Here is a 72,089-nt window from a genome sequence, read left to right on the forward strand (position 1 = left end):
CAGACTGTTTTCCAGATAACATCCCTACCTCGGATTCCTTCTTCTTATGATGGCCGTTACCGTACTTCTTCGGTGCACTGGCTGAAGATTTACCCTTCTCAAGAACAATGATGCCTTCTCTGACAGCCTCCTCTAGACGAGTTCCCATAGTAACCATGTCGGAGAAGTTATTTGGTGCAGAGACTATCATTCTTTCCATGTACTCCTTCTTTAAAGTTTTCAGGAACGTCTGTGTCAGTTCCTCCTCATCAAGCCGAGGTGTCACACGGGCAGCTGCCCCTCTCCATCTCTGAGCATATTCACGGAAAGTTTCATCTGATTTCTGAGACAAAGACTTAAGAGAGTCCCTATTCGGCTTCAAGCGGGTATTGAACTCATAATGACTTTCAAAAGCAGCAGCAAGTTCCTCAAAGGTATGGATATTATCTTTACTCAAGCCGGTGTGCCAGTCTGCCGCATCATCAATCAGACTATCCTGAAAGCAATGGATCATCAGTGCATCATTGTCTGCGTAGTTGGCCATCTTCCGGACGTACCGAATGACATGGCTATGTGGACAAGTGGATCCATTGTATTTGTCAAAGTCTGGCATTTTGAACTTCTTAGGAATCTCAAACCGGGATACCAAACATAGATCTCGAGCCTTAGCAGAAACACCGTTCCCACGGCTAGCTTTGACCTCACGGAGCTCTCCGGCTAGCTCTCTCAACTGTGCTCTCATGGCCTCCACTATAGGGTCCTGTCCTCGTGGAGTATCAACATCAATTACCTGTCGCACAGTGTTCACAACAGGGTCGGTAACAACAGTAGTCACTTGTGGCATAGAAGTATTTGCATGAGTATGAGTTGTTGTAGGAATAGGTCCCTGATTAGCAACACCAGAAGCGCCAGCTGTAGTATTAGGAGCATAGAAAGGTGGGAGTCCATAAGGGCGCCCATTGGGCATAGTAAATCGAGGATCAGAAGCCACTGTAGACCCTGGGATGGAGGGAATCACTTCAGTAATAACCGGGACAGATGGGGCTGGCTGTTCTTGTGCAGCCATCAGAGTAGACATAGTGTCATGAGCCTTAGCCAAGTCTTCTTTCATAGCAGCTAGTTCGGCACGGAGCTGAGCATTTTCTTCTTCAACACTAGCCATGTTTCTTCTCTTATGCAATCTTGTCAGATGAATTTGATCTGGTTGGTAAACCTTACGAACACGAGCCACCTTTCAGACTGCGGCGGAAAAACCAGGAGGCAATGAGCACGAGAGAAGTTTTTTGTGACCGATGAATGCATATGATGCATGAAATGTATTAATGCATATGCAAAAGACTCTTTTTTTTTTATGTTATCGAAGGGTTTTAGACAAATTAGAGCTTTTTGTAAACATTATTAGGAATAGAAAAAGAGTTCCGGATTGTAGTTGATTCCACCCCGGGTACCGAGAAGAGGTACATTAAGAAACTTTCCACCACCGAAGATAATCTCTTTGACTCTAGCAGCGGGAGTAAGCCAAACCAATTAATTAGGAGTAAGAGCCATGATCCTCTGTGAAATAGTCCAATTCTCTGGATTATCATGGAAAGACTTTGGAAGGTGCGAAATAAACCACCTATAGAGGAGAGGTATGCAGCAAAGAATATATCCACGACCCTTGCCGGATCGATCATATATGGCATGATATGTGTCAGCTAGCAAAGTAGGAACTGGATTCTTGGAACGGAAGATCACAATAGCATTCATATCCACAAAGTCATCAAGGTGTGGAAAGAGAATAAGCCCATAGATGAGTAGTGCAAGAATAGCCTCAAGAGTGTCTTGACAAGTGGTCTGGAGATTAGCCTTTTCAAGTAGATACTTTGAAGTGAACCCTCGGATGCGAGCCTTGGTGACAAGGTTCTTAGAAACATCAGAGGTCTTGAGGTAGAGATCTTTAGCAATATCCAAGGGCATAGGAGTATGCTCGAGACCTGTGAAAGGTACTCCCTTGGCTATAGGTAAACCTGTCAAGGAAGCATAAGCCTCTAGAGTAGGCACCAACTGAAAGTCAGGAAAAGTGAAGCACCGACAATCCCGATCATAGAATTGCACTAGAGTGTGCACAAGCTTCTCATCCACATTAGTCCGGAGAATAGTAAGTAGATCCCCATAACGGTGTCGGAAACCATTTGGATCCTTAACCTTGAGTGACAAATCTCTCAAACTAGCCAAATCCACTTCCATGAACTTGTATGACTTAGTCTTCCCCATTCCTACATTGTTTACAAATTCAAATTGTCTAAGCCCTTCGATAAATGCATGAAAAAAAAGTTTATGCATGAATGCATGTATGCATGTATGCATGATCACATTCAAGTACGGAGAAAACATGGAGGGTTTGAAATTCAAAGTCAAGGAGTCATGGGTGGACACGGTGTCCGGTGAAACTAGGGCTTTAGGAAATAGTAACCGGGTTCTAAAAAGTTCCCAAGTCGCAACCTCTCCGACGAACACCATGGTGCCACGAGACAAACACTCGCTCCATGATTATTCGTAAGAAGGTTTAACTTGAGTGTAGTGTCGCGTGACGACTAAAACTCGAGACAACACTCGGTTTAGCCTCCGCACTACATCCTAGAAAATGGCCATGGATGGGTTCGATTATCTACGGTCCATAGCGTCATAGAACAATTGGAAGTAAAGTGCCTAAACGCGACAAACACGCGCCGACAACATCACCCCCAAAATGCCTCAGCTATGTGGGATTGATCGCATAATCCAATGCACGAGGCAACCCCCGGATTGAATTGTCGATTATATCCCCCCTAAATCCTAAGTTCACTCAGCCCGGGTGCAGGGCTTTGATATTCTCACCCCCACACGTTTGCAAGAATTTAAACATTTATTCACATAAGAAAGCAAGTAAAGGAAGCAAGTAAAAACAAAGCGCAAGCGTGGAAAATAAAAACTAGGCGTAACTCTCGAAACTCCCCAGTGAAGTCGCCAGCTGTTTTATCTTGGTTTTCGGGTGTCAAACATTGATTAGGTTTGAACCTTTTGAACCTTTGATATCTCATTTTTTCTTGGGAAGGGAAAAATAAGCAAAACCCTTGAGAATCGAGGTCCGGGAGTTGTTTTCGCTACGGGAAGGTGTTAGGCACCCATAACGACTATAATATCCTATAGGAACCGTTTTTACTTTCTACGCGCGCGCTTTATTTTTAAATGCTATTTGAAAATGTTATTTACACCTAAGATTTGCTAAGTGAAGAATTGGAGGGAGAAGAATGTGTTTGAATTTTTGTTTTATTTGAATTGAAGGAATTTTGATTCCTTGCCTACGTACCCTTTTAAGGGATCAAATCCACCGTAGTTCTCTTCCAAAAAGGTTTTTGTTTTTGTTGGTTGATTTTAAGTTTGAAAATTGGAATTTTGAAGAATGGAGATTGAGAGGCCTTAAAGGCATGAGACTTTAAGAAAAAGTGAGGTTTGATTAGTGATTTTGGAAAAAAGGAAGTCAAGTATGATTAATTTTCATTGAGATTTGATTAAGAAAATAAAAGAGAAAATCAATGGGATTTTGATCCCAAGGTTTATTTACAAAATGGTTTGAGTGACATTATTCAAGTTTTTTGGAAAATGATTTTTCTAAGTGTAAATCCTAGGCATTCATCTAAACATTCAATCCTAAACATACATCTAAACATGCATATCCTAGCCATACATCTAAAATATCTATGTGATGTGTGTGCATGTGTCGGTGCTTGTGTCGGTGTACATCATTAGAGTCCATTGTCCTTTACATCATTGGCCTAGATACATGCTATGGTCTTGCAAGAATTAAAATTGCATGAAGTAAAAATACAAAATTCCTAAGTTTTACATTCTAACTCTTGGTAAAATTTAAAGTGCAAGAAGTGGAACTAAGGTTGGATGATGAAGTATGCTTATGGAGTGTATGAGATGAAAATGTTAGTAGCATAAGATATAGAGCAAGTAAAAGCTATTATATCAAAAGTAAAAGAATGGACATAAGAACAAGCAAACATAATGTGAAGTAGGCCTAAGAATTCATCACCAATACAAGGCTTGAACAAGACCTATAATCCTCATGTTTTAACAAGTTCCCAAAGAGTGTCAAATCAGCTTTCACAAGGAGAATTAAAGGAGTGTAACATGTCAAGCGTTTAGGACAAAAGTTAGGCTTACTTCACATTATTTCTCCACACACAAGACTTGTAAGACAAGTAATAAAGCACAAAAATATTCACATGTAGTAACATATACATTTAGACAGTAGGAAAAAAAAAAGAAGATATCACAAAGTCACACATCATGGATCACAAACACATATCAAGCATTGGAATTGAAATCAAACAATTTTCACAAGTCATAACAACTTCAAAATTAACACAAGAAACTAACACATTATTTTTATCAAGTTTTCAGTACAAGAAATTGCATAAAGACATTACAAAATTAACAAGAAACATACACAAATTTTTGTAGAATTTTTTCAAGTAATTTTAATACGAATAGGAGTGTGAAAAGCATAGACAGTGAGACAAATAGCAAAAAAAATCCAGAAAAAACAAGCCAAAGGCCCAAGGCCCAAACACCAGCAGGAAACGGATCAGAGGGAAGACTCAGGGACCGTCAGATTGATCCACATGGATCAGGATGAGATCTGACGGTTGAGATGGAGGGAGAATGAACCGGATCTGAACCGGACCGGTCTAGGTGTCTATAAAAGCTCCAAGACACCGGTCCAATTCATTTCCTCCAACTCTTTCTCTCTCTACCTCCACTCCTTCTCTCCCTAAAGGCTCCTGAGCTCTGCAACTTGCAGGCCGGAGAAGACGACCGGAGTTCTCTCCGACGCGGTGGCTGGCGTTAGCGCCGCCACGCCGGAGTTGAAACTTCGTTGTTTCTTGAAATTTTTTACATCATTAGATCGTCTTCTTCGTCCTAAGTTCGAAAATGATGTTCGTTTTCCTTAAAACCTAATAGATCGGTGTAGATCTACATCTAAACTTTTGTGATTGCGACGTTTTCTTGAATCTGTTCGAATTCAAACCGTTATCCTTCGATCTACACCGTTCTATTGTTCTAATCGTGATGTGCAACTGAATACTGGAAACGAAGGAGGAATACGAATTTACATGCGCTTAATTGGAGATTTGACGGAGATTCTTCGGAAAACTTCGTAATCTTCCTCGTTTCTTCTGGTAAGTGTTGCGATGTTGCTGGAAAATGAACCGGTGAATTTCTCCTTCTTCTTCTCTGGCCTAATCCTTTTCCTTCGATTCCTCTTCTTCTCTTTCTCACTGTGATCGTACGATCTGTGCTTGAATTGCAGTGATTGGTATTCGATGATGATGATTCAGTTGAATCTCTGAGAATCCACACTCAAGTTCGTCGCAATTGAACATTTCTCATTGATTCTGGAAGTTAGGGTTTATACGTGATTTTGTGAATTTCTTGTTTTCTTGTGAAATTGGACCAATCTTGATGATTGTGATGGTTCTGTGGTGTTGAATTTGGCGTGAATTGAATAGATTTGAACGGTTTTGTGATGGATTGTGTTTCTGGAAATTCAGTTAGGGTTTGTGTTCTTCATACTGTTCTTGAGAATTCTGGAATTTTCTGTGCTTTGATCCTTGAGATCAGAGAGAGAAATTTTAGAAGTGTTTTTGTGATGTGGCCTTAAATGATTTGTGATAATGACACTGTGCAGTAAATGCACTATTTATAGCCTGCCATGTGTGATCCTGAACCAATGAGGACATGCCACCTGGATTTGGACTAAAAGCTTCGGCTTTGCTGGGTTTGTGATTTGAGGACCTTTTTGCAATTTTTGAAAGTTTGGGACCAATCTGCAATTTTAGAAAAAAGACTGGAAAACAAACTTTAAAATGATAAGGGACTGGACTGCAATTGACCTAAAAAGGACTAAAACAAAAGTTTGACCTAAAATTAAAAAAGACCTAAAATAAAATGACACAAAGGGGCTAAAATGCAATTTTAGAATTTTTTAGGACTAAAATGAAATTAAAATAAAATTGAATTAAAATTGGTAAAATGGAAAATAACGTAAAGTGAAACGATTAAAAATGACAAAACGGACTAAAAGGAACCAATTACTTAAATGAGGTACTTCAAAGTAAACTCTCTCTGCCAAAATTTCGTGTGAAAAGACCAAAATGCCCCTAGGGACTAAATTGACCTAAAATGACGCAAATGCAAATTTGAAATGGGTTTTAAACATAGAACTAAACAAGACTTTATTCGAATCAATTGAAAAGACTTAGAGACAATTTTTCAAAGATTAAAAGGAAACTCAACATATGAAATGACTAAAATGCCCCTAGGGGCTAAACTGACTCACAATGACTGCAAATGCAATTTTTAAAATGGATTTTGACAAGAATTGAATCAAAGACCTCATTAAACCAACTGAAATGACTCAAAGACAAATTTCAGGGACTAAAATGAAGTTGGACACATGAAATGACTAAAATACCCTTTTTCATGAATTTGCAAACAGTATTGAAATAAGATGCAGAGAAAGATGCAATTGATCAGAGACAAATTCAAATGACTTAAAGTTCAAGAAAAGAAGAATTGAGTTAGTATTTTTAGGTCCAAAATTAGGGTATAACAAATTGATCCTATCATACTTTTTTGAAAAATCATATTTTTACATCCCAAAAAAAAGCTTATCCCAGAATCACTTGTTTTCCAAAAAAAACACTCAAAATCACTTTTAACTCACTTAACTCACTCCCAACACACCCCAATTGTCCTTAATTATCACTCTAGGTTTACCCTACTGTTTGGGCATTAATTCCCACTTAACCTATCCAATTTTACACTCGTTCAGGGTCATGTTCTTAACTCTAATCTCTAAACTAGGTTTCCTTAACGAAACTCTTTCAAATACAATTTTACATCCGTTCATCATAATTTTTAGTGAAACTCCTCCTCATAACAATAATCATAACTTTTAAAATTAATTAACCCCAACAACGTCCTCATCACCATCATAACAACACTTCTCCTATAACTCCTTTATAGCCCCACAACAGAATATTAAACCCTAGAGATGAAGAGATTCTCCCCCTTACCTCGAATCGGTAGAAACCTTCAGCTGGCTCGATGTTGCTGCACTAGGGTTCCGTTTCTCTCCCTCTGCTTTTCTTCACCCTTTTCTCTAATTAGCAAAACTAATTTCCAATCCCTAATATTCCTATTTATATTTGGGCTCACTCTTCGCTATAATTGTCTTCCTTTCCTACGCACTACTCTTTTACTTCTCCCCTCCCCCACTTATTATAATCTTACTTTCTACACCCACGACTCTATTTATTTTGTTCGGACACTCCTCCTCGTTGCTTTTAATTTTCTCAAACCACCTCCCACTCCACGTCATTATTTCTATTTTCTCAACAATAAAATAATACTCAAGCACAAGAGCCATCAACAATAATATTAATCAAGCAAGCGCTACGTTGTAACATCATTGAATTAATTAAAAATAGAAAATTAGGGTGTTACACAACCAGCAAGCGCTACGTTGTAACATCCCATACGACTTTCAGGATTGCCGACTGACCCCACAAATCAACACGAGTCTTTTCAGCATGCTTTGTCCTCACTCGCACACTTACCGGGAAACTTCCCGGTAGGTCACCCATCCCAAAATTTCTCCAAGTCAAGCACGCTTAACTGTGGAGTTCTTATGGAATGAGCTACTGAAAAGAAGATGCATCTTGTTGATATAGGTAGTACCAAAATATTCTTATAAGCCTTCCTTCAACAATGCAGTCTCATACCTGCATGACCTCAGGATCCCTCTCATTCCGATGTGATTCAGTTTTGCCTAGAAGCATGCCAGGAGCCGGACCACTCCCCGCCATCATCAGCCTCGGGCGTTACATGCCCACCAAGCGGAGGCATTACACACGTGGCCTGCTATTGCCTCACCTTTGCAGATTTCAACATTTTGAGTTCTTTCAACATCTCTCTCTTCCGCCTCATTTTTCCTCAACTTTCAACACACCATTGCATGCTTTTTAAGTGTTGAAAATGACATTCAACACACCATTGTAAATGGTCTTATTCAATTGGCCGACTTAAAAGGTGCGACATAGGAAAGAATTGCAAATCATTAGTCGGTTAAATAGTTAAGCGAAGGTTGACTTAACAACCATTAAAAAACGCAATTTTGCCATGACTATTTTTAGAATGACAAAATTATACTCCCTTCAGTCACTATTATAAGCAAACGTTGACTTTTTAGATTCATTCAATAAATGATGTATGTGGTCTATACATAGACTACATACGTCATTTATTGAATGAATCTAAAATGTGAATTTTTGCTTTTAATGATAACCGGAGGGAGTATATAATTAGAAAATAAAAACATTTCTACAAATGAATACAAGGAAACAAAGATGGGGCGCCAATGGGACAAAAACAAAACAGAAAGAAAAAAACCCCACCACGACAACTACACCGAAAACACCATCAAACAAAACCAAAACAACCAAATCCAAATAACAGTACTAGAAATTAGCGTTTTAAAGACTGAATAATATTTGGTCACTACGTCATCAAAATCGGGCACAATGACAGTTATTGTGACCAAAATAGTGACTAATATTCAACAACCATATTTGTGAGGAAAACTAGAGATCGAATTAGATACGAATTTAGAACCTTCATATATAGTGAACGCTTTTGTTGTGGTGGAATGTTTTTGTTTCATATTATAATATGAAACATCTTCTCCACTCAAAGCAAAGACGGACACCACTTGTGGACCATTGTGATATCAATGTTATATAACATTGGCCAATGAAGATGAGCCACGTAGCACTTCACATGCATATCTTTTCTCGTTCCTCTTTTGACCTTCCTACGTGGCACACCTTCATTGGTCAATGTTATAAAACATCGGTATCTCAATGGTACACAAGTGGTGTCAAGCAAAGACATTTCCTTTGGTTGATTCCGTCTTCTGATTCTGACAGTAAATGCTGATATGGCTGGTTTCACCACATCTATAACAGACAACATTCTTTTTGCATTCTGTTGGACGATGACATGTACCCTTACACTTGAAACATGTTAACTCAGTATTCTGATATTCCCTTGCACGGTGCCCCAACCTCTCCTCAATTGTAGCATTTCAACGGAGGACGAACACATCCCCCACTAAAGCTTGTTCCTCTAGTACCATTCTTCGGCTTCCCCATATCAATTGGAATACTATACAGCTTACCCCGGCTCTGGTCCCTCCCTTTGAAGGTAGACGGGTTGTTCCTCATAAACCTATCCAGACGAAGCTCATCAGCTGCTTCGTGCTGGTTCTGCTGTCCTTGTAGTGCATTGTTCAAGGCTTGAGCAACCGAAATCATTGAATCTGTGATTGCTTGATCATTTCTCCCAGCCATTTCTTATCTGCATTCGTCAAAATTAGACAACAATTGGAATTTAGGCATCTATAGTGTAATATACACTTGTCGCCTACAAGGTAAAATATCAATTAGAAATCTTAGGCCAGATGGACCGACCTGCTCTGATACCAACTATGTAACACTGATGTGCGGATTAGGCAAGTGCATCAAATCGTTTACCACATAATAAAGTGATAAGTAGAGTATCGTATAAACTATGTAACACTGATGTATGGATTAGGCAAGTGTACCAAATCATTTTATTCTAGCCTATGTATCACGAGCTAAGATGAATGTAATCTGTCTCATTATTCTTTATATTTTTGTTTATCTCTTGGTTTAGTGAATATTGTTTTCTCTGTTTTGACTGACAACATTATCATCTCATATTTGATGGTCTATGAGTAAGATCTATATTATCAGATAGCAATAGATAGTAGTGGGAGTATAAAACTTCAAACATATTTGTACATCTTATTTTACCTTGCAACAAGTTTTATAAATCTATAAATATTTACATTGTTTCCAAATCATTTTAGTGTGGTTCAAAATTAAGTTCTTCATTACAACTGTAGTTCATTGTATTTTTGGGACTTGGTACTGATTAAATAATACTCCTCCGGAATCAAATATAAACGAAAAATGATTCATATATGGTCTCAAATATAAGCAAATTTAATCACTATGCATTGTTCTTATCAACTGAGCTATGCTAACGGGGACATTAAATGACTCTTTTATTCACATGAAATAGAGTAAACATGCAATTACCCCCCTGAAATTAACAAAACTTCAATTACCCCCTTGAAATTGCACAACGTTAATCAATTTACCCCCTCCGTCAAATTCTTCTGTCAGTCAACATGATGTTTTGCAAATGCCCCCCCTGAAGTTTTGCACTTATGTGCAAAATGCCCCCCGAACTTAAAAATTTATATATTTCTTAACCTTAACTCAAAAGATATTAAAGGCAAACAATTAACCATTAACTTAGAGTATACTTTACAGATGGACCTTAGAATTTTCAGTTTTTTAAGATTTGTATACTTTATGTTGAAGTGGGAATTGCTATTTTGTTTTTTATTTCAAAATAATTGAGTTATGAACAATTAATTTCAAAACAAAAAATTATTTTTTTTGAAACTAAATAACATCAACAAATAGACACGGAACAATACCTGTCCCCATGGGTACCCACCCAAATTCACCCCGATTTGACGGGTTTTCCCCGCTTTGACTGGGTTTGGGTATGGGTTTGGGTTTTCCCCGATTTTAAAACATGGGTATGGGACGGGTAACAGGGTTATATGTACCCACCCCGAACCCATACCCATACCCGTCCCAAATGTAAAAAATTATTTTTTTACCCCTTTTTATATAAATAGAAAAACAACCCTAGATCATGTTATGTTATTTGGTTTAATAATTCCCATGTTATAAAAATTGCCTTTAATTTTTAAAGGAGCAACCAAATAATTATGTTAAGGAAATGTTAAAGGGAACATAATGCTTTACAAAATTGCCATTGGGGTTGAAGAAAAAAACTTTTTTTTTATTAAAAAATAATTCACTACGGGTACGGGGATAGGGATGGGATCCCCGAACCCGTCGGGAACGGGGATGTGGTTTGATTTCTCATCCCCGTTGGGTATGGGTAGGATAACGGGTAAGTATATGAGAATAGGTTATGGGGATGGAGAAGGTAAAACCCGTCCCCACCCTGTCCCATTGCCATGCCTATCAACAAATGAGTTCAAAGTTTGATATGATCAATTACTTTTTTGATAAGATATATTATTAAAAAGAATGGATAAAATATGTCCAAAAAATCAATAAAAATAGTTTTTTTTTTCTTTATGAATAAATTTTATTCAATTTTAGTGTCTTTTTACTTTTAAAGATACTATTTAGTTTGAGGGACAAAAAACAAACATATTTTGTAAAAAATGGTTTCAAAACAAGGACTTAAATTGAAATGTATGTAGGGACCAAATTTTAAAAAATTATTTTATAAGGATTAAAAATATATCTAAGCCTAATATAAAACAAATAATGATTGCAAAGAAGAGATTATTGAAATACCTGCATAGTTGATAATCTACCACTTTGTAGCTTGAGATAACATGCACAAGGATATATAAGTGTCTGTCATGCAAAGAAGAATATGTAAACCAATCTGCTTTCATGATTTATTTTACATTTACATAATAATAAAAAAATTGGAAGAGAGAACTTACAACTAGCATTGACTAAACTTTGAATTTATTCATAAAGAAAAAAATTAGAACTATTTTTATTGATTTTTGAGTATGCATATAAATCCATGGATGGATTATAGTAGTATTGATATTTCTTCATCTCCCCTTCCACATTTGTCAAGGATAAGAAAAAAAATATAAATTTTCAAGTTCGGAGGACATTTTGCACATAAGTGAAAAACTTTAGGGGGTATTTGCAAAACGTCATGTTGACTAACAGAAAATTTGACGGAGGGGGTAAATTGATTAACGTTGTGCAATTTCAGGGGAGGTAATTTAAGTTTTGTTAATTTTAGGAGGGTAATTGACGAAACTTACAATTTCAAGGGGGTAATTGCCTATTTACTCGATGAAATAAGATTCCATGAAGTGCACTTTAAAAAATGCACTTAATTTTTCACGAGATTGGAAGATTAAAAAGTGTGAGCTTATTCACTAATACTTAAAATCAAGACCCATGGGAGTAAAATCCAATTTTAATATAATGTTTTGAAAACAATTTCGCTGCATTTTTAGATCTTTAAAACTTTTCATGTTGAACTCTTCCTTGTAAGGAACACTAGAGTGGCTTTTCCTCCTAAAAAACTGTTATCTTAGACATTTACAATTAATAGCTCTCTGTTAGAGATTTCAAAATACAAGCTCAATGAATTTTCTCTAAAGCTTCAGGCATTTTCGTATTCAACTAAGATTTTTCTTACTGCAGAATGGATTCGATGATTATTTCTGAAGCTTCTAAGTTTCAGATGCAGATGAAGGAAGTGCCTGAAACAAAGTGTATTGTCGGGAATCTTGAAGGTGTCATCTATGAGATTACTCTCAAGTAGAGCATTAAATTAATATAGTTAGAGGTTTCCAGAAGCAGACATGACATATGAAAACCAGAACTGATTTGACTTGAGCATTGGCTAGTGTTGTGGTTCGAACTGAAAGGTACTCCACCCTCCCCTTGTCAATCGTTGCAGACAACAGAGTAAAGATGACTCAAGAAATCCATGGGTTTGATATGGAAAGGAAGATTTAAAATATGCACCAAAGAGCCTATTCGTAGTGTCTATCTTGCAAAATTTATTTTTCATTGTGTAAGGAAAACATAGACTACGACTGAAGATTTTCAACACAAATTGATATGAATGATTGGTGTCTATATTCCGACCGTTTTTGGATAGATTGAATTTAGTGTTTTTAAATATATTGAAATTTAAAGATATTATTGAGTAACAAGAGATTGAAGAAAAAGAGATAAAACTATAGAGAAAATATTGAAGGAAATGTAGAATCATTTATAATTATAATCTTATAACGGTCCGTTTGGTGCGCATGATAGGAAGACAGGATATGATAAGACTATCATATCTTGGTTCAATCCGGTGTTTGGTGCATCAATAGGAAAGGATAATTTAAATATGTTTTTAATCCTATCCTACTTCCCCTTTGTCATTTTTATCCTTAGTTTTAGTTTTTGGTGGGTTAGCAACCTGATAGCATAACATATGAAACATGCGTATCATCTTTTGTCACAATATCTCATTCGACTCCCACTTCCTCCACCTTTCTTAATGCTTTTTTTCTTCTTTTTTTTACTAATTTTCTTCCCAGTCGATTTCTACACTTGCTTTTCAACCTGATAGCATGATAGATAGTCTACGGTTTCCATATCGTGATCTTCTTCTTCTCTTGAATATCAATTCTTTGTTTTCAATTGTTTTTAAATCAATTCCCCATAATGATTTAACGACAAGCTGTTAGGTTTTTTTTGTTTATTTCAATTAAAAATCAATTCTTTCTTCTCTTTCAATATCAATTCCAATCAATTCAATTTTAATTCAATTACCAAAATGATTTAACGACATCAAACATAATTTCAATTAAAGGATATGAATTTTTTGTTCCCTATCAATTCCAATTGGCTGTTGTACATGAATAGGAGATTGGATTTTTGCATCCTGAACTATTTTTACGCCTGCAACACTATACGATTGCTATGTCGGTGGCTTCGCAGATGGTGAGGGTCAAGAGTTTAGGGTGAGGCGCATCTTCGACTGGAGATGGAGGTCGGCGACGGTGCTCAGAGACAATGAATATGATAGGATGGAATGACGAAGGGGGAAGACGATATCATGTTAATAACAAGTGCATACCAAACATATGATATGATAAAATAATGTTATCATCTTTCTTATCATGTGTGCACCAAACGTATGACATGATAAGTATCTATCATATCACTATCATATCCTGTATTTATCCTTTTTTTAATCATATCATGTCTCTATCATATCGTGCGCACCAAACGGGCCCTAAGTTCTTCCTCAATTTCTCTCCAAGATTTCCATTTATAATTATAATCTTACAAGTTCTCCCTCAATTACCCTCCAAAACATTATTAATTTAGTAAATTAAATTAAATTAAATTAAAAAACAAATAAAAAACAATTCTATTGATTAATTAAATTAAAACAATGGCCACAACTATAAATTCCATTAAATTTAATTAAACTAAAAAAATGAAATTAAAATAACCACATCCCCCACATTAACCCACTGAAACCAAAACCTCCACCTTTCTCATTTTGTTATTCATTCTATTGATTTAATTTAATTTAAAAAAGAGCATATTTGTAACACATGTTGATTTTGACTCAAGTCATAAACCACATCCCACTACCACATTACCCATATAGTTAATACCACATACCCCTCCTTCTTGGATAAACATGAATACTCCGTCCTATTTTCAAGACATGGTTATACTAACACCAAAGAATCAAATTGTCCTATTTTCAAGACATGGTTATACTAGCACCAAAGAATCAAATTGTCCACGACATTAACGAGTATATGTTGTCATTAATTCTCTCTGAAGAAAAAGTTTATTTAAGCTTTGATATTGAGGGACCAAATGAATTGCACACACCCGAATTTTTAAACACAATTGTTGCATCCAGTCTTCCATAGAGGTGTCAATATCATGGGGCCTTGAAGTTTTGGCCCCAGCCCACATAATAATGGGGCTTAAAAATCCACAAGATTAAAAGATCCACATTCATGCAAGCCCACAAATCAAAAGCCCTCAAGGCCCCAAAGCCCCAAAATTTCTATAAACATTTTCTTTTAAAGTTTTTTTTTTTTTTAAAGTTTTTTTTTTAATTCAAAACAAATTATTTATACAAAATAGCTTATTACGATTTCATTTTAAAAAACAACTTATTTATACAAAACAACATATTTATGCAAAACAATTAATTCAAAACAGCTTATTTATGCAAAACAGATTATTCGAAACAACTTATTTATACAAAATAGCTTATTTGTGCAAAACAGCTTATTCAAAACAACTTATTTATACAAAACAGCTTATTTGTGCAAAACAGCTTATTTATACAAAACAGCTTATTCCGATTTCATTTTAAAAAACAGCTTATTCAAAACAGCTTATTTATGCAAAACAACATATTTATGCAAAACAACTTCTTCAAAACAGCTTATTTATGCAAAACAGCTTATTCGAAACAACTTATTTATACAAAATAGCTTATTTGTGCAAAACAGCTTATTCAAAACAACTTATTTATACAAAATAGTTTATTTGTGCAAAACAGCTTATTTATACAAAACAGCTTATTCCGATTTCATTTTAAAAAACAACTTATTCAAAACAGCTTATTTATGCAAAACAACATATTTATGCAAAACAACTTATTCAAAACAGCTTATTGAGACTCTTCCAAATCATAAGTTGACACTAAGGTTGGAGTGCCGATAATGTTGTTGAGAAATATAGACCAATCTTATGGGTAGTGCAATGGAACTCAACTAATCACCACAAAAATGGGAAAATTTGTTCTTGAAGAAAAGGTTATATCAGGAACAAATGTTTGCAACAAGGTTATACCTAGATTGTCGTTAACAACTTCTGATCCCAAAATTCCAATCAAATTTCAAAGGAGAGAATTTCCTTTGGCAATTTCATTCGCAATGACTGTTAATAAAAGTCAAGGGAAATCTTTAAGGCATTTTGGAGTTTATCTTCTGCAATTTTTTTTTCTCACATGGACAACTATACGTTGCCATTTCAAGAGTTACATAAAGGAAGGGATTGAAACTCTTAATAACTGATGATGAAGGTCAACATACAAACATTACTTCTAATGTAGTTTATAAAGAAGTGTTTCAGAATTTATATTAGGTCATCTCTCATTTTTAAATGAGGAACAATTAGTTTTTGTACTTTTTTTTTCTTTCAGTATTCCTTCTCCAACGTCAATTACTTCTCAGTTTACTATTCTAAAGCTAAAGTGCTTTGTTACATTCTTTTGGGTTTATGCAATTTTTATTCTCAATTACTCACATAATGTTAGAAACTATCATTGTATTTCAAAATATTTCATTACATTCAAATAATTATCGACAATCTCCTAATAACAATTGTTCTACGGGTCGAGGTCTAGTATAAATATTACTAATATATAGTTGGCCAAAAAAGTTATTTATATTTGGTCAACTTTGTTGTTTTGTTCTCTCTTCTATCTGATTCTCTATATTGTTAACAAAAGTTTCTCTCATCGAGAGACCAATAAATTCATATATGCTTCTCTGTAGTAAGTTTTAATCAAACTTCTATTTTATATCATCATTTTTAATTGAACAAATGGGATCTTCAAGAACTTTACTAACGTGTTTTATTCAAATGGTGAATGCGTGCTCATGCGTACGTCCATCGAAACCTTCTATTATTCCGTCACTATCTCTAGTTTTCCATTATTATGAAAATTGGTTACAAAGCGTTTTTATAGTTTGTTATTGAACATACACTACATGCTATTGTGTACTAGCTTTACTATATCACAACAAACATCCCTACAAACAAGGAAGTTAGTTATGCTATGAAACTAACTCTAAACTAGCTTAGGGCTTTTATATCTTGTGTTGCAAGCAACTGTAGTGCATCATGTTCCTGTTGTTGATCCTTCAATAATGTAGTTTCTATCTCCTTTATATTGTATTTTAACAGATATTTTATTATTTTATCATGTCAACATTTTTCGTGATTCTTAACTTTCAATGAGGTGATTTTATCCTTGATTACCAATCAAGTTCCTTATAACACTCTAGCAATCTATGACTCAAAGACCACAAAGATTCTTAAAAAAAAGCGTTAAATCTAAGAACTAGTGGAAAGAGAGGTTTGAAAACTCAAGAGAGATAGTTGCAATAGATTTAGTGGTTTGGGAGTTATGTGGATAAAGCTATATATAGAAATGAGTGGAAAGTGCAAACTTTTTCACAAAAACAACGTATGATACGAATCACCAAAAGTCTGATTCGATTCAGACATATAGAAATAGACAATTTGTACGTATGAAGATTGATACGAATCAAACAAAGTTTGAATAGAATCAAAGTTTCCCGCATGAAGGTTGATAAGATTCAAAGATTTATGAATCGATTCAACATGTCAAAAAAACAAGTCCTGAAGAAAAAAATGGTACGAATCAAGGTATTTTGATTTGATTCACATATGATACGATTCAAAGAATAATGAATCGAATCAAACAACATGAAACACAAGAAACAAAGGCAGTAATAATGATTGATATGAACCAAGCAAATGTGAACCAAATCAAGCATCTTGTGAAAAAAGTTTTGCCACACAAAGAGGAAGATTTCTACACATAAGGTCACACTTGACATATAAGAACCATGACACAATGAGACAATGATTGCTAGGTGTTTTAACATTTTTTAAGCTATAACTAACATTATATAAGCATTATCAAAATAACCTAGCTAATAAACATCATCAATGAAACTAGCAACCTAACAAACATCATTAAAACTAAATGATATATTCTAAGGGCAACTTCAAGTCATATTTTTTATTTGTTGCTCAATATTTACTCTTGCATCCAATGCTGAACTTTAAATTTCACTTGACACATTAGCATATCTTCCTAAAGTATGAGACTCTCCGCATTCGTGATCTACCACCAGGAACCACTCCCGCTTTCTCACAAAGATGAATCAGGCTATGATACAATCGTTGGGTCTTCTTAAGGAGCCAACATTGGTTTGTGTCAATCTATTGGACAAAAAGCAATCACACAGGTGAGAATAATAACACATTTCACCCAATATTTTACGATAATAAGTGTATGAATTTTACCATTTATATGTTGTTTTATATCTACTCTTTTATTTAATGTTGGATTGTGACCATTGACCAACAATTGATACATCCCTGCATTCTCTTTTAACTATGAAGAAATTTTAGTCTGCAATTGTTACGCGTACTGCTAGTTTTGTTCAATCACGTCATCTCATGTTTCATTTCGGTATATAAACGTCATAGTTTCATTTCAGTATATAAACGTCATATCATGTTTCATATATAAATTTGTAAATTGACTAAGACCTTTAATGAATTCCAAAAAGACACTGCACATGGTGGCCAAATAAAAAAAGACACTTTCCAAAAAAAAAAAAAGAAAGAAAATAATGGAGAAATAAAAAAGGACACTTTCAAGTTTCAACAAAGAATTTGTCAAAAAAAAAAAAAAGTTTCAACAAAGAAAGAAAGAAAGAAAATAATGGAAGGAAAACCAGAGAGGGATCATTGTGTTCGCATTTACTCTCATTCATGTGACTTGCCAGCTTTAATAAAATTTTCTGTTGCAAGGCATCTCATAAATAAACATTAAATGGAGGTAAGTCAAATTCCTTATAGGATCCAAGGTCTCAACAACAAATAAAGCATGTCCAACAAAAATAAAATTTTCTGTTGTAAGGCATCTCATAAATAAACATTAAATGGAGATAAGTTAAATTCCTTATAGGACCCAAGGTCTCACCAACAAATAAAGCATGTTCAACAAACATTGTAAAATAATTAATTTAATAAAAATTATTGTGGGATCTACTTAAGAATGGGTTGTTTAAGTGAAACCCTCTGAACCATTAAAAATTTTCTCCCTCAATAGAGGTATCTATTAGGATGGTTAAGACCTCACCATTGATGATGTCTTAAACCTACAGTGATACTTTAATTTTTGTGCAAAAAATATTTAAATATAAGCCAGTAATGAAATTGTTTTAGTTTTTTTACCAAAACAAATTATATAAAACAAAAAACAAAAAATAAATTAAGTTTCATTTATCGTAAAAAAATGAATTAAGTTTCATATATGGTAAAACAAAAGTATACTAAAAGGTTTTATTAAAAATTTAAACATTTTTTTTATCTTATATATGCTTATTATATATAAAGAAGATACAAGAGTTTGAGCTGAATTATTTCCTTTTCAATTTTACCCTTCATTTAAATATTTTACATACAATTTTAATAATTAGGATCTAAAAAAGGAATTAAAATATAAATTTTGTATTAAAAAATAGTTTTTAGCCTTTCAAAATATTAAATGCACAATTTTCAAATTTAATTTTTTACATTTGACTTCTTAACTTGTGCTCTTATTTCCCTAAAAAACACTTGCACCCTTATTTTTATAACAATATTTAAATTAATTAAAAAATAAGATAAATCTGATTAAAATACTCACTACAATAGGAACAATATTATATTAAAGATACATAATAATATTAAACAAATTTTGCTATAATAATATTAAAAAGGATAAGAGTTTATATTATATTTACAATATTGTTGTGTAATTGAAAAAATAAGCATGGTTTTTTTGGTTACATTAATGTTTTTTTTTTACAAAATAAGCATGATTTGTTACAATATATCACAAACATCTATACATATAATTTTAATTAAAATCAAAATTTTATAAAAAAATTATTTACAATTTACGCGTGTTAACGCAATAAAAAGAACATATAAAGGAGCACAGCGTACTCATCAACCGCTAGTCGTTAAAAATGTTAATAATATTTTAGTCTTTTATATATAATTAATAAGGTTTGTCTAACATGTGCAAACTTAAGAAGGTTCTTCTTGTCAATAGTCAAGAGTAGATGGCACAACACCCACATGAAAAAATAGTTGGGAAATGCAAAAGTTAAGGAAGTAAAAATAAAATCTGCAAAAAAGAAGCAGGAAATAAAAATAAAATCTTAGATTGTACAAAACACAAATCTTAGATAAAAGGATAAAAGTTTGAAGTTTCAAAAGTTTTATCTTTTATCTTTATTTTCAATTGGGTTTTACTCTTTATTTTAATTGGGTTTTACTTTAGTTTGAAGTCACAAACCATTCAATTGGGTTTTCCTCTTTATTTTAAAACTTCAAACTTTTATCTTTTTAATAAATTGATTATTTTTTAACAAGTTCACATTACTTAAATGAATTTCTTATCGGACACGCTGTTGGACTTTATGCTATATAAATTTTGAAGGACTGATAGCTTTTTTCATATCACTCATCTCACTCACAATACTACTAGCAAAATGTGTGACACTGCATTTTTCTTCGTTCGTGATCATTTGTTTCCATTCTTAAAGAAAACAGCCGACAAGATTAGCTCTGTCCCAAAAGAAATTGCAGAACTGAAAGAGAAACTAGAAAGTATTAAAGACATCATCAACAAAGAAGATAAAATCGCTGATGAAGCTGTTGAAGACAAAAATAAAATCAGAGCAAGGATCAAACAGCTGATAGAAATATATTTTCACATAGAAGATGTCATTGATGAATATACCTTCCATGAGGAACATCAGTCTTCTGATCCTGGATGTGGTGCTGCTGCTGTTGAATTTGTAAAAACTAAGATTCTTCATTTCAAAATAGCTGGCAAGATTCAGCACATCAATTCCAGAATTACTGACATAAAACAAAAAAGTGAACAAGATAATGGCTTCCTTATCCCATCTTCTTTGGAGAAAGCATCAAGTAGTTATGCAACATACACAAACGACTCATTATTGCACAACCTTCGAGATGCTGCAATGTATACGGATGAAGCTGATGTTGTTGGCTTTGAAGAGCCACGAGACAAATTGATTGATTGGCTGATAGAGGGAAGAGCAGAGCGCACAGTTGTCTCTATTGTTGGAATGGGAGGGCTGGGAAAAACCACCCTAGCCAAGAAAGTTTTTGACAACCAAATGGTCGTTAAACACTTTGATTGTCATGTATGGATCACGGTGTCTCGACCATACAATATAGAAAAATTGTTGAGGGACATTTTGCTCAAGATTTGCAAAGAACAAGGGAAAGATCCTCCCCAGAGTCTCCATCAAATGGATCGAAATTCATTAGTTGATGAAGTGAGACACAGCTTGCAAGAAAAAAGGTACGTTGTAGTGTTCGATGATGTATGGGACTCAAATTTTTGGCGTGATATTGAATATGCTATGATTAATAACAGAAAGGGTTCTAGGTTATTAATCACAACAAGAAACAAAGATGTTGCATATGCTTGTATGATATCTTCTTCAGTTGAAGTGCATGAGCTAAAAGCTTTAACTGAAGAACAATCTTTGAAGTTGTTCAATAAGAAGGCATTCCGTGACAGGGACGGATGTTGTCCAGAAAATCTTTTTACTATATCTTCCAAAATTGTTGGAAAATGCAAAGGATTACCTCTAGCAATTGTAGTCACTGGTGGTTTTTTATCCAACAAAGATAGAAATCCAGTTGAATGGTCTAAGTTTAGTGAAAATATAAATACAAATCCATCAAAGGAATATTCCATGATAAGAAAAATTTTAGGATTTAGTTACCATGATTTGCCTTGCAACCTCAAGTCATGTTTATTGTATTTTGGATTATATCCTGAAGACTGTAAAGTTCGTTCAAAGAGATTGACTCGTCAATGGATTGCTGAAGGGTTTGTGAAAGAATACGAGGGAAGGACATTGAAAGAGGTTGCAGAAGGATATTTAAAAGAGTTAATCCGTAGAAGTTTGGTGCAAGTGGATTCAATCAGTATTGATGGAAGAGTAAAAAGTTGTGGTGTTCATGATCTTGTGCATGCAATGATCGTTAAAAAAGGTGAGGATTTAAGTTTTTGCAAGACTATTACTGAGGGAAAACAATTGCCTTTAATTGGAATGATCCGTCGCCTATCAATAGCACCCAGTTCTTGTAACTTAATGGAAGGTATTGAAGAATCACATGTTCGATCACTGCTTGTTCCCGAACATCAAACATCACTTGAATCCTTTATAAGGAGAATCCCTGCAAAACATAGACGGTTGAAGGTGCTTGATTTGAGCCATATTGAAATTCCTAATGATTTAGGAAATTTGAACAACTTGAAATATTTTGGGTTCTCGTTGACTGAAGAGGGCTATTCTAAAATACCAAAATCCATTGGTATGCTCGTGAACCTAGAGACTTTGGATCTAAGAGATACAGAGTTTGAAGATTGTAAAATGCCGAAGGAGATTTGCAAGCTTAGAAAGCTACGCCATTTTTTAGGCTATCAAATGTCTTTGATTCAGTTGAAGGATGGTATTGGAGGCATGACATCCCTACAAACTCTAAATTGGGTTTATTTAGATGATGATGAAGATGAAAATGATAATAGAGTGGTAGAGCTAATTGAAGAGCTAGGAAAGCTAAATCAGCTAAGGGAATTGGTCTTATTCGGTGTTAGGAGTAAATATATGAGTGCTATATCTTCATCAATCAATAAGATGCAACAACTAGAGAAAATAAATATTAGAGGAATCGAAGGTGAGACGTTCATTGATCTGGATTTGAATTCACCCCCACCTATGCTTCAACGTGTTAAACTTGAAGGGAATTTAAAGAAGTTTCCTCAGTGGATTTCAAAACTCCAATATCTTGTTAAGCTGAAAGTGACAGTTACAAAGGAAGGGAATGATTTAATGAAATTACTCCAAAGTATGCCAAACTTGTTGTCCCTCTATTTATTTGGTAGTGGTAACGAAGACAGATTCGAAAGTTTACATTTTCAAGATGGGCGGTTTAAGAATTTGAAGGAACTATCTCTTCGTAAATTCTTTAACTTGAGTCACATCATTATTGACGAAGGTGCATTAGGTTCTCTGGAAAGGATCTATTTAGGCATTATCCCCCAACTGAGAACGTTACCAACTGGTATTCAACACTTACACAAGCTTGAAGGTCTCGTTCTTCATGCTTTGAGTATGGAACTTAAACAAAGCATTGCTCCTGATGAAGGAAAAGAGCATTGGATCTTCAAGCAAGTGCCATCTGTACAAATTGCGGGATAAAAGGTACTTTTTTTTCTTCTTCCAATCCTTATATTAAGCGTTTTTTTGAATGGCATCCTTACATTCCATTATTGTGTTTTATATACTGATAATTTGGTGTGAACTGCAGGTGATGGCCATCAGTGCATTTGAGATTCACATTTCTTCAAGTGGACTTTTATATCAGTATTGCTTCTTTCTTCTCTGATCCTGGTTTGGTACATTTCTTCAGTAAAAAATAAATGTGTTGTTTTTCATTGATATCTCTACCTACTTTGTCCTTTTATTCAAGAAAATTGAGTTGCTTAATTATGATGTATAATATATGTTGTGAGATCTTTTCTTTAGTGATTGTAATAAGACATTAATATGTTATGAGAGCTTTGCTTGGACAGATAGGCTCTGAGTATTTTTATATGCTTTTGAGTTCAGCAACAGAGGTTTAGCCGTGTGAGTGTTTATATCAAGAACTACAATAATTTCAAGAATTATAATCCATCTCTAAAAACAAACAAGAGAAGACCGTGTCATGCTACATTGGTTAGTTACAGGGACTTGACCTCTAATTTGTAAGAAAAACCAGTAAGAAGTAAGAGTGTATTATGTAATAATGAATGTGGTAATGATATATGGTAAGTAAAGAGTGAGGTAGGATGCTTATAGTTGGTTATGCTTTATCAATATATAGCTAGGTAAGTGACTTGTAGTGATTATAGCTAGGTAAGTGACTTGTAGTGATTATGCAAGAATATTGACTGAACCATCAATTGAACACTTTCTGTTTCTCTGGGGTAGATTGGGATTCACTCCCTTCCACATATTTCCTTTCTTCACCAATTAAACACTTTCTATTTTCTACTTGTATATCTTTTTCATTACTTACTTTCTGTTTCTGACTTTTGGGTTCCCATAATGAAGTTTGAAGACATCCATAAGATGAAATAATTTTTTACCTATTAGTTTATGATTACAAGACATCATCGGTTTTGATTGATTGGCTATATTTATGTTGAACCTGGATAGGTGGCTTTAACCTCCTGAACTCTGTCTTGTTTTATCTGAATCAATTTGTGGTTGCAACTTTCAAGCACGCATTGATTATTGGTTATAATAGGGTTAACTTCACCCGAAAAGTCTTTCTCATAACTTCATCGAAGAATTTTCCTACTTACAATAATTTCATGGCTACTTTTTTTTTGCCACAAATCAAAGGTTGATTGACGTCATAAATGTTTTTTATATTGAAATCATCAAAAAAATTCTCTATCTAAAGATTTTTAAAAAAATTATTATATACTTGACCACATGCATGAGCCGATAGAAATTGAGGCGAGGGCACCAATTGGCCTGCTCAACCACTCAAGGATTTTAAGCACCAAGATTTATGGACTACTTTTATATGTACTTCACTTAATGAATTTGTTGACAGCCTATTATAATTTGGGGAAATTACATTTACCTCCCCTGAAGTCTCTTTAAACGACACAAACACCCCCTCTATTTTTAAAATACACATTAACATCCCTTAAGTTTTTATGAAATAGAGAGTATCCCCCCTTCTCCCTTAACTATCCTTAACACCGTTTGTTTGTCAGGTAGAAAGAAAAAATAGACAGCTAATTTTTTCAGTAACACTTTCTTCGAGCAAGTGATTTTTCCATTGTTGAAGGCATTCTTCTCTCACTAACATCACATTATTAACTCACACAGTTGCCAAAATGTGCTTCCAGTATCATTCAATTACATCAATTACTTCATCCAATGAACCCTTCATTCAATGTCATCTCCAATTGTGTAAAGAACCAAAAATATATCCTTATGTAAAGAACAAGAGGGTGAGGATGATATCAATCCCATTTAAAAAGTGAATGTGGGTAGATGTGGACGAGTGCTTTAATTTTTTTTACTGTGATAAGTATGCTTAATAATTTTTTGAAAAACAAAATTGACGGAAGATGACTGAAGTTTAACGGCAGGGGAGGTTTATGCTAAATAAGGAAATAGAGGGGGTATAAGTTACATTTAGTTAAACTTCAAGGGAGGTGATTGTATTTTTCCCTTATAATTTTATCATGTGTATGCAGCAACGAACTTTAAAGACCCTATAGACGGTAGTTTGAATGCCTTAACACTAGTAATCACATCTTTGTGCGCGTAACAATTAGTTACATGTTGCAATTTCTACCATAACCTTCATTGTATTTTGCCAAACCATCATGTTGTTTGTTTCGGTTCCTACATTTTTTCATCACTAAAATTATCGAAATGTAAAATTTATATATGGTCATAATTGTAGGAAAACTAAACTTCTTTGAAACAAATTATAGTAATCGTACCATACATGTTCTTGTAAAAGGAACCTGTGCAAATAAGTTAAAACATAGAAGTAAGTATTAATAAACCAAGAAAAGAAAGTACATGTGCCAACACAAGAATAATGAGATTTTCTTGCTGATAAATACTAAGGGCATGGGGAGCTAAAATTTCCGAAGGGAGTTGTCCGGCGTAAAAGATAAGACAAAAATCTAGTAAATTACTCGGCAGTCATGGTCCATGGGAAGCATTGATGACAAATCATCTTATGTTATTCTTAGCATTTTTTTCATCATTTTTATTTAGTTTTTATAAAAAAATACAGGAAGATTAGAACAACTGTTTATGTGTTTCGGAACATTTTGTAATGTTTTCTATTTGAGTCATGTAATTCTAGTTTTTTTCGAAACATAGCAATGTTAGAGTGTTTTGATGTAATTCAAGAAGAAATCATGCAAATTGCAAAACAAAACATCTTGAAGACTTGTGAAGATCATGGGAAGACCATGAATGATGATTCAATAGGCCTCAGAAGACATTACAAAGGAAGAATTCTGTTCCCATGTCCCAATACATCTTATATGGAAGAAAACACCAAAAGTGATGAAGAAATGTGCGTTTACACGCAGAAAATTGCACTCATGCTCCCAGGGCATGGCATAAATACACTAATGTGCCCAGGCATGCGCCTCGGGCATGCTAGGAGCGGGTCAGAACTTCTTTTTCCACTTTTAAGTGGAAAAGCCCAGTTTTCAGCTCAAATTGAGATGGAAACTTTGCCTATCAATACAATTCCTCTCTGTAACAACCCGTTTTTCGCTAGAATTATTTTAATTATTCGTTATGTGTATTTATATGTGCTCGTATGTGATTATTTGCCTCTGTGTGTATTTCAAGGAAGTGCACTCCCTCGCCATTCACCAAACCTTCAACATGGATATCCTCGATAGGACCCTCTGAAACCCCAAGGACGAGAGAAGGGGTCTTGTATTGCACCTTCTTAACATTCAATGTGTCATAAAGCTTCATGGATTTTGCAAAAAAAGAAATAAATGATAGAGATAAAACCAAAGGACATACAAAGACGTGTAAGCATAAAATAGTACTCACCAAATATGTCTTTGCGACCATCCGCGTTGGTAGCCACAAAGAGAAGTTTCATATCCACAAACCGAGGCTTCTCTTTCATTTTCACCAGATTGTCCGAATCTGGAACAAGCTCTTTCTCGAAGCTCGCAACGAACTCCTCTACAACTACCTTCAATCGACACTTTTCTTTGTTAAGAGCATGCTCTTTTTACATGAAAGAATGGATGGGAACAATGAAATTCCATAGGGACCTGAAGTAAGGAAAAAGAGGCTTATGTTCCACCTCCGTCCGCCCAGACGAGCCTGCAGACTCTGACGAGGAAACCTTCTCCTTCCTCATCGTCATCAAACCTTAATCAGAAAAATGTGGAGATCAATGATAGATATTAACCATTGATAATGTGAAAATCAATGGTCGAGATCTCCACATTATTCCCTCAATTAATCATGCAAGATGAGTTAATGAAATTTTTTAATGAACATAAGAGTTTTTTATTTTTTACATAAAAAAAATTAATTTGTTTTTAGAAGTGAAATAAATAATAGTTATAATTAAAATCAATTTCTTTTATCCCAGTTGAATTCAATTTCAAAATATTTAAGATTTATTTATAGTTTTGGTCCTCATATTTCTACTCATTAAGAGAATGAGTCCATCCATTTTAAAATCACTCAATTTTGATCCTTACATCAGATTTTTGTACTTCAAAAATAGTAAAGCTGAAGTTGAACCTAATTTTTTTTAATGAGTTTTCTTATAATTCCATAAGTTGATACAATTTTTTTTTAAGACGGGCTTAATAAAGAAAAATAATTAAAATATGTTAAATCGTCATTTTTGTATACTGTATACATATTGATACAGTTTTTATAAGGGTTAATTAAGTTTTTAGTCCCTATAAATATTCACAGTTTTGTTTTTAGTCCCTACAAAATAAAATCACACTTTTTAGTCCATGTGACATTTTCCTTAAGCATTTTAGGGACCAAAAATGTTGATGGAAATTTTCGACAGGGACTAAAATGCTGATGGAAAATTTTTATAGAGGCTAAAAATGCTGATGGAAAATTTTATAGGAACTAAAAAGTGCGATTTATTTTGTAGGGACTAAAAACAAAATTCTGAATATTTATAGGGACCATTTACTTAATTAACCCTTTTTATAATAATTTAAAAAAATGTATGCCAAATTAACCCTTTTTATAATAATTTAAAAAAATGTATGCCAAATGAGGCTCACGTACCATATACAACATTATACATGATAGAAAAATTCAATAAATATTATATTTTCAACGAGTCAATTTAAAATTGTTAATATGGTCAATGTGATGTGAACCATTTAAATATAGTAAGATAAAGTTTTAAATGTTTCCCTTTGGAACAAAAAAAGTTGTTAACATCACAAAATAAATACGAACAAAAAATAATGAATATAACAAAACTTAAAATACGAGGATCACAATACAAAACTAAAAATAGCGAATAAAAAATTACATGCAAAGTGTTTTTTTTGTTTGTTAAAGGAAACATGCAAAGTGTTTTTTTTTTTGTTGTTGAAGGAAACGTGCAAGGTGTTATTTATACGTAAATGTATTATTTAAAGGGAAATGTTAATGAGTGTCCCGGAGCACTCTTTAAGCACTTTAAATGGTAAATTTTATATGAAAAGTTATGTTGAATACATTGGAAATTGCAATTGTTGATTTCTTAAAAGAATAATTTCTAAATTTAGGATGCTTAAAGAGTGCCCCGGGGACACTCGTTAATAGGACCCTTATTTAAATTAATTAAATAAAAGTTTTTAAATTCATTGTATTGAAATATAGTCATCATTATTGATTTAAATGTATTATAGCCTTTATTTTTTTAAATAAAGTAACTTTCATTTATACATTTAACACATCAATGTTAAATAATTAATATGGCCAAGGTCTTCTAAAAAATATGGTCAAGGTGAAGTCACACCATATGGAAAGACAAATAATAGATAAATATAAAAATATATAATATACTATTTTTGTCTCATATAAATAAATGTTATTTTTAAATATAGTTTTCATATTTACAATAATTAATATGTTCAAGATGCAGTATCACCATATGCATATATAAAGAATTGACATCGATGGAATACTATATGTTCTATGTACAAAATGGACACTAAAAGGATAACTGTTGTCACAGTTATATTTTCATTGGCATTGTTCATCCTTGCATCAGGTTTGAAATCAATGATCAAATTGTCTTGCTTTGTGTTTTGATGAAATTAGATAACTTCAATAAATTTTACACTTTAAATCTTTCATTTTTACATACAACATATTAATCTTATATGTACTCGTGCATTGTTTGTATATGTAGATATGTGCATCAAATTAGAAGGAAAAGGAGTTGAAGGAACTAAACCTTGTAAATATGATTCAGATTGTCAACCTGGATGTCCTCCTAACACACATGGATGTTGTATTCGCGGGCGGTGTTGGTGTTTTAATTCACCCATTTCTGCTAATAAAATTCCTGGCCTAATACCACAAGGAAATTGTTTTATACGCTAGATACATAAGATTGGTCATTCAGGTGTCATCTCACTAGTAAAAGTGTGACCTTGTAATATCAAGTGATGCAAAAATAAGATCACCTTAAAAAGAGGTGTAAAATTAATTGAATATTGTGATGCAGTTATAATAAATAATATATAAAAATAATAATATTCATAACTAAGAACAATGTCTTTTATATTAAAATATCATCTTATAAAAGTTAGATAAACCTTTTTAAATATATTGATATCAAAATAAAAAAATATATTGGTCATTCTTGTAAAAGTTTGATAAATGTTTGGATTGGTGATAACCAATGGAATGAAATGATAAGTTATTATATTCCATTGTTTCGATTTGCAAAAAAATGAATAAAGTGGAATGTAACATAATGAATGGAACACATTCCATCCCATCCCATTTTATCCAATCCTTCAATTTTTTATTCCTCCCAATTTAAGGCGTATGCACTAAAATGAAACTTTATAATTTAAATATTACTCTTTATCCTTATCTTTATTTTATCATTGTTTATTTCCTATTTTTCTCAAATACAATTCACTTCAATTTTTATATTAAAATATTTCACCATGTACATATTTTAATTTGAAAAGTTTGTTTTCTAGTTGAGATCTGAAGCTTTCTTTTTATCTGTATTCTCTTTATGATCATTCCATTTTCCAGCAATATTAATATTCCTTTCAATTAGTTTGTATTTAATTGAGTAAGAAAAACGTTCTCGACATTAGGCATGGCAATGATGCGGGGTGGGGGACAGGTTTTACCTTCCCCGTCCCCATACCTACTCTCATATACTTACCTGTTACCATACTCATACCCAGCCGGCGGGATGAGCGAATCCCATCCCCGTCCTCGACGAGTTCGGGTATCCCCTCCCCATCCTTATAAAAAAGGTGGTAAAACTTGGATAGAAGCAAAAAATCATAAACAATAAGCAATATAGGATGGATGATGTTCTCTCTCAACTTCTCTTTGACGTTTTTCCTTTCATCTTTTCTACCTCATGACGTCTCAAATATATCCTTTTTATTGTATTTTTGTGCACAATTATATGTATGAGCAATTATTAAATGATATAAAGGGTACACCATCAATTGGAAGAATAATTGGAAAAAATAAATCAAGTGGAAGAATAACATGACATTTAAGGGTAGAATTGGATAAATATATGCACACTTTTATCATGGAGTTCCTTAATACTTGGTTTTTCTGTAAAACTCGTTATGAATATGTAACCAAAATAAGAAACCAAGTCATATATTGCACAATAGACAGTGTATAATTTTATAGAAACAAACCGTGAGATAAGAAACTAAAGAGAAGCAAACATTTCTTTCTAATATATTTGTTGTGGGAACATAAAAGTCACAGACATGAAATACATGCTACAATACGACAAAAAATAAGAGAACAGCAAATATAATAAATGGTAAAACATTCAAAATGAAATAGAACATTCAAAAACAGTCCCTTTCTCTACACCCTGTAAATGATTAGAACTCTTTTTTTTTTTTGTTACAGAAAGAGTAAAAGTCATAAGCAAGAAGTAATAAAAACAAAAATGAAATAAAGAATAAAAACCAATTGATAGAAAAGAGTAACAATGAAGGATCCGGGCAGAGAAGAAGAATAAAAAGGGAATGAAAAATAGGTTTACATAGTGATAGAGGAGAGAGAGAGAGAGAGAGAGAGAGAGAGAGAGAGAGAGAGAGAGAGAGAGAGAGAGAGAGAGAGAGGTAACCGCTGAAAGGTATTTGAAACCCATGGATTAAAGGCGTAACTGCTGAAATCACAGATGCTCCATTCTTAATATTAATGGAAAGATCAAAAATATCAATGGAAAGAACATGTTTTCATGGAAAAATGGTAGAATTAATAAGTGTGGGATGAGAAGATAATGGGAACTAACCGGCATTAATCTCTTAAAGTATTTGGTTGAAAGTTAAAATGTGGACAAAAAAAATTAACCGAAAAGGGCATTTTGGGATTTTAAAAAAAAGGCTACACCAAAATAATGTTTTGCCTTTATTAATAGGTATAGATATGTATATTTTGGATTAATGATGACGTAACATCTTGAACATTTGTGATTATCTGTTGATTTTGTTATTAAATATTGGAAAATGATATTTATCTAGAAAAATAACATCAAGAATTTTTCAAGACACATGTGTCAAGTTTTAATTGCATGATTTATTTGTCTACTTCCTATTTTTCAGCCACACCTCCTTGAATTGTGGCAAATAGTGCATTGTGATTGGTTGCTCTTTATTCTTGAAGAATTCTTGATGTTTTTTTTTCTAAAGATATAGCATTGTTCTTAGATATTATATGTGGGGTTTGAGGGTGTTACATCTTCTAAGAAATATGGTCAAGGTGAAGTCTCACCATATAGAAAGACAAATTATAGTATTTCAAAAAAAAAAGACAAATTATAGATAAATATAAAATATAATATACTATTTTTGTCTCATATAATTAAATGTTATTTTTAAATATAGTATTTATATTTGAAATAATTAATATGGTCAAGGTGTAGTATCACCATATGCATGTATAAATAATCGACATCTATAGAATATTGTATGTATGTTTTCCTGAAGAAACAAAATAATATATGTTCTATGTACAAAATGGACACTAAAAGGATAACTGTTGTCACAATGATATTTTCATTGGCATTCTTCATCCTTGCATCAGGTTTGAAATCAATTATCAAATTGTCCTCATGCATTGTTTAAATCTTTCACTTTTTACATACAACATATTAATCTTATATGTCCTCATGCATTGTTTGTATATGTAGATATGTGCATTGCTTGTAGATATAATTCAGACTGTCAACCTGGATGTCCTCCTAACACACATGGATGTTGCAGTAAAAGTAACGGGCGGTGTTGGTGTTTTAAGTCATCCATTTCTGCTAATAAAATTTCTGGCCTAATGCCACAAGGAAATTGTTATATACGCTAGATAAATAAGAATGGTCATTGAGGTATCATCTCACTAGTAAAAGTGTGACCTTGTAATATCATGTGATGCAAAAATAAGATCACCTTAAAAAGAGGTGTAAAATTAATTGAATATTGTGATGCAGTAATCATAAATAATATATAAAAATAATAATATTCATAACTAAGAACAATGTCTTTTATATTAAAATATCATCTTATAAAAGTTAGATAAACCTTTTTAAATATATTGATATCAAAATAAAAAAATATATTGATCATTCTTGTAAAAGTTTGATAAATGTTTGGATTGGTGATAACCAATGGATTGAAATGGTAAGTTATTATATTCCATTGTTTCGATTTGCAAAAAATGAATAAATGAATGGAACACATTCCATCCCATCCTATTTTCTCCAATCCTTCAATTTTTTATTCCTCCCAATTTAGGGTGTATGCAATGAAATGAAACTTTATAATTTAAATATAACACTTTATCCCTATCTTTATTTTATCATTGTTTATTTCCTATTTCTCTCAAATACAATCCACTTCAAGCTTTTTTGATTAAAATATTTCACCATGTATACATATTTTAATTTGAAAAGTTTGTTTTCTAGTTGAGATCTGAAGCTTTCTTTTTATCTGTATTCTCTTTATGATCTTTCCATTTTCCAGCAATATTAATATTCCTTTCAATTAGTTTGTTTTCAATTGAGTAAAAAAAAGGTTCTCGACATTAGGCATGACAATAGGGCGGGGTGGGGACGGGTTTTACCTTCCCCGTCCCCATACCCTACTCTCATATACTTACCCGTTACCATATCCATACGCAACTGGGATGAGAAATTGAATCCCATCCCCGTCCTCAACGGGTTCGTGTATCCCCGCCCCATCCCCATCCTCATAGTGGATATTATTATTTTTATAAAAATAAAAGTATTTTTCAGTCTCGAGCGCAATGTTGTAATGCATTATCCAGCAAAGAGACGATGATGATCGATGGCTATGGTGATGGAGAAGAGAGAGGCCGAGATTGTGAGATATGGAAGGATAAAAGAGAGAACTATGATAAATAAGTGTCAACTGATAGACTGAGACTCTAACTATGTAAGTGAAATGATTTAGAGTTTGAGTTTCTATTTATAAAAAAAGGGTAATAAGTTGATTTTCAACATTTGGAACGGGTTTGGGTATGAGTTCGGGGTGGGTACATATATCCCCATTACCCATCCCGTACTTGTGTTTTGAAATCAGGGAAAATCCAAACCCAGTCAAAGAGGGGAAAACCCGTCAAATTAGGTTTGATTCAGGCGGGTACCTGCAGGTATGGGTTTTGTTGTCATGCCTACTCGACATATTGACCTGATGATATCGCTTAAATGTTTATGCTTCGCAAGGCATGTTGAGCTGAGATATTACATTCCTTTCTTGAATGTCTGAGATTAATTTCAATTTATTCATTTGTTAATTAGAACAAAAAAATCACCTATGCATATGCGTTTAGTAAAAAAATTAATTTGTTCTCTTTTTGTTTTGCAAGTCCTCAAATATTATAAAATATAAGATGATGAGATTTTAGTAATAATTTGTTTTATATAAGAATTTTACATAATATATATATATATATATATATATATATATATATATATATCAATGATTAATTACCCATGAAGGGTAAAAATGGAATTCAAATGTAATAACTTGATCCTTTCCGTCCATTTTTCAAACAATGGGATGGAACATTATTCTGTCACTTTATAAAATATCAAAACGACGGAATGAATTCTCCGTTCCGTTCCACTCCATTCCATTTTGTATCATTCGGCTCCGCTCTACTCTGTTTTACGGTACAATTGTTATTTATAAAAAAATTCTACTACTATTATTATAATGAAGGGTAAAAATGGAATTCAAATGTAATAACTTGATCCTTTCCGTCCATTTTTCAAACAATGGGATGGAACATTATTCTGTCACTTTATAAAATATCAAAACAACGGAATGAATTCTCCGTTCCGTTCCACTCCACTCCATTTTGTATCATTCGGCTCCGCTCTGCTCTGTTTTACGGTACAATTGTTATTTATAAAAAAATTCTACTACTATTACTATAATGTGAGTTTTGATATTTTTATTTATTTATTATATATTAAGAGAAAATATAAATCGTAGTTTTTATTAAGTGAAATATACACGCATCTAGTAAACTACTCCATATGCATTTGGACATATATATATAAGAGATATTTGGACCAACAAAAGTATATGTATTTTTTTAATAACAAATGTTAGTATATTAATTGTTATGTTAACTTTTTACTCATTGACAGGACTTGAACCCACTCAAAAAGTTCATTATCAAAAAATTAAACTTTTTCCTTCCTCTTACATGTTTGCGCTCACCGTACATCTCTCGATAGTTGATTCCCTCAACAAACAAAAAGTCATAACTAAGTTTTATTTATTTATTTATTTTTTTGAAGAGGCAAAAGAAAGAAAATTTTATTCAAAAATGATAATGTACAAAACCTGGAAGCACAAGATATGCTGGCAGGCTGATACAAAAACGGCAGCAGAAACAGAAAGTTGATCAACTCATCAGGCCAAATCCTATGAAGAAAGAAACATAACAAACATAATACCAGCTACAGATAGAGGAGAACTTCACAAGTACAAACACACCAAAACTCCAACAAATAAATATAGGAGATTGACCATTGGAGCTGCCCACGGAATAAAAGGCTACACATCGAAGGATCTCGCTCCAAGCCACAAACAAGCTACCGGAATCCAAAGAAAATGCAAGGAACATCTTCAACAAATTCGGAGTAAAATGAACTAGGATTTTGAGATACATCGACGATGGCACCCTTTACAAGAAGAATAAATTAATAAACACTTCACCCACCAATTAATTTCATTGAGAGTTATTAGAATATAGTGAGAAGATAACTTGGAGAGCAAGTTATCTAGATAGCTTGGAGAGCAAGCAAGTTAGTTAGGAGTTAGTTACACTAACTCACCTCTATAAATAGCTCTCACCATTATACTCATATTCATCTTTTATCAATCTATTCATTCTCTAATGAGTTTCTTTGAGTATCTCCCTCGTGAGTACTCTTATGCTTGCTATCTCGCTTACATCTATGGTCTTCACCCCTATGATTCTACGATTCATTACATGGTATCAGAGCAATACCCAAGGGAGGAAGATGATGATGCTTCCGCTTCCGCTTCCGATTCTGACATTGATGTAGTTGAAGACTCCGATGACGCAGCTTCTGCTTGTGTGATCAAGGAAACTTCAGCTTCTCGCATCCTTTTCGGTAGTTTCGAATCTTCAATTGTTCCGATTTCTACTCCTTCAATCGAACCAAAATTCGATGGATTCTCCATCAAGATTGGTGAGATTTCTTGCGTAATTGTCGATCCTTGCTGCAACATCGTCAAAGAAGACGACTGTGTGTTCGTTGATTCGCAAGAAGATGAGAAATTGGATGTAATATCCCGCCTGTCAGCATCAGGTATATTACCCGTTAATCGTGCCAGAGGAAATAATTTATGGAAAAGTAAGTTAATGGAAAATATTTTATAAGATGTCAGCTTTTTACGGGAAAAGTATCAGGGTCGTTTTAAAAACGCTTAAGCCAAGGGTAAAATGGTAATTTTATGTGGGAAGGATATTTATTTGGTTTTACCCAAAAATATCTCATTTCCCTTATCCACTTCTCTCTCTTCATTGTTGGAAAACATTTTCCTCTTCCTTCTCTCTATCTCTCACGCCACTCTCCCTCTCATCCCTCTCCATTAAACCTTCCAAATCTTCTCCTAATCATGGCAAGCTTATAGTTTATGTTTCCTCATGATCTTTTAAGCTTAAGGGAAGCATGTATTTTGTTGATTTCTCTTCTTCTCCTCTCAAGAATGGATTCAAGAAGTTAGGGTTTGATTGGTGTTGAGTGAGGGTTATGTTTGAAGCTTGAGCTAGTATATGTTATGGACTTAACAAGATCAAGGAAGTAGTATGAGGTTGGAATTGATGATTTCACTACTCTTTCTCACAAAGAGTTCCTCTTGAGTTTAAGATGTGAGTATGTGGTTTGAGGGTGATGTTTGGAGCATGGTTTTGAGCTTGATAAGGTGTCATGGTTTGCAAGAAAAGGATGACAAGTTTGAATGGCATGGACTAAGATTGCAAGAGAATCAAGTTAGGGTTTTGATGCTTGGGATTGGAAGCTTGGAAATGTCACAAGAAACTTGCTAGGTGAGTTCCATAGTTAATTTTCCCACCCTTTGGGATTATGATTATGTCCTTATTAGAAAGTATGAAACTATGATCAATTCTAGGTTTTATGTATGAATAAAATTACCCCTTTTTGTGCCATGCATGCTATACATGTTAATACTTGCCAAATGAATGTTTTACAAGTTTCCTATGATCAAATATGTTCCTTAACACTTAGAGACACTTGGTTTGAGGTTTTTGGGTCAAAAATACCATTTTTAGGGGTTCTGGACTGTCACTACTCGCCACGGCGAGCTAATACTCGCCACAGCGAGCTAGAAGGCCGAACTGGGGGTTCTGCTCGCCTCCCCAGTAATGTTACTCGCCTAGGCGAGCAAGTAATGCCCTCTGGTGTTGCTTGCTCGTTTCAGACAATTTCGATATTTTCGTTCCGGGTTTTCTCGTGCAGTCTTTTATAAAAGTAAACCCCTCAAACCAAGGACCTAAATGATGATTAATGAAAGCAAGATTATGATGAAATGAAGCAAGTATTAAGCATGTTAGTAAGGCATGGCATATGAGAGAACAAGTCATGAATCGGGTAGCAAGATATTCATGAAGCAAGGGAAAACTAGAGCCTCGACGTAGTCGTCGAGAACTAGCTCGTTAGCACGAATTCCTAGGTGATAAGACGCGAAGCATGTTATCTTCGCACATGATTAAGAATAAGATAGCAAGCATGTTAAGATGTGGTTTGATTAATTAATTTCTCCACCATGATCAAGTACTAGCATGAACAAGTAAGACTTTACCATTAATCGGATCGATCAAGGTTCCGAGGTAAATATGTAAGCATGAATAGGTTAATCCTGTAAGAATTAAATCAACATGATCGAATTATTATATGAAATTAGAACACACTTACTTGTAAACGATGATTACCGGATTCGCCGAGATTTGAGACAAAGTCTTCATTCGCCTTTCACATGCTCCAAACTTAGGGTTTTCAATGGGGCAAACCACTAATGAGCAGAATAGTCAGAGTGATGGCAAAGGGGACCTAGCCTCACTACACCATTTATCCTTTATAGCAACAATTGAAAAATGTTGCCAGAACTATGAAAAACGTTGCCTAAAAGTATAGGGGACGTTTTTCAGGGGTCTCCTATGCGAGCGTCGCCTATAGTCTATGGGGACGTTTTTTCATGATCGTTGGGCACACTTTTTTGAAACGTCCCCTAAACCCTAGGAATAGGGGACGATTTTTCGGGGAATCTAAGGGGACGTTTTTAACTGTTGCCATAGGATGCGACAATTAATAATTGTTGCCTTAAATGTGAATCAGTAAGAAGACATAAAAACGTCCCCATAGCTTACAGGCAACATTTTTAGAGTATTCTCGTAAAATATTACAATTTTCCAATTATTTTTGAAATGTAACTATAGCTTAAAGGTAATATTTAAATTGTCAATTATAACTCATAACAAGATCGAATTTAGCAATACATCCACAAAAGATGTAATATAATAAAATAGTTCAAACATTAATTCAACACATAAGAGTAATCAAAATGTCGAACATTACTTATTAAGTTTAATGCTTCGAAGTATGAGCCTAGCAAAATAACACCATCCAACTTATTCAAGTTTCAAGTTTATCTTGGAATTCATCATCCAAATCATCCACTTCAAATTCATCATCGATGTCATCCTCTTGAATTTCATCATCTAGGACGTCCTCGTATCATCTATATCATCCTCTTTAAATTCATCACCTATGTTTCCCTCGAGAAATTCATCATTTACGTCTTCCTCTTACAATTCCTCATCTATGTCATCCTTTTTAACATCTTCATCGATACCTTGCTGCATAAGAACAACAAAATACATCAACCATAGATATTGTTGGTTCAAAGGACAATCAGGACATCAACAAGTGTTATACCTCGCACAAATAAAAACCAAAACAACAAGTAAAACACACTCAACATAACCGCAAATAGGAAATTTGTTTTACACATTTCCCTTCCTTATTCTATCATTACAAGTCCATTTTTAAGTTTCTGCAACTTGTGCCATGTTATGCACAAGCACCACAAATTGCAGAAACAAAATTTATGCATAAAATTTTGCAACACAATCAAAATCCAACCTTGGACACGCTTAAAAAATTCAGCCAAAGAACATAATCATAAGTTCACACAACACTAATTTAGACCCTACACACGCAAGTTAACAATTTCAGACACTTGCCTACATTTCAAGTGATGTCACTACTAACACCTTTTTGCATATATATTAACAAGCAAAACAAAATATATGCATAAAATTTTGCAACACAAACAGAAAATGATTTTATAAAATCATAATCATGAGACAAGAAAATGATTTACCATCTACAACTTCTACAATCTCTTGAGGCATTTCTATATTGTTTCCCTGCAGCTTCTCATGCAACTTTTCAATTTTTTCTTGCTTAATTTGATGCAGTACCGTCTTTTTCAACTTAGCACTTGATCTAGCTTGAAAAGGTAAATCTAATCCTTCAGCAGGACTTTGACCAGTATTCCTACGCGAACCAACATCTAATCCTTCTTGCATTTTAAAGCATAGACAAGTGATAATTGTTTATTTTAAAGAGGAATTTCTAGTTAAAATTTCTAAAAAATTAATCCTAGTTAACACTTACTGGTGTATGCATAAAAAACTTTTACTGAGGCAGTGCCTATCACATTTCATTCATAGCTACACATGTTTTGTGATGTTAATGTCTCTAAATATGTTACTGTCAATAGGATAAACATTCTATGTTTAATAGTTTCTTAAAAAAAATACAAACATGGTTTCAAAAGGTGTAAAGTATGATGTCCCTAAACCAACTCATTTCAACTTTTTAAAGTTTCAACTTTGTTAAATTCCATGCATTTGCTTTTCGTAAAGCATTTAATCATATACTTAATAAAGATAAAAAAAATAAATGCTCCTCCTAATCTAAATTAAGAGACACAACATAAATAATTTTACTTTTACATACAAGGATTCATATAATTTGGTACCTAAATCGAAGGTATGGTGACATAAATGTGAAGGACCTCTCCCTCTGGTCTTTAACTCACAATCATCTTTATCATTCTCTTCTTGGCAAAAATGGCAAAACACAATAATATAAAGAACACGACAACTCAAAGATTAATTCAAGAATCAACTAGTGTAACATTAGGTGTTCAAACAAATCTCATTATTAATTCCCTCTTCATCAACAAACTAAAATATTAATTCTACTAATCACCTCATTCTAATTATTAATTTAGTAATATTATCTTATAATTACCATTCAAATTCAAGCTTACTAGAGAACATACCTTAGTCATTTTGAGACAAAGTTTTAAATAATTAGCATAAGGCTCTGATTCTTAATCTTCTTCGACACTTTCTTCTTCTGCAACTCCATTAAAATTCCCACCCTTAATAGTTCAATATATACACACTCTTTGGGCGAGAAGACTCCACATGAAATAACAATTTCAACCAAACATGAGAATTGAGAAAATTAGGGAAATGAATTTTGATGTTTCGGCCAACTCAAGGAGGAAAAAGAGGAAATTAATTCACCTTGTTTCAATCTCAGCCCCAAATTGTCTCCGGTACGGTGTTCACGGTAGCAGAGAAACTCCAAAACGGTGGTTTTCCCAAATTGGTACTGTTACAAACAAATGAAGTGAAAAGAAGGAATTTGTTAAAAATATGACTGAAACATAAAAGAAGAAGAAGAAAGACAAAGTATGGTGGCCGGAAAATCCCCTTACCGCGGCGGAGAAAGAAAAGGGTCGACGAAAAAACTGCTCCTTTTATGAAATTAATTGAACCAATGGAAAGCTCTCGTCGAGAGGGTAAAGAAAACTGCCTTACTTTTTCCGATCTGTACACATAATGGTCAGACCTGCGCCGAGAATGGGTGGATGGCGGTGGTGATACAGGTTCATTTGAAGGGAAAAGAAGAAGCTGAACGCGAGAAAAGAAAAGAAGCTATTGACCTTTTATTTTATTAATATATTAATATATATATATATATATATATATATATATATATATATATAAAATAACTTCTCTTTCTTTTTTTCTTAAAAAAAAAAAAAAAAACTTCTTTTTAGTAATATAGGTGTATACGGATAACTATAAGTCTATAACTAAGTTTATTAATATTTTTTGAAGAACTATGTTTATTATTATATCCGTTAAAAAAAAGTGTTTATATATGTATATATAGATAACCTCCCTAAAAAAAATGTATATATAGATAACCATAAAAAATAAATTTTATATATATTATTATTTCTCTTAACAAAATTTATTACTATTTTATATACTTATCTCGACGACACTAATAGACGCAGTGGCGGAGACACCTCCCGACGACTCCGGCCACTTGCCCGGAATCAATTGATACTTTCTTTATATTAGGTCCAATCCAATAGCACATTAACCCACTTTAAAAAAATAAAATTGGGCAAACTCAAATATTTTTCACACGTGCACAACAAATGTCACTTGATAATGCTGATATTATTCAAACATTCACCGTAAAGAGGTATCGGAAAGGCCATTTACCTCATAATTTTATTTAGCACACTATTGGTAGATTATATTCCATCTCTCTTATTTCAAATTGTAATTTTTCTTACAAAATGACGAACCCATTTTATTTCGATTTATGACTATTTATCTATACTATATATAAAGAAAATAATCTTTTTTAGCTTTTTTGGGTTGACTTTTTCATTTTCCAAAAATGACTTTAATTTTCAATAAAAATAGCACATGTAACAAATAGATAAGAATAAATTTAAATATTAAAAAAATGTAACAAATACGATATGAGTATATATATATATATATATTATGTCACATGTATATTTGCGATAATTGTTTTGCTCACACTCTATAAAATTCCTGGCTCCACCGCTGAATAGACGCTATTTTAGTGTTTTATTGACTTCATTGTCTGCCTTCAACTTCTGATAAACTTTAGACTCTGAACATTTAGCTTCCGGATAGACTTTAGACTCCGACTTCTTCAGATTTTGACTTGCAACTTGGCTTCTCTTGAAAAATTCCTCTGCTCTAATTTGTTTTTCCATAACCAATACTTTGTTTTAAGACATAAGTTTTAGTCTATGGTCCTGCACACTTGAACAAATATTAGTATATCCAATTGATCTTTTAATACTTTGTTATCATCAAAACTTTAAGAGGCATTGTTTAAACTCATTTTGTTCCAACACACTTGTCTGTCTTTCCGCTCTTTTTATTGCGCTGCCACATGTAAATTATGAACGGTATTTTATATGAAATTTTGATTTTGATTAAAATTATTAATAAAAATACTTGTGACTTTCAAATCGCAACAACCCCAAAAAATCATGTTTATCTTTTTCAATAACAACAATAATTTAACAAATATAATATAAATCCACATCCTTTTTAATACCACAAACATTATAACATTAGTATAGGAAAATTTGTTTAAGGGTATAATTGGAATTATAAAAAATTCAACTCAAAATCTTTATCCGTCTTTCCACTCTTTTTATTGCAATAACGTTTGAAAATTATGAACGGTGTCTTTTCATTTCAGATAACACTTTCGTCTTTCCTTCTTCTGATTTAATCATTTTTATTATAAAATATCAACATCGGTATCAGTTTTCATCAAATAAATAAAATAAAATAAAAACTTGTTAAGAATCCATCAAACTCATAAAAAAAACTCAAATCATCAACATACAAACATAGAAGTTTCTAAGAAATAATATAGTGATACATTAAAAATGTCCCCAGAAGTATCTAAGGGGACAATTAACAATTGTTGCCAAAGAGATATTAGAGTAACACTCAAAAAACGTCCCCAGAAGTATTTTAGAGGACAATTAACAATCGTTGCCAAAAAGATAACAAAGTAACATTCCAAAAACGTCCCCAGAAGTATTTTACGGGACATTTTCCAGGTGTTGCGAAAATATTTCTAGCAACAATCAGAAAACGTTGCCTTAGCGACTTTTAGGCAACAATTTTTACATGTTGGCTAAAAAAGTGTTGCCAGAGACAACAAATGGTGTAGTGCCTCTCTATTTATAACCGTGCAACCCTATGTACCACCCATCATGGGCCTAGTGTTTTGGCCTACACTATGTTTCTACACAAATCAGATTAAGTGTCCAAAAAGCCCATTATCTATTGATCACTTTTATTAGGGCATACGCATCATCAAATAGATCACAACATCAGTCCGTTTTTATTAAAACCAAAACCAACAATTGATTGTAGCCCACAAAATATTAGAAGAAATTCTAACATTCTCCCACTTGGGCAAAATCAATTGTGTATTTTAAAAATAAAATGAAAATAAAAATTTAAAAATAATTTTTGAAAACGACTCTCGGACTGATAACAAACTTCCTAACGTGGCCACTACATGATCCCATGATGCAACACTTAATAAAGACTCCGTCCAACTAAGAACTGTATGATATCGAATCATAGCGGTAGTTATATCCTTAATTGATACAACACCTTCCATGGTTACAAATATCACCAATTCCGTCGACTAGTCATCTGTGTAGAGTGTAGCAAGAAATGATATGTCAACGTGATCATCGACCATACTATCATTTTCATTGTCGGTCCTTAATTTCTCTCAATGCCTTAGAGCCAGAGAAATTATGTGATTTCTCTCAAATGCTTAAAGCCAAAGAAATTATGTGATTTCTCTCAAATGCTTTAAAGTCAGAGAAATTATGTGGTCCACGGAAAAACACATTGCCTCAGCTCCAAAATAGTGTCAATCACCGGCATAGTGATCCGAACGACACTGAGCTCTAATTTTCACACATAATACATCAGCTCCAAAATAATGTTAACAGCCGGCACAAAGATCATGTTAACATTGAGCTCAAATTTTTCACATGTAATGCCTCAGCTCCAAAATAGTGTCGATCACCGGCATAGTGATCCCTTCAACACTGAGCTATAATTTTTCACAGTTGATATTTGATATATACAAGAATTCATCTCATCATCAATAATTAAATTGAATGGAAATTCACATCAATATATCAAAGAAAATAAGTGAAAGAAAAAATTCATCATCACAAAATTGATAAGATAAAATTTAAACTCCCACTAACCAAAGACATCAAAAGAATTCACAGTATTCGTGTTATTCAAAGTGACTCTTGAAAACAATGAATCTAAGTCATTTGGTTAAAAGAACAGTTAACATCAAAGTTCGGGAGCCAATGAATGTAATAAATAATTTATTACCATAAATTATAGGAGTTGAGAGCCACTAATTTCAATTTCGACAATTTCTAAGGGTTCAGAAATGCTAGTTGTAACCTTTGATTTTAGTAAATTTGCTTCTAATGCAATCTACACAAGTACCAGGATCATCAAGCTTTAAGAAAGGTAGAATATTTCCTTTGATTAATTTCTCAGCCCTTTCCCCAATAAATATGATCCAAGTGTTTATGTCATAAAGTAAAGGGTGTCTTCCTCAACATTAGACCTTATAGCAACAAAAGTTTTGACAATGAAAGACGAAGCAAGGTTATGTGAAGTCAAAGACAACTTAAATAAACAATCAACAAAAGATCCAGGGAATCATGAACCATCTACTAGAGACAATTTATATAGATGAACAAAGGATGAAGCAAGGTTATGTGAGTTTAATCTCAAACTTAGTTTTCTACCTCCAAGAGCAAAACTAAAACAAAGTTGCTCCAACAAGGTAACACAAACAAGTTTCATCCTAAATGAAGGTTACGTGAAAGATATTTTTCAAAAAAAGTTCAAAACTTGAATGTTAAATTATGGTGACATCTCCCACTGACTTCACAATTACTCCTTGACCATATTAAACTGAAATTAAGTTGACATCTCCCACTGACTTCACATTTACTCCTAAATTACAACATTGTAATATTTTCACGTCCAATAACTTTTCATTAGACACATGGAGACCAATATGGTAAGGTGCTTTAACTCATGAGTCATCTCCCACTTACCAAAAGGTTATTTCAGTTCATGCATGTTCTCCTAGAGGCAACTCCAAATCTTACTTCCATTTCTTACAGTTTGACTCGGTTAAGATCTCGATGGAAGCAAAACAACCATTCATTGATAAGGAAAAAAAAATGAATGAATTAAAATATGTCATAAGACAAGATATAGCTTAAAATAAACAAGCTATTATAACGAGGCCAATATAATTGTACAATCACCTTTGGGCAGAATGCACAAACCAAGGTCAAAACCTTAGCCAAAACCTCAAATGAGTTAATCAATGAGGATACATTGAACTTGGGAAATTGTCACCTTTGGGCAGACAAATTCTTTGGTTCGACATATACTCCAATAACTCCATCTCGTATAAGTTGTCACCTTTAAGCATGCATAATAAAAGCACAATAATTATTCATTGAGGAAATATATGAGACAAAACATGAATGCATTAAAATATATCAATTGACAAGATATAGCTCAAAACAAACAATCTATCATAATGAGGCCAATATAATTGTACAATCACCTTTGGGCATAATGTACAAACTAAGGTTATAACCCTAGTCAAAACCTCAGGTAAGTTAATCAATGAGCATGTATTGAATTCAGAAATTTGTCACCTTTGGGCAGACAAATTCCTTAGTTCAAAACATTCTCCATTAACTTATCCCAAATAAATTTTTAATTGTAAAATGCAATAACCACCTTTGGGCAGGAAACTACATGTTATGATTAAAAACATTCCTCAAGCTACAAAAAGAAGTTTCATCAATCAATCAATAAAGGTGGTCCCACTTTGGTGGTAACGACCTATATTAATGCAAGAAATTCTTTTTGCATAGGAATCAACAACTCTTGTCAAAATACGACACAGAAAAAAAAATGCATTATTTAAATGCATCTAAACTGGTCAATATCGTCTCAATTTGCATTCATCATAATTTTGTTTGATACAATGCGGTAGAATAGTACGTTAAAAGCACATAAAAGAAAATCAACATCTAATCATGTGCTATCTTTTGGAAGAGTAACTATTACCGCTAAACTCATAATCTCATCAACAAGTAAATATTTAAATCAATTACCAACGCAGCGGAAATATGTGAGACTTAAATTTCACCACCATTGAGGATAAAAGACAAAATAGTCATAAAAAAATATTTAAGAAAAAACTATAATATCCTTAATGTAAGTCTCCATAATAAACAAAAGAGTATTCATCAACAAAGGATGTTTGTTTCTCATTTATATATAATTGACATGTAAGATTCTCCCACTTGATAGAGAATGATAGTTAGATTTTCAATCCAAGACTTTAAAATATTTAAACAAATATTCAGCTATATTCTCTATCACACAATGGTCATGTCAATTAATATTACACCACTAAGATATCCACATCCCTTATATAATAAGGGAACAAGTGTAATCAAAGTGTAATCAAATTCAATAAAAAGAATTTAAATTAACTAAACCATGACTAACCTCAAAAGGTGTAATGAATTCTCCTTGTATGTAGAGTCATTAAGCTTCGATGACTTAGAGAAAATTTCGCACAATTTGGCATATTGTCATCTCAATTGGTTCATAATTCAACAACAAACCAATATAACAAAAGAAAGACTCTCATAATACATCAATAAAATACAAGGATAACAGTTTTTGATTACCTTCAGAATTGCTCGAAAATTATCTTTTACGATCTTCCACAATTGAGCATTCAAATAAGAACAAGGCAACATATAATTAAATAATTATAAAATCATATACATTGATATTTGGTGCTATGATTGATAAAATTGAGTGTAAATAATTTCACAAATACAACACTTTAATAGAATAATTCACTTCTATAAAAGAGAATTTCACAAATAATATTTTAGACTCATCCATGGGAATATATATCTCACAAAAAAAAAAAATTTACATATTTCACAAAATAAAATTTATTCCCATAAATAAAAATGTGAAAACAATGTTTGGAAATTATTTCCAATCAAATTATTCAATTTTAAAAACAAATCAATCCACCAAAATCAAATCAAATCCTTTTGAAAATGCAAAATTTGATCCATAAAATATTAATCATGATGTTTCCTTCCGGATTTGAGATAAAATAAAATTATGCTTGATGGAATATTAATATAATAATCATGCCAATATTTATTCACATTAGATGCACGTGCACAATGAATCACAACATGTGAAATTTGTTTCAAAAACCGCAAACCTTATGGCAACAGAAACAAATATAACATCAATTTTTTTTTAGTGACAAAAACAACATCAAAAGGAGTAGCACAAAAATACATGGTCTTAATTTGAACATGACTACTCAAAATTGTCTCTGGATCCACACATGCAATTGTAATTCAATCATGATAAACATATTTTTAAAGCAACTTCAATCTATGCATAAACCAAATCTCAAATCCACTCAAATAATAGAATAGAAACTATAGTCTTGTATAAAGGAAACTATCCATAAACTTAACAGAAGAAGGAGCCACACAAAAATGGATCAATTTACCAATTTCACATGTATTAATACATCTTTGACACATATAAAAATAATAATAATTAAGCAAACAATTTTTAAACTCAAACCATCTTTCATATTGATCAAGAAAATTTTCCAAAATTCCACAAAGAAAACAATCAAAACTCTTGTTCAAGTAATTTCAATGAAAATTGTTTGCATATTCAAAGACCGAGCACATACAACAATAGGAAATATTTTATTTTAGTATGAGTCACATAATTTTGAAAATTGAAACAATTTCAATAATTCATTTTGAACATGAAAAACCAAATCTTTCAATTCAAAGCTTCAAACTAAATGCTCAAAACAAGAACAAATTCTTGAAAGCAAAGTTGAACTTTTTAAACAAATATGCAAATTCATCATGAAGTACAGACCATATATAAAAATATATCAGCCCAAAAAATACCAAGGTGAAAAGAATATCAAATTCCAAGATATGGCAACGATATTAGAGAAGAAGAAAAAAAAATGAGACAAAGTGAAAAGATTTAATTCTAAATGTTTAGAAACAAATCACTCAAGATTTAATTCAATCGCATGATGAGAAGCATATCTTTTCCGGTCCATATTTATATAAAATAAATTAATATCCACAAAAAATATCACTTTTGTAATATATAGATTCAATCCAAAATATGAACATAAATTCTATCCAAATTAAAACATAAATAATCAAAGTATGAAATTGAAAATGATTATCACTCTGTGGTTCACAAAAATTCCATAAAATTGAATTTGTGTAAAAGCATAAATGCCCCTATCAGTACATAGGCATATGTATACATAGGCATATACACATTGTTTAACTACCTTTGTGAATTAGTGCCGAAATCAAGTAGCAATATCAGGTGCCCTTAACCTTGGAATTTGATATTCTTTTCACCTTGGTATTTTTTGAGCTGATATATTTTTATATATGGTCTGTACTTCATGATGAAATTAAATCAACATGATCGAATTATTATATGAAATTAGAACACACTTACTTGTAAACGATGATTACCGGATTCGCCGAGATTTGAGACAAAGTCTTCATTCGCCTTTCACATGCTCCAAACTTAGGGTTTTCAATGGGGCAAACCACTAATGAGCAGAATAGTCAGAGTGATGGCAAAGGGGACCTAGCCTCTCTATTTATAACCGTGCAACCCTAGGTACCACCCATCATGGGCCTAGTGTTTGGGCCTACACTATGTTTCTACACAAATCAGATTAAGTGTCCAAAAAGCCCATTATCTATTGATCACTTTTATTAAGGCATAAACATCATCAAATGGATCACAACATCAGTCCGTTTTTATTAAAACCAAAACCAACAATTGATTGTAGCCCACAAAATATTAGAAGAAATTCTAACAAATCCTACATGAATGATAAGAACATGACAAGTATAAGTAGGTGGCATGTCTCTTGCAATCCATGAAGGTATGGATTCAAGGGGTTCTCATTATGAGAACGATTCAAGCCGTAAGGGACCCGCATGTCACCGAAAACGCAAGACTAAGATTATAACCGCATGTAGGTGTTCGTGTCTCTTGTTATCCTTGAAGGTATGGATACAAGAGGTTCTCGACTCAAGGGGAACGATTCAAGCCGTAAGGGAACCGCACGACACCGAGGGAGTCCGATGTACGTACATCGGTCATGATGGGATTGTTCTCGGGGTTACTCCACCCGGGGCTCTCCGTTAAATGAACCAAGATAATGATTGTTTGTTCAACGCTAACATAATAATGAATGAACTTAGATACGTTTATATATGATATGATTATGATTATGTTATGATCAAGATTATGCAAGAGTAAATCCATGCAAGTTTATGTTTAAGAATGAGAGCATTAGATGCTACATGATAAGTACAAGGCATGGATTAGAGCAAGTAAAGAACATGATATCGATGATGATCTTAGGTTTCCCCTAATCGTCCGGTTTAGAATCGTGCCATGATCATGTTATGTTTAGGCCTCGATACGTAAGCGTATTCTTGGCAATGCGGTCCTAGGTTCCCTCGGCCGCCATGACACGTATAGGAAGTGAAGCCTATAACAAGTGAGATAAGACTATGACGGCTCTAGTGTGCACTACCGTCTGGTAAGCAAGTCCCCACACACGTATAATCAACCGTCAGGTTGTAATGTAGACACGTGGTGACCGTAGGTTTCCCCTGAGGTTACCTATAGCCTAGGATTTAGGGGAACTCACTGAGAGATTATGTCTCATCCCAATCCTTATTTGTTTCAGATATCAGGTTGGACGTCAAGGTAGTAGCCGGATGGATTTTCAGCAAGAGCTCGTTCGTACCCGAAGCATGAAGAATATGGATTTTCAAGGGATATATTTATTTTAAATTAGACAAGTTATGATGAAATGATATTGTACGAACGCGTTTTGTTGTATATAAATTCATTCGAAGTTTTTATGTTGTATATTTTAATGTATCCAGTACTAAATTAAACGCATGTGCCAGACTTTCACATTTGGTATCAGAGCAGGTCGATTCGGACCGTGCCTTGGGTCATTAAATTACAACAAAGGAAGTGGGACCATTGGGTTTAAGGTAAATGTTCTAGTTGTTGTTGTTAGTTGAGCCTGATCAACTCAATTTAGCATTCAACGATTAGAATAGATGCCTGAGAGCTAAATAGGACCCAGGAGGAATGAAGTATGTGATGAAGTAGTTTGATCGTGCCAAAAGGTGGCCGGTGAACTAATCAAATAGAAGTGTGAATCCTCTGGGAATGTAAGACATGTTAAGAAGGAACGTTCCAACAATGTCAGGTAAGATGTTAGCGATATTTCATGTACCCGTAAGTGAAGAAGATGGATATATATATATCTAAGCATGACCGAAAGTTCGGTAAGAGTTGTTGTAGGAACGAGTTTAGGATATTCTGGAATGACAGAATAAGGTTACAAGATAGTTAGAAGTCGACGTATGTTGACGGAGTCAGCAGGCTCTCAGGAAGGGATTATATGGATGAAGTTAAGGACATGTATGTTTGGAAAGTTGCGTAAGTGGCAACGTGATGAGGTAAGCTATTCGTAGTAGAGGAAGATTTATGTTATCAGGATTAAGGCATTGATTTCCGACGTGCCAAGAATTGTATCGAAAAAGGTTGATGTTGCCATGCATATGTTATAGAATATTTCACGATGATATGAATGAATGATGTGCATTGTATACTTGAGAATAAAAACTTTATGTAAAGAATGTTTTCTGAAAATAGAGTCGGAGAAGCTCACCAATAGCAAGCCGGGGACGAAACTTTCCGTTTTCTACCAATTTGTTCCTATGGTTTGCAATGACTATTGGAGAGATATCTTCACAATAATCTTTTATGTGAAAAAAAAAGGCATGGGCAACCATCAACGAAATCGATACGGTTTAAGGTAGCTTCGGGAGTTAATGTGTTTAGAGTCAAGATCAAGAGTATAGAAGTTCCGGTATCTAGAAGGAAAGTCACAGATGTTTATGCATGAGGTATGAAGTAAGAAGTTAAAGCGGTGCAAAGTTATGAGGAATCTCAAGGTTCTCAGATTTTGTGGGATTATGACGTATCTCTTGAATCTATGTTTTGCTTAATTAACTTGCTAAGGCTCATTATGAAGTTGAACTATAAGGTTTAAAGGATTTTAAAAATATTTACACGTATGGGTGATTGAGGTTGATATTTTGAAAATTCACGAGATTTTCTAGGAACCGGTTTGCTTCGACACTCGTAGAGCGGGCTAGACTCATTAGAGTCTAGGTTCGATGGCACGTATGTGTTATCAACTCGTTCTATGATTTTAGAGCAACGGCCGGGGCCTAAACTCAATATATATATATTTATAAAGTAGAAAATTATCAACGTCAACGACCCATGCGTTAGTTTACGAAGTTTTCTTTAAAAAGGAAGATCAATGAGCAAGCATTGGTATGATTAAGCAAAATATAGTATGCGAGAATGCAAATGTTAGATATTTAACAAAAGATATGTTTAAGTACAAGACGAGTTTGTCAAAGGAATTTGAGTTTACTCGGAAACAAGTTCAAGTATGACATGTATACCCCAGCCGGTAAATCCAACTAGCAAGAATGTGAGGTTTACTCCCAAGTCAAGTATTATGAGCATAAGATAAGTTATCATAAGTTTTGAATTTACAAGACAAGTGTAAGGTTGTGATGTTGGTTGCACCATGAAAGATTTTGAGGATAGTTCAAGAAGTAAATATTCAAGTGATAAGCATGAATTGAGGTCTCAATCGCTCTAACAGATTAGAGTAATGGTTTAAGCCAGCCGGTGGGAATCAGAGTAGGGCCGCGGAGGTTAAACAGTAATCACGAAACATGGAAATTTAGTAAGTATGAATCAACATGAAGATGTTCGGTTGGTAACACAAGTTTAACAAGAAGCATAGTAAGGCAAGTGAAGAGTTCTCGATGTGATAACTATGTATCGATGTTTATGTAGTCAGCATTGGCTAAGGTAAAAGTTTTAAGTATGTGTCTTTGCCTAATTAAGATTAGAAAGACAAGAGTTGCTATTTATGAATGATGGAATTGGAAAACATGTAAGAAACCATAAGGTTTTCTCATGAGATTCAAGGTATAGATCGAAGTAACAAGAATGATAATCGGTATTCGGATCAGGTAGTAATGTTCAAGTAATAATTGAGAAGATTATTTGGAGATTCAAGTTTAGTGTTCCTAAGAAGAGAAACAAGTTCATGTCAAGAGGTTCAAGGATTTCCTACGAGTATGTAAGCGGTATTGCGAGTATGTATATCGGTTAAAAAGAAGAATCCACCTTCGAAGTTTAAGCATGATAAGTTGTAGGGAGATGCGACTCTCAAGTTTTGTTCAATTAGAATCATACTTTCGTATGCAATACTTGTTGAGTGAAAACGATACTTGTTAAAATATGTTAAGTCATGATTTATAACTTTTAATGTTAAGATTGGTATTAAGGAACTTGGGAACGATGGTTATTTTAAACATGAAAGTTTTCATTGTCAAAACTGAGGAGGTACGTCTTAAACAAGTAAATTCACTTAAGACGTACAAGCTTCAGGACCAACTTGTCGTGGACAAGTTTGGGGTGAGTTATTAAATCTTTTTTCAAAATATAGAAACTCGTCTGGCGGTTCTGTGGTACCATTACACAATCAGTTTTGGAAATGATAAAATCTTTTTAGTCATGTGTATATTCGTTCCAAGAACCCGAATACCAGAGCTTAACAAAAAATTCTTCAAGAAAGATTCTAGGACACGTATCGTTAGCATTTAACAAGAGGCGGTACTTGGAAGTATGCACATGTTATGGAAACGACAATGTTAGTATGGAGTTAATATCCTACGGGATACACGGAATTGTGTTAAGAGTATTCAATGTATGTACAAGTGGAAATTACTAGAAAGTTTCAAGAGCATGTGAACCACGATGTTGGTTATTAGATCGACAGATGAAGTAACAATTTAATTTCACTCCTTTATGTCAAGCTATATGAGATAACCATTAGTTCGGGTGCAATGAGATGCAATGAGATTGCAATGAAATCGGAGATTTCCTAAGGCTCTGAAAAGAGATTCATGGAATCATTTATATGAGTAATGCATGTAAGAGGCATGCGTCTCAAGGTACAGTATGTAAATTGATGCATGAAGTATACGTTTACCCGATAAGATTATGTAGGTATGAAAAGATATTTCAAAGTTACAAGTAAGCACTGCAGGGCAAACCTGGTTTCCGGTAGGATTCCAGTTAAAAAGCAAATCCTGAGTGTTCATGTTTATGATAGGATACCTCTTTAAATGGTTCATGTTAAGCGGGTAAGATATGAGTCTGAGACAACAAGTCTATGTGTAGCAAGGTAAGTTTCAAATCATGATATACTAAGATAACTCTAAATATGAGTGGTATTAAGATCAAGAAGGCAATGTTCAGTTACATGTAGGTTAAGAAACAATATGAGGATATAATACGACAAACTCTTTGAATATGTATGGATAGAAAATGTATGGCTCAGACCATAAATGGTAAGTTTTGTCATGATGATTGGTAGTTGATCTCTAAATTTCGAGGAAGAATTTTTTTTCAGGGGGGTAGGATGTAATATCCCGCCTGTCAGCATCAGGTATATTACCCGTTAATCGTGCCAGAGGAAATAATTTATGGAAAAGTAAGTTAATGGAAAATATTTTATGAGATGTCAGTTTTTTACGGGAAAAGTATCAGGGTCGTTTTAAACAAGCTTAAGCCAAGGGTAAAATGGTAATTTTATGTGGGAAGGATATTTTTTTGGTTTTACCCAAAAATATCTCATTTCCCTTATCCACTTCTCTCTCTTCATTGTTGGAAAACATTTTCCTCTTCCTTCTCTCTATCTCTCACGCCACTCTCCCTCTCCTCCCTCTCCATTAAACCTTCCAAATCTTCTCCTAATCATGGCAAGCTTCTAGTTTATGTTTCCTCATGATCTTTTAAGCTTAAGGGAAGCATGTATTTTGTTGATTTCTCTTCTTCTCCTCTCAAGAATGGATTCAAGAAGTTAGGGTTTGATTGGTGTTGAGTGAGGGTTATGTTTGAAGCTTGAGCTAGTATATGTTATGGACTTAACAAGATCAAGGAAGTAGTATGAGGTTGGAATGGATGATTTCACTACTCTTTCTCACAAAGAGTTCCTCTTGAGTTTAAGATGTGAGTATGTGGTTTGAGGGTGATGTTTGGAGCATGGTTTTGAGCTTGATAAGGTGTCATGGTTTGCAAGAAAAAGATGACAAGTTTGAATGGCATGGGCTAAGATTGCAAGAGAATCAAGTTAGGGTTTTGATGCTTGGGATTGGAAGCTTGGAAATGTCACAAGAAACTTGCTAGGTGAGTTCCATAGTTAGTTTTCCCACCCTTTGGGATTATGATTATGTCCTTATTAGAAAGTATGAAACTATGATCAATTCTAGGTTTTATGTATGAATAAAATTACCCCTTTTTGTGCCATGCATGCTATACATGTTAATACTTGCCAAATGAATATTTTACAAGTTTCCTATGATCAAATATGTTCCTAAACACTTAGAGACACTTGGTTTGAGGTTTTTGGGTCAAAAATACCATTTTTAGGGGTTCTGGACTGTCACTACTCGCCACGGCGAGCTAATACTCGCCACAGCGAGCTAGAAGGCCGAACTGGGGGTTCTGCTCGCCTCCCCAGTAATGTTACTCGCCTAGGCGAGCAAGTAATTCCCTCTGGTGTTGCTTGCTCGTTTCAGGAAATTTCGATATTTTCGTTCCGGGTTTTCTCGTGCAGTCTTTTATAAAAGTAAACCCCTCAAACCAAGGACCTAAATGATGATTAATGAAAGCAAGATTATGATGAAATGAAGCAAGTATTAAGCATGTTAGTAAGGCATGGCATATGAGAGAACAAGTCATGAATCGGGTAGCAAGATATTCATGAAGCAAGGGAAAACTAGAGCCTCGACGTAGTCGTCGAGAACTAGCTAGTTAGCAAGAATTCCTAGGTGATAAGACGCGAAGCATGTTATCTTCGCACATGATTAAGAATAAGATAGCAAGCATGTTAAGATGTGGTTTGATTAGTTGATTTCTCCACCATGATCAAGTACTAGCATGAACAAGTAAGACTTTACCATTAATCGGATCGATCAAGGTTCCGAGGTAAATATGTAAGCATGAATAGGTTAATCCTAAATGAATGATAAGACCATGACAAGTATAAGTAGGTGGCATGTCTCTTGCAATCCATGAAGGTATGGATTCAAGGGGTTCTCATTATGAGAACGATTCAAGCCGTAAGGGACCCGCATGTCACCGAAAACGCAAGACTAAGATTATAACCGCATGTCGGTGTTCGTGTCTCTTGTTATCCTTGAAGGTATGGATACAAGAGGTTCTCGACTCAAGGGGAACGATTCAAGCCATAAGGGACCCGCACCACACCGAGGGAGCCCGATGTACATACATCGGTCATGATGGGATTGTTCTCGGGGTTACTCCACCCGGGGCTCTCCGTAAAATGAACCAAGATAATGATTGTTTGTTCAACGCTAACATAATAATGAATGAACTTAGATACGTTTATATATGATATGATTATGATTATGTTATGATCAAGATTATGCAAGAATAAATCCATGCAAGTTTATGTTTAAGAATGAGAGCATTAGATGTTACATGATAAGTACAAGGCATGGATTAGAGCAAGTAAAGAACATGATACCGATGACGATCTTAGGTTTCCCCTAATCGTCCGGTTTAGAATCGTGCCATGATCATGTTATGTTTAGGCCTCGATACGTAAGCGTATTCTTGGCAATGCGGTCCTAGGTTCCCTCGGCCGACATGACACGTATAGGAAGTGAAGCCTATAACAAGTGAGATAAGACTATGACGGCTCTAGTGTGCACTACCGTCTGGTAAGCAAGTCCCCACACACGTATAATCAACCGTCAGGTTGTAATGTAGACACGTGGTGACCGTAGGTTTCCCCTGAGGTTACCTATAGCCTAGGATTTAGGGGAACTCACTGAGACATTATGTCTCATCCCAATCCTTATTTGTTTCAGATATCAGGTTGGACGTCAAGGTAGTAGCCGGATGGATTTTCAGCAAGAGCTCGTTCGTACCCGAAGCATGAAGAATATGGATTTTCAAGGGATGTATTTATTTTAAATTAGACAAGTTATGATGAAATGATATTGTACGAACGCGTTTTGTTGTATATAAATTCATTCGAAGTTTTTATGTTGTATATTTTAATGTACCCAGTACTAAATTAAACGCACGTGCTAGACTTTCTAGATACGTCTGGTATGGGTGTTACATTGGACGTTCTTGAACCTGAATTGAAGATTCACTACTTTGATTTCGTTGTTTCTGAAGCGTCGCAAGAGTTCATCACAGCTTTACCGGTGAGATTGTGGAGTGCTGCTTACGGCATCGCCACCGTGAGGCCTATCGCCTCGTGGTTGTTCGTCATAAAACAGGCTGAACAAGTTGTTTTCACGTTCAACAATCAGCTTCGCGTTTTCGAACTACATGATGGATCAATCGTCGTTTTCGATCCCGGCGGAGGATTTGGTTTGTGTTCACTGTTCTTCGTTTCCAAAACTCTCCAACAAATTCGATTCCGCTTGAGGTGGATACCTTGGGATAGAGGAAAGAAAGGCTTTGTTTCTGTTCGATTCAACACGCACATTACAACAACTCAGTTTTTTGGCTTCTCTCTGAGTTCTGATTCAGCAAATTGATTCATAACAGTATCGCGTTTTGTTCAAAGCAGATTCTAGAGGATGCTTTTACAAAAGCTACATTGGTTCAGATGCAATTTTCCGTCATGTTTTGCACATTCTTGATTCAACACCGCGTTTCCAGAATCTTGTTTTAAGCAGAAAAAGGAAAATCACTTTTGGTATAAGTTGTTTCTGGTTCAGTCTTGAGATTCAATAAGCTGTATTTGACACATCCTGTTTCACATAATCATTTTTCGAATAAGTTGGTCTACAGTTTCCAAAAGCTGTTTGCAGAAGCCATTTAGGTTGAAATCGCGTTTGCAGTAAGCTGTTTTTTAGTGAAGAGCGTTCCTGAAACTACAAAGGAGGAATGTGTTGTGCTACTGTGTTCAACTCAGATTTCTCTACTGGGCTTCATCAGCTTGTTGGGCTTCTCTTGTTTTCCTATCAGTTTTTGTTTTACTTAGTTTACCCCCTAGTTTGCTTAGTTAATCTAGTATGAATAAATTGTAATTTTCATTGTGTTTCAAACTCAAATTGGTGAATTTTCCCACTTTGAGTTTGAGGGGGACTATTAGAATATAGTGAGAAGATAACTTGGAGAGCAAGTTATCTAGATAGCTTGGAGAGCAAGCAAGTTAGTTAGGAGTTAGTTACACTAACTCACCTCTATAAATATCTCTCACCATTGTACTCATATTCATCTTTTATCAATCTATTCATTCTCTAATGAGTTTCTTTGAGTATCTCCCTCATGAGTACTCTTATGCTTGCTATCTCGCTTACATCTATGATCTTCATCCCTATGATTCTATGATTCATTACAAGAGTCAACATATATGTTTATCTCATATCAACATGATAAAATTGTGAGAAAGATTCTCAATCATCTAGCCCTTCTCTCCTGTAGCTATGAATTATGTGCACAGACTTGCCTAGAAAACAAAGGGAAGTTCCAACCCAAATCTAAAAAATAGCCAGATTTACCCTGCTGCAGAATTGACAGCAATTATCCCATTTCCAGTAGCACCGGCCCACCACAACGACGAGTTACAAGTCCACGCATCCAAGACAAGCTTTAGGATTCAAATACCAATGACCAATTCCATGACGACCTCTTCGCTGTTTCAATTATATTTTCCAGCTGCACATCGTTATTGTTGTAAAGCTTATCGTTCCTTGCCTTCCAAATACTTCACATGCATGCGAACCAAATTTATGCTATGATCATATTGGTGTGTGTATCCTTAGAGGAATTTGTAGTCTATAAAGTAAGAAGAAGAAAAATCAATCAACCAATTGAAAGAGGCTGAAATTGAGAGGGCACCGAATAAAGAGATGAAAATGTAGAAAAGAAAATAAAACAAAGACATAGTAAACCAACATCTTAAACTTCATCATGATCTCCTCCAAATCCTTAGAGTCACCAACTTCCATCTCTTCAAACAACAGATTATTGCAATTCATCATTCACCATACTCGAGGCTACATAAAGCTCTCTGCTATCGTGTTCCCTTCACATCCTTGCATGATCGATGGAAATAGATTTGGTGCTGTAAAAAACAACTCAGTTTTTTTTATCTAACCTTTGGATCAACTTATATCATAAGATAATGATTTTAAAAAGTTATAATCTCTATCATTCAATTGAGATACAATGTATACAATTGGAAAGTGTGTGTTGAACCAAAATGATTTTTGAACAATGTCTATGAAGTTTTGATAATAACGATGTATAAAGAACAATTGAATATGTTGATGTATGTAGTATGCAGAACCATAGAATTAAATTCTAACTATCAAGTTAAATCTTAATTTTGAATCGTCAAGACTCTGAACGCATAAGAAAGCATCTAAAGCAAAAGCGAAGTTTGTAAGACTTGGAACAAGATCTGAAGAAAGGTTAACCAAAAAGTCAACGTCCTTGTCGTCTTCTAAAGGAATATCATTATCAGACTCAGAGTAGTATAATTTATCTTCTTATGATCACATGTAGAAACAAACAAGGAAATTAAAAGACAAAGAGAATGTAACAGATCATTCTATAGAAGCAAAAGAATTTCAAATGACTACTCAACGATATTATCAAGCTTCTCTAGGATTAATTTGATGCACTGAAACTTCTTCAACATCGGCTCGCTTATTCTCTCCTTTATAAGGACATGAGCTGTTGAAGAAAAATAACAAGATTCTATCATTTTACAAGTGTCCTTACTCTGTCAAATTATATAGCGCACAAACAGTTAGATAAATTCTTACGAACTTTCATATCATAGAATTTCTTAGGTATCAGAAGTCATATGAACTTAACTTTCTTACAATTGTGATTGTATTTCAAGTGCAAATCATAATCTCTTTTATTTGATTAAACTTAGATTGTAGAAGTATCTTTCTTGTGTGATTGACAAAAGAAGTCTCTTACTTGTGCGTTTGAGAAAATTGTGATTTAGTGAAATTATAGTGAAAAATCTATTGGAAGTTCAAGGGGGCTGGACTAACCTCGGTCGAGAACCATGATAACTGCTTGCATCATCTCTCTCTCTAAATATATCCTTATTTATCAATTTTATTAGGTCTGCAGCAACTTAACCTAATAATTTCCCTCTAAAATTCTGCATTAGATTAGCAGCAATTCAACCTAACCGATTTTCATCTAAAATGCAGCGCACCAATTTAAACTAACAAATTCCCTCTAAAATGAAGCAATCCCAAATATTTCTCCTCACTGATAAGCTTTTTATTCCTATCCTGTTGTGTCATCGTTTGTATATATCTATTGTTTCTGTAGACTCTTTTTTTGACATGTTGTTGTACACTTATTAATGATATTTTTTTTTGTTACAATTATTAATGATATATTTGTACTATATTTATAAACAATAGAGGATTTTAGGCTGACTTTTGTTATTCAAACTATACCTTAAACAATTTTGTTTGTTACATTTGAAATTCATAAATATTTATGCTTATAATTTTAATCTATATAAACTTTTTTATATAAAATATCGTTCATAATCTATATGTGTTAGCGTAATAATAAAAGGAAAAGACGGCTATGTGAATGGCCGTCTTTCCACACGTTGACATAATGTAAATCAATATTTTTCTAAATTAAAAATAAATCAAATTATTGCGTAGTATATCCCGTGAAAATAAAACTATCACATACCTCCCTAAAAACAAAAGAGACAAAAAACTATCACATTCCTTAAAAAAAACAAAAAAAAAAACTATCACATGCTTGGAAAATTCTATTAAAATCCTAACGAATCTTTTTCATTTTTAAAAAGGAATGAATATCTTAATCCTTATTTATTAATTTTGTTAGTTCTGAAGCAATTTAACCTAATATTTTCCCGCTCATTTGCTACATTAGGTTAGCAGTAATTTAACCTAACAAATTCCATCTAAAAAAATGCATCGCACCTATTTCATTCCTATCCTCTTGCCTTTTTTTTTTTTGACAATATTTTGTACACTTATTCAATACTAAAAAAATGCATCGCAGCAATTTCATGCCCACCAATTTCATGCCTTTTTTATAATTATTTATTAATTTTGTTAGGTCTGCAGCAATTTAACCTAATATTTTCTCGCTCATTTGCTGCATTAGGTTAGCAGTAATTTAACCTAACAAATTCTATCTAAAAAAAATGCATCGCACCAATTTCATTCCTATCCTCTTGCCTTTTTTTTTGACAATATTTTGTACATTTATTTAATACTTAAAAAATGCATCGCACCAATTTCATGCCCACCAATTTCATGAATTTTTTGTCCTTATTTATCCTTATTTATTAATTTTATTAGGTCTGCAGCAACTTAACCTAATAATTTCCCTCTAAAATTTTGCATTAGATTAGCAGCAATTTAACCTAACAAATTCCATCTAAAATGCAGTGCACCAATTTAAACTAACAAATTCCCTCTAAAATGCAGCAATCCCTAATATTTCTCCTCACTGATAAGCTTTTCATTCCTATCCTGTTGTGTCATCGTTTGTATATATCTATTGTTTCTGTAGACTTTTTTTTTGACAAGTTGTCGTACACTTATTAATGATATATATTTTTTTGTTTACAATTATTAATGATATATTTGTACTATATTTATAAACAATAGAGGATTTTAGGCTGACTTTTGTTATTCAAACTATACCTTAAACAATTTTGTTTGTTACATTTGAAATTCATAAATATTTATGCTTATAATTTTAATCTATATAAACTTTTTTATATAAAATATCGTTCATAATCTATATGCGTTAGCGTAATAAAAAAAAAGGAAAAGACGGCTATGTGAATGACCGTCTTTCCACACGTTGACATAATGTAAATCAATATTTTTCTAAATTAAAAATAAATCAAATTATTACGTAGTATTTTCCGTGAAAATAAAACTATCACATACCTCCCTAAAAACAAAAGAAACAAAAAACTATCACATTCCTTCAAAAAAAACAAAAAAAACTATCACATGCTTGGAAAATTCTATAAAAATCCTAACGAATCTTTTTCATTTTTATAAAGAAACGAATATCTTAATATATATAAATGTTAGATAGTCTCCAATCAACCTTAATTAACCCTAATCCCGCGATTTTTTGGAAGGTCTAAATATTATATTTGTTTGAAAAATTGTTTTGCATGGAATTGAACCAGCTACCCATAACAAAACCTTAGAGCTTTTACCACTAGACCACTAACATTTTTATTGAAATATAGTTGCTTCTAAAATGGATATGTAATCTTAAAGGCCCTTTTTTAAGCCACTAACCCTCATTTTTATTGTGTTTATTTTCATGTTTGATTAATTTCACATAATTTAATTTATGACTTTGATTCCATGTTCATTTTTGTTGATGCAAACTAATGTTATAATTTTCTTTTTTGAGATTTTGCATCTCGATCACTCTCAAACATCACTTAATTTCATTGTTTCTATTACTTTGAATGTAACTCTAAAATTAATAATATAGTCACTTTGATGCTTATATAAGAAACTCTACAAAACCCGTACATCGTAGGGGTTAGAGTCTAGTGTGTGTGTGTATATATATATGTATACATCTTTATCTATCTATCTATCTATCTATCTATCTTTTTGCGTTTAATTCAATTTCGTTGCATAACACTGTTTCATACTCTGATAAGAGCTATGTTTCTCATAAAGACTTTGAACTGGTTAAACACTTAGAAATTTTTTTGAAAAAGGAAACACAATTCAAAATATACCAAAATTCTTGATAGATCTACTCCCAAGACTATCTTTGAATCACTCTATTAAACCTATGAAAGAAATCAACAATTGAATGAAGTTAAGGCTAATCTTCTAGTTCGGAAGAATGAACTATTCAGAATGAAGAAAGATCAAGATATTAAAACCATGTTCTCAATGTTTCAGACTCTAGTATTTGGACTTTAGGTTCTAAATGAGAGTTATACTACACCTGATCATGTCAAGAAGATTATGAGAAATCTACATGCCAAGAGGAGACCTATGATTACTGCTATTCAGGAAGCTAAGGACTTAAACAAGCTTATCCTAAATAACCTGATAAGCTCTCTTATGAGTCATGAGATGAAGCTTATAGGTGATGAACCAACTAAGAAGTCTAAGTCCATAGCTCTAAATTCTAAGGGTAAAGCTGTCAAAGCACTTCAAGTTGTGGAATCAGAATAAGAAGCTTCAGAGCAAGATTCTGAAGATGGTTCTGATGTTGAAGAAATGACATTTCTGACCAATAGGCTTTAATATCTTAAGAAGATGACGAAAAGGGTTTCATAGGAGAAGCAGTAGATCCAGAGGATCAAGCTACAAAGAAAAGAAAGATGAACCAAAGACTTGCTTCAACTACAAGAAACCAGATCACTTTATTGATGTTTGTTCTGACCTTTAGAAGAACACGCAAAGAAGGAAAGTTCTAAGATGGATAATTTTAAGAGAAGAGTCAAGAAGAGTATTATAGATAAATATGGTCAAGATGAAGTCTCACCATATGGAAAGACAAATTATAGATAAATATAAAATATATAATATACTATTTTTGTCTCGTATAAATAAATGTTATTTTTAAATATAGTTTTCATATTCATATATAAAGAATTGACATCGATGGAATACTATATGTTCTATGTACAAAATGGACACTAAAAGGATAACTGTTGTCACAGTTATATTTTCATTGGCATTGTTCATCCTTGCATCAGGTTTGAAATCAATGATCAAATTGTCTTGCTTTGTGTTTTGATGAAATTAGATAACTTCAATAAATTTTACACTTTAAATCTTTCATTTTTACATACAACATATTAATCTTATATGTACTCGTGCATTGTTTGTATATGTAGATATGTGCATCAAATTAGAAGGAAAAGGAGTTGAAGGAACTAAACCTTGTAAATATGATTCAGATTGTCAACCTGGATGTCCTCCTAACACACATGGATGTTGTATTCGCGGGCGGTGTTGGTGTTTTAATTCACCCATTTCTGCTAATAAAATTCCTGGCCTAATACCACAAGGAAATTGTTTTATACGCTAGATACATAAGATTGGTCATTCAGGTGTCATCTCACTAGTAAAAGTGTGACCTTGTAATATCAAGTGATGCAAAAATAAGATCACCTTAAAAAGAGGTGTAAAATTAATTGAATATTGTGATGCAGTTATAATAAATAATATATAAAAATAATAATATTCATAACTAAGAACAATGTCTTTTATATTAAAATATCATCTTATAAAAGTTAGATAAACCTTTTTAAATATATTGATATCAAAATAAAAAAATATATTGATCATTCTTGTAAAAGTTTGATAAATGTTTGGATTGGTGATAACCAATGGAATGAAATGGTAAGTTATTATATTCCATTGTTTCGATTTGCAAAAAATGAATAAAGTGGAATGGAATATAATGAATGGAACACATTCCATCCCATCCTATTTTCTCCAATCCTTCAATTTTTTATTCCTCCCAATTTAGGGTGTATGCAATGAAATGAAACTTTATAATTTAAATATTACACTTTATCCCTATCTTTATTTTATCATTGTTTATTTCCTATTTCTCTCAAATACAACCCACTTCAAGTTTTTTTGATTAAAATATTTCACCATGTATACATATTTTAATTTGAAAAGTTTGTTTTCTAGTTGAGATCTGAAGCTTTCTTTTTATCTGTATTCTCATTGTGATCTTTCCATTTTCCAGCAATATTAATATTCCTTTCAATTAGTTTGTATTCAATTGAGTAAAAAAAATGTTCTCGATATTAGGCATGACAATGGGGCGGGGTGGGGACGGGTTTTACCTTCCCCGTCCCCATACCCTACTCTCATATACTTACCCGTTACCATATCCATACGCAATTGGGATGAGAAATCGAATCCCATCCCCGTCCTCAACGGGTTCGGGTATCCCCGCCCCATCCCCATCCTCATAGTGGATATTATTATTTTTATAAAAATAAAAGTATTTTTCAGTCTCGAGCGCAATATTGTAATGCATTATCCAGCAAAGAGACGATGATGATCGATGGCTATGGTGATGGAGAAGAGAGAGGCCGAGATTGTGAGATATGGAAGGATAAAAGAGAGAACTATGATAAATAAGTGTCAACTGATAGACTGAGACTCTAACTATGTAAGTGAAATGATTTAGAGTTTGAGTTTCTATTTATAAAAAAAGGGTAATAAGTTGATTTTCAACATTTGGGACGGGTTTGGGTATGAGTTCGGGGTGGGTACATATATCCCCATTACCCATCCCGTACTCGTGTTTTGAAATCAGGGAAAATCCAAACCTAGTCAAAGAGGGGAAAACCCGTCAAATTAGGTTTGATTCAGGCGGGCACCTGCAGGTATGGGTTTTGTTGTCATGCCTACTCGACATATTGAGCTGATGATATCGCTTAAATGTCTATGCTTCGCAAGGCATGTTGAGCTGAGATATTACATTCCTTTCTTGAATGTCTGAGATTAATTTCAATTTATTCATTTGTTAATTAGAACAAAAAAATCACCTATGCATATGCGTTTAGTAAAAAAATTAATTTGTTCTCTTTTTGTTTTGCAAGTCCTCAAATAATTTAAATGCAAGTCCTCAAATATTATAAAATATAAGATGATGAGATTTTAGTAATAATTTGTTTTATATAAGAATTTTACATAATATATACATATATATATATATATATCAATGATTAATTACACATGAAGGGTAAAAATGGAATTCAAATGTAATAACTTGATCCTTTCCGTCCATTTTTCAAACAATGGGATGGAACATTATTCTGTCACTTTATAAAATATCAAAACAACGGAATGAATTCTCCGTTCCGTTCCACTCCATTCCATTTTGTATCATTCGGCTCCGCTCTACTCTGTTTTACGGTACAATTGTTATTTATAAAAAAATTCTACTACTATTATTATAATGTGAGTTTTGATATTTTTATTTATTTATTATATATTAAGAGAAAATATAAATCATAGTTTTTATTAAGTGAAATTTATACCACAACTTATGTAATATACACGCACACGCATCTAGTAAACTACTCCATATGCATTTGGACATATATATAAGAGATATTTGGACCAACAAAAGTATATGTATTTTTTTAATAACAAATGTTAGTATATTAATTGTTATGTTAACTTTTTACTCATTGACCGGACTTGAACCCACTCAAACTCGAATTAGCTGCGTGTTGCGAGGTCGAAAAAAGAGTTATGATGTGTATTGTCTCATTGTAACTCGCATGGCGCCAATAGGAAAACGCTCGCCTATAAACACAAAGCACATATGTTAGTGGGAAAATACCTTTTCATGACCATACAAATACAAAAGTAGAGACACGATTTTGGAAGATTTGGAACAACCGGAGCCATTTGAGAGCAAAGGAATCGTCAACCACTGATCTTTTTCTTACGGTTATCTTTTCTTATTCAATATTTTATGTTTAGGAAGTGTGAGTAGCTAATTCGCTATGTTAGGACATGAAGAGGAACTTCTTTGTATTTGCTTGATTTATGTAACCTTGAACTATGTTTTGAATACAGTTGATTGCATTGGTTTTATTTAATTATATTTTTTTTGAACAAATTTAATTATATTTTCTTGCAATGATTTTTTGTGCGTTTATAAACATCCATGAGATAATCCAATCCCAATGACTACTAACTCTCGCTTTAGTAGTTGAACCAGTATAATTGTTCAATCTTTAATAGCTTTAAACGTATTCTATTAATGCTTTGTGACAATATTTAGGCGTAGTTAAATTTGACTCACCTAAGACATTAAGGTGTTGTAACTAGATGAGAGAGTTAGTGACTAAGACATTAGCCTAACTCGTCTGTTCAAATATCGTAAGCCAGGCTATCCGCACAATTGTGTTCATGATTTAGTTACCAAGTAATTTAGAAAAGGAAATCTGACATGACCTATTCGTTTTTTATGTATTTTCCGAAGTCAACACTGCTAGGCCGAGTCAACACCTCTAGACATAATATTACACCAATTCAAAATAAACAGAAATCGGAGACCTCCCCTTTGTCAAAATTGGTTAAAATATGTATGTAAAACTAGTGAGTGCAAAAGGGATAAAGTTGAAGATCAAAATCACTCATTTTAAATTTAGGGACCAAAATCGTACAATAGTGAAACTTTAGAAACAAAAGTGCAATTAAACAAAAATATAATACTAACAAACAAATCAATAAATCTATACTATACTAGCGAAAAGACAGGCACTCACGTGTACGTCTTTCTGCTTTTTTTTATTGCGTTAGGGAATAAAATAATAGAAATATTGAGCAACAACAACAAGTCATAATTTTTCCCCTAAAAAAGGTCATTATCAAAAAATTAAACTTTTTCCTTCCTCTTACATGTTTGCGCTCACCGTACATCTCTCGATAGTTGATTCCCTCAACAAACAAAAAGTCATAACTAAGTTTTATTTATTTTTTTATTTTTTTGAAGAGGCAAAAGAAAGAAAATTTTATTCAAAAATGATAATGTACAAAACCTGGAAGCACAAGATATGCTGGCAGGCTGATACAAAAACGGCAGCAGAAACAGAAAGTTGATCAACTCATCAGGCCAAATCCTATGAAGAAAGAAACATAACAAACATAATACCAGCTACAGATAGAGGAGAACTTCACAAGTACAAACACACCAAAACTCCAACAAATAAATATAGGAGATTGACCACTGGAGCTGCTCACGGAATAAAAGGCTACACATCGAAGGATCTCGCTCCAAGCCACAAACAAGCTACCGGAATCCAAAGAAAATGCAAGGAACATTTTTCAACAAATTCGGAGTAAAATGGACTAGGATTTTGAGATACATCGACGATGGCACCTTTTACAAGAAGAATAAATTAATAAACACTTCACCCACCAATTAATTTCATTGAGAGTCAACATATATGTTTATCTCATATCAACATGATAAAATTGTGAGAAAGATTCTCAATCATATAGCCCTTCTCTCCTGTAGCTATGAATTATGTGCACAGACTTGCCTAGAAAACAAAGGGAAGTTCCAACCCAAATCTAAAAGAGAGCCAGATTTAGCTTGCTGCAGAATTAACAGCAATTATCCCATTTCCAGCAGCACTGGTCCACCACAACGACGAGTTACAAGTCCACGCATCCAAGACAAGCTCTAGGATTCAAATACCAATGATTCACATCAAAATCCATGTTATTTGCCTTAAATTTAAACCAATTCCATGACGACCTCTTCACTGTTTCAATTATATTTTCCAGCTGCACTTCCTTGTTGTTCTAAAGCTTATCGTTCCTTGCCTTCCAAATACTTCACATGCATGCGAACCAAATTTATGCTATGATCATATTGGTGTATCCTTAGAGGAATTTGTAGTCTATAAAGTAAGAAGAAGAAAAATCAATCAACCAATGGAAAGAGGCTGAAATTGAGAGGGCACCGAACAGGGGCGGAGCCAGGAATTTCAACTAGTGGAGGCACTATATATATATTAACAACAAAGTGCCAAAAAACTAAGAACAAAATACACAAATAAACACCTATAAATAATAGGCCGCTGGAATATATAGCAGGAAAACAGAACAGCACTGCAGCAAAAGGCAAAAAGAAAAACCTGTAATATATAGTAGGAAAAGAGCACCCCTGCCTAAGCTCCAAAACAACAAAAACAACAAAAGCCATCACCAAACCAAAACCCAGCCAACAACATTTACAATTGTCCTCTACGACCTGTCATATTTTGGAAATATTGAATGATTTTGTCATTTTCAATCTCAATAAAAATCTCTCTCTCTGTATAAGTAACTAGACAATCATTTAGCCATTGATCACCCATTCGATTTCGCAACTGAGTCTTGATAATCTTCATAGCTGAGAAAGCTCTTTCAGCTGTTGCAGTTGCCACAGGTAGTATCAAAGATAACTTTAAAAGCAAATATACCAACGGATACACAATATGTCTTCTTGTCTCCACCATCTTTATACTCAAATCACCAATCCCCTCTAATTCAAAAAATGCATCTTCAGAGCATACATCTAAAATATAATTTTCAAGTTGAGAATCTAGTTCCAATAGTTGAACAGGAGAAAATTCTGAAGGATAAAATTCAGCTAAACGAATCAACTTCTTCTTATCAAATGCAGAAAAGCTATCTCTTGGGTTTAAACAAGCTACACAAAGAAGCAGCTCAGTATTCACTTCTGAAAAACGATTATTCAACTCTTGAAGTTGTCGATCAATCACTTGATAAAAGAATTGAACTTGAAGGTAATGTAAGTTAGAAACTTTCTCTGAGTTGCGTTTTGACTATTTATATGTTTGATAGGTATCATCCATATTTGGGATGACAACTTCATGATGTTCACAAAACAATGAAACTTCATGGAGCAAAGAATCCCAACCACTATCCCTTACAGTTTGTAACTTTTGTTTGGACATTTTGACTAATTTCATGGCATTAACAATATCTTGATCACTTCTTTGTAGTGCTTGAGATAACTCATGAGTAATTGACAAAACTTTTTTCATCAAGTGCAAGATAAAAATAAATTCAAAAGATTGCATACATTTCAACAAAAGCTTTGCGTCACCTCTTTGCTCCGAGCTTGTTCCATCTTCCTCGATCATGTCAAGCACATCAATCATAGAAGAGAATAAAGAAACTATACTAAGTAATGTACCATAATGTGAACTCCATCGAGTATCCCCCGCCTTCTTAACCCTGATTTCTTGATTCAAGCCACGCCCACTAGTTATTTCTCCTACTTTCAATGCTTCCTCTACCTTTTTAAATTGACTTTCACGAAGAGCATCTCGACGCTTACATGATCCTCCAACAACATTAGACAAATTAGCTACTTGATTAAAAAATGATGCAATGTCAGAATGTTTTTTTGCTAATGTCACAAGAGCTAATTGGAGTTGATGAGCAAACCAATGAATATAAAAAGCAGAACAATTTTCTTTCAATATCAAGCTTTTGAGACCATTATATTCACCTCGCATGTTGCTTGCCCCATCATATCCTTGTCCACGTATCCTTGACAAACTCAACCCATATTTTGCAAGCAATGCCTCTAAAGCCGATTTCAAGGATAAAGCACTAGTATTCGAAACCTCAACAATACCAAGAAAACGCTCAACAACTTTGCCTTTTTTGTTAATATAACGTAAAGCAACAACCATTTGCTCTTTAACTGAGATATCTCGAGATTCATCAATCATAATAGCAAAGAAATCATCTCCTAGATCATGAATTATTGCTTTAGTTGTTTCATAGGCAGCAGCTCTAACAATATCCTTTTGAATTTGAGGAGATGTTAGCTTAAGATTTCCACTAGTATTCTTCCAAACCTCACGAATAGTTTCATTATGGTTAACAAGAAAATCCACAAGCTCAAGAAAATTACCTTTATTACTTGATGATGAATTCTCATCATGACCATGAAAAGCTAAACCTTGCATCAACAGATATCGAATGCAATCAAGAATGGCAGTCAGGCGAATTCGATATTCCACTTTAACTTGATGGGATTGTTTGTGCATAGCTCCCTCGATATGTTGTTTTTGTTTCATTAGATATTGACAGTTTCTCCATGCTTGATTATGAGCGCTGTTTACACTTCCGACATGGACTTGAAACCTATCACTTTTTCTCCAATTTGTAAAACCTTCTGTTATAAAGGCCTCACCACTACCTCTATGTTCTTTAAGATGTGATCTCATGAGATAACAACATAAGCAATATGCTGCATCTTCCTTTTGACTATATTCCAACCAACCGCCATATTTTGAATACCATTCCAAATTAAACTTACGAGAGGAATCTCCAAATTTTGTAAGTGGAAAATTAATCTCTCTTGGTTGACAAGGGCCCTTTTGAAAATAGTATCTCCTAATTTTTTCTCTATCACTTGGATGATAATCTAAAAGTCTTGGCCTCAACCCAGGATCAGTAGGAAGCTTTCCCAAATCCAATTCTAACCATCTTTTCTTCAAAGGTGGACCCAATTGTATACTTTCACATTCATCAAGTGTTTGAGGATTAGGATTAGGAGTTGATGATTGTTCTGATTCTGAAATTGGTTTGTAAAATCTCTTCATTGAATGTTTACTGCAGCAAATTACATTCATCAGAGTAGAATCAATTTATAATTCTAAAAACACTACCTTTTTTTTTATAAGTTATAACTACCCTATAAACACTACTCATGAGTACATAAAAATCATAGGAAATCAATCATAAAAAGAACATAAAAACATCAACACAAACACTTAAAGCAATAAAATAGCAGTAAAGTTTAAGATTGTTGAATAATCCCAAATCAAACCCTAACAATAAAGTTTACACAATCAACATAAATTCAATATCAACAAGCTAATAATAGATGTTAACTCTCATTACAATAATAAACAAATAAAACAAATAAGTTTAAAATCATAAAAATAAGGAAGAGAGTGTACCTCTTAGATTACCACCAATGGAGGAAGAGAGAAAAAAAATAAGGAATAAGAAGATTAGAGAAACAAGAAACAAGGAAGAGGAAGTTTTATTTAGAAACAAGGATGTAGATGTGGTTGATTTTTTGATGTGGTTGAAATAGAGAGGGAATTTGTTTGTTCATTGTGAGAAAGAATGAAAGAAAGCGTGCGTGTTCTGCTTCTGTGAAATTGTGAACTGATTTTTGGATGTGTGTTGTGTTGGTGAATTAGAATTTTGTAGTCAATTGGGCCTTGGGCTTGGGCAATTGGGTTGGAAATGTTTGATATGTTTGAAATTACTAAAACAATAATGAGTAGGGTGTTATTAGCAGTATATGTATATGTATATAAAAAAAATAGAAAAGTTTGTGCAGGCAGGAGCCCCCACAACCATGTGAGTGGCTCCGCCCCTGGCACCGAATAAAGAGATGAAAATGTAGAAAAGAAAATAAAACAAAGACATAGTAAACCAACATCTTAAACTTCATCAGGATCTCCTCCAAATCCTTAGAGTCACCCAACTTCCATCTCTTCAAACAACAGATTATTGCAATTCATCATTCACCATACTCGACGCTACGTAAAGCTCTCTGCTATCGTGTTCCCTTCACCTCCTCGCATGATCAATGGAAATAGATTTGGTGCTGTAAAAAACAACTCAGTTTGTTTTTTATCTAACCTTGGATCAACTTATATCATAAGATAATGATTTTAAAAAGTTTTCTTTTTTGACAGAAATAAATTTAACTCATTTCATTAATAATAATAGTCTCAATACAAGATGGCATATGATCATGAACATGGGGACTAGCATAAGATAATGACGCCCTTGCTAGCAGATGGGCAACACTATTTACTTGTCTCCTTGAAGATTGCTGCATCGATTATAAAAAGTTATAATCTCTATCATTCAATTGAGATGCAGTGTGTACAATTGGAAATTGTGTGTTGAACCAAAATGAATTTTGAACAATGTCTACGAAGTTTTGATAATAATGATGTATAAAGAACAATTGAATATGTTGATGTGTGTAGTATGCAGAACCATAGAATTAAATTCTAGCTCTCAAGTTAAATCTTAGTTTTGAGTCATCAAGACTCTGAACGTATAAGAAAGCATCAAATGCAAAAGAAAAGTTTGTAAGACTTGGAACAAGATCTGAAGAAAGGTTAACCAAAAAGTCAACGTCCTTGTTGTCTTCTGAAGGAATATCATTATCAGACTCAGAGTAGTATAATTTATCTTCTTATGATCACATGTAGAAACAAACAAGGAAATTGAAGGACAAAGAGAATGTAACAGATCATTCTATAGAAGCAAAAGAATTTCAAATGACTACTCAACGACATTATCAAGCTTCTCAATGACTAATTTGATGCGCTGACACTTCTTCAACATCGGCTCGCTTATTCTCTCCTTTATAAGGACATGCGTTGTTGAAGAAAAATAACAAGATTCTAGAATTTTACAAGTGTCCTTACTCTGTCAAATTATATAGCGCACAAAAAGTTAGATAAATTCTTACAAACTTTCATATCATAGAATTTCTTAGGTATCAGAAGTCATATGAACTTAACTTTCTTACAATTGTGATTGTATTTCAAGTGCAAATCACAATCTCTTTTATTTGATTAAACTTAGATTGTAGAAGTATCTTTCTTGTGTGATTGACAAAAGAAGTCTCTTACTAGTGCGTTTGAGCAAATTGTGATTTAGTGAAATTATAGTGAAAAATCTATTGGTAGTGCAAGGGGGCTGGACTAACCTCGGTCTGTGACGGGAACCATGATAACTGCTTGCATCATCTCTCTCTCATCTTTATCTATCTATCTATCTTTTTGCATTTAATTCGATTTCGTTGCATAACTCTGTTTCATACTCTGATAAGACCTATGTTTCTCATAAAGACTTTGAACTGGTTTTATAAACACTTAGAAAAGTTTTCGAAAAAGGAAACACAATTCAAAGTATACCAAAATTCTTGATAGATCTACTCCCAAGACTATCTTTGAATCACTCTATTAAACCTATGAAAGAAATCAACAATTGAATGAAGTTAAGGCTAATCTTCTAGTTCGGAAGAATGAACTATTCAGAATGAAGAAAGATGAAGATATTAAAACCATGATCTCAATGTTTCAGACTCTAGTATTTGGACTTTAGGTTCTAAATGAGAGTTATACTACATCTGATCATGTCAAGAAGATTATGAGAAGTCTACCTGCCAAGAGGAGACCTATGATTACTGCTATTCAGGAAGC

The 72,089-nt window shown here is 33.4% G+C and overlaps 1 protein-coding gene, 2 long non-coding RNA genes and 1 pseudogene across 7 annotated transcripts; 2 read left to right on the forward strand and 2 right to left on the reverse strand.

The window, feature by feature from the left end:
• Window positions 1-19,977: 19,977 nt before the first annotated feature.
• LOC146936909 (disease resistance protein RPM1-like) lies at window positions 19,978-23,229 on the forward strand. The gene is made up of 2 exons (XM_085751465.1): window positions 19,978-22,858; window positions 22,965-23,229. The coding sequence occupies exon 1, from the start codon at window positions 20,099-20,101 to the stop codon at window positions 22,853-22,855; it is 2,757 nt and encodes a 918-aa protein (XP_085607591.1). The 5' UTR covers window positions 19,978-20,098; the 3' UTR covers window positions 22,856-22,858; window positions 22,965-23,229.
• Window positions 23,230-31,400: 8,171 nt separating this feature from the next.
• Window positions 31,401-31,802, forward strand: LOC146936910 (uncharacterized). Its single transcript, XR_015033216.1, has 2 exons — window positions 31,401-31,501; window positions 31,608-31,802. It is a non-coding gene; the product is annotated as an uncharacterized LOC146936910 (long non-coding RNA).
• Window positions 31,803-37,475: 5,673 nt separating this feature from the next.
• On the reverse strand, window positions 37,476-39,983 carry LOC146936911 (uncharacterized). Of its 4 annotated transcripts, none has more exons than XR_015030788.1 (5): window positions 39,787-39,983; window positions 39,593-39,680; window positions 39,343-39,484; window positions 38,374-38,549; window positions 37,476-37,846 (listed from the first exon to the last, which is right to left on the reverse strand). It is a non-coding gene; the product is annotated as an uncharacterized LOC146936911 (long non-coding RNA). The 4 variants fall into 4 exon arrangements; XR_015030787.1 differs by having other exon boundaries at window positions 38,374-38,571; XR_015030785.1 differs by having other exon boundaries at window positions 38,374-38,574.
• A 26,887-nt stretch (window positions 39,984-66,870) lies between these two features.
• On the reverse strand, window positions 66,871-70,140 carry LOC146936912 (uncharacterized; annotated as a pseudogene). Its single transcript, XR_015030789.1, has 2 exons — window positions 69,810-70,140; window positions 66,871-69,459 (listed from the first exon to the last, which is right to left on the reverse strand). The product of XR_015030789.1 is annotated as an uncharacterized LOC146936912 (transcript).
• Between the last annotated feature and the right edge of the window lie 1,949 nt (window positions 70,141-72,089).

Source organism: Medicago sativa, chromosome 3 (assembly GCF_051527215.1).
Source record: "Medicago sativa cultivar Bolivia chromosome 3, Bolivia_mono, whole genome shotgun sequence".
Classification (NCBI taxonomy): Eukaryota; Viridiplantae; Streptophyta; class Magnoliopsida; order Fabales; family Fabaceae; genus Medicago; species Medicago sativa.

Bases quoted from the DNA above. Each gene is read 5' to 3' on its own strand.
- LOC146936909 (XM_085751465.1), top strand. From the start codon at position 20,099: ATGTGTGACACTGCATTTTTCTTCGTTCGTGATCATTTGTTTCCATTC.